Source organism: Crinia signifera, chromosome 6 (assembly GCF_055691185.1).
Source record: "Crinia signifera chromosome 6, ASM5569118v1, whole genome shotgun sequence".
NCBI classification, from domain to species: Eukaryota; Metazoa; Chordata; class Amphibia; order Anura; family Myobatrachidae; genus Crinia; species Crinia signifera.
The window spans coordinates 241,227,196-241,299,284 of NC_139222.1; the positions used below are offsets into that span (position 1 = coordinate 241,227,196).

The 72,089-nt window shown below is 45.7% G+C and overlaps 1 protein-coding gene and 1 long non-coding RNA gene across 2 annotated transcripts; both read left to right on the forward strand.

Moving 5' to 3' along the window:
- Positions 1–1,069: 1,069 nt before the first annotated feature.
- LOC146009725 (uncharacterized) lies at positions 1,070–36,214 on the forward strand. Its single transcript, XM_083150186.1, has 12 exons — positions 1,070–1,094; positions 1,291–1,317; positions 5,247–5,558; positions 8,567–8,596; positions 8,693–8,722; positions 11,283–11,312; positions 14,171–14,206; positions 20,931–20,978; positions 27,232–27,264; positions 30,118–30,165; positions 34,385–34,444; positions 36,141–36,214. The coding sequence occupies exons 3-12, from the start codon at positions 5,249–5,251 to the stop codon at positions 36,212–36,214; spliced, it is 699 nt and encodes a 232-aa protein (XP_083006312.1). The 5' UTR covers positions 1,070–1,094; positions 1,291–1,317; positions 5,247–5,248.
- A 3,399-nt stretch (positions 36,215–39,613) lies between these two features.
- LOC146009126 (uncharacterized) lies at positions 39,614–56,572 on the forward strand. The gene is made up of 3 exons (XR_014444612.1): positions 39,614–39,751; positions 45,918–46,138; positions 56,403–56,572. It is a non-coding gene; the product is annotated as an uncharacterized LOC146009126 (long non-coding RNA).
- The last annotated feature ends 15,517 nt before the right edge of the window (positions 56,573–72,089 follow it).

A 72,089-nucleotide genomic window follows, 5' to 3' on the forward strand; every position in this document is an offset into this window, starting at 1 on the left:
TCAATGAAGTGCTGTGCAAAGTTCTGCTACCAACTATAATCTCCCTGAAACTAGTTTTCAAAAGTAGGCAAGTATGGATATTCACATACACAGCCCCCAGCACCTAACCTCCCATAGAAATTCAGCACAGTCCCAGCACATAAACCCCCATAGATACATACTTGCCTACTTTTGAAAACTAGTTTCAGGGAGATTATAGTTGGTAATAGAATTTTGCAAAGTGTCCCATTAGGGGGGGTCATGCTCCACCCAGAGGGCATGTCTAGTTCCACATATGAAGAGATTGTGAGAAGATATTGTGAATGTGGCACCTAGAAGTGTGGGTGTGTACTGCTATATCTGAGAGGAATTTTGTAAAATGACTTATATTCAAATGTAGATGAGCCCCAAAGCAGTAAGAACTACTATACTTATTAAAGTGCTGGTAAATGGTGCTGATGGTTCATTGTAAATGTACTATTGTAAAGCGCAACGGAATCTGCTGCGCTATATAAGAACCTGTAAATAAATAAATAAATAAATAAATGTATCTATCTCTTATTCATTTTTCCCCAAAAAATGTAAGTTTAAGGTGGGCTAGGTGAAATGAGGGAGATTGCTAGACTAATGAGGGAAAGAGGGAGATTGCTGCTAATTCATGGAGTCTCCTGCAGAATGCAGGAGGGTAGGCAGCTATGCATAGATATTCAGCACAGCCCCCATACTCAGTGGGTGGGGGGTGACTAAAACAGCAGCCCATTCTCTAAAATAACAGCTTGAAGCTGATTGGTTGGCACCTTTACTTCTACAATTTGCAAGATTTGATACATCTCCCCCATTATCTCCACAAGCAAAAACCCAATTTTTAGAGGGGGGAATTCCAAAGTGAAAATGTGATTTCTCCTTTTGGAGCTGGGGCTGCTATGGACATGCTTGCTCTGCTGACCACATGTGCCTTGGCAATCCTCTGATTTCTTACTGTAGGTACACTTATGTTCTCCTTCAATGATGATTGAGACATTTTAGTACATCGATTTCACACTTGTTTTTCCTTAATTCTAGTTTCACTTTGTTCCTTTTAGAATCTGCAGCATTTCACAATGGCAGCACTGATGGTAAGTGATATTATCATGTGTCTGTAACAGATTTTGGGAGGGATGCACCCGTTATCAGGACTTTTACCACGTTTTTGTATGCACGAAAATCTTCACCATTATCATTATTTTCTTTTAGATATACTGTATGAAAGGCTAAGATAACGAGCACATTGCATGTACTGTATGTATACTAATATATATCACTTTGTTACAGCGTCTGAACTGTCCAGAAACGTCACCGGTAAGCCATACCGTGCACTTATTCCCATTTTCAGTATCAGGAACGTCTAGTTTGCGAAACATTCACAGGATAAGTTTGTTCTCGTGTAGGATGATCTATAACTCAGATATTTTGTTGACAAGCAGAGATACTTTTATACCCCTTTCACATCGCAGACACGTTTTAAAAACCGGTATTTTAAAACGGTAATTAAAACGGGTCAGAGCCTTAACAGTGACCCAGATTACCGTTTTAAATACCGGTTAAGTGTCATTCACATAGCACTTGAAACGTTTCATCCAGAACACGTTTCAAGGCAGTGTGTGACGATTGCCTGTCATATGCGCCGCCCCCCCCCCCCCGCCCCCCGGAGAATGTACTAGGCGAACGGGGATGGCAGTTCGCAGGTGAGCTGAGACAGTTTTCTGCCTGCCTCGCCGCTCCTGGCCACAGTGATCAGATAGGCTGTCTGATCACTGTGGCCAGGAACAGCGCGGCTGGTGGAAAACTGAGCTGTCAGCACGGACGCAGTAAGCAGGGAGACGGGGGAGAGGAGAAGAGTGGAGGAGAGAGATCTCCAAGCCCCAGCGCTCACCTCCGCTGGCTATTTGCGTCCAGCCTACCCCGCTCGATCCCCGGTGCCTGCTGACATATAGGAGGGGAGGGGGCGCCACAAATTGTGCTTGTGCTTGTGTTGTTTGCCTGAAATACCGTTTCAGACAAACTGTACACATTCACATTGCACAAAAAACGGCAAGGAACCGTGTAGGACTCTGCTTTTTACACGGTTCGAAATGCCAGTTAACTTGAAACGGTAAATTGCCTGTGGTGCATTCACAGTGCAGGCTTAAACGTTTTAAAAAGGGAAAAAAACGGCAATATACCGTTTTAAAAGTGCGATGTGAAAGGGGTATTAGTCAAGAGATTTTATTGTATCTGCTAAAACTATTTGTATTTTGAACTGAAGCAGTTGCAAGAGGGATGATACAAATGTAAGAACTTTGGAGGTTATTCTGGTTCACTCGCAAAGGCAAATTCACTCATGGACAAAACCATATGCACTGCAGGTGGGGCAGATGTAACATGTGCAGAGAGAGTTAGATTTGGGTGAGTTATTTTGTTTCTGTGCAGGGTAAATGCTGGCAGCTTTATTTACACTGCGATATAGATGTAAGTTTGAAGTACAAACCCCACACAAATCTAACTCTCTGCCAGGGCGTAACTATAGCACCGCAGCCCCCGCCACTGGGCATGTGGGGGCGCCGGGGGCTGCGGTGCTATAGTTACCTACCCCCCAATCCCCCGCAGACTTACGTATCTTGCTGGTCCCGGCGGCTCCGTTCTTCTGATGAGGACAACAACAAAATGGACGCCCCCATATAGCAAACAGTTCTCTGAAACTGTCTGCTGTACGGGGGCGGCCATTTTGAGGTGGTCCTCAGCAGATGAACGGACGGAGCCGCCGGGACCAGCGCGATAGGTAAGACTGCGGGGGCGGGGGTTAGCATAGGCGGCGGGGCGGCGGGGCGACGGGGCGACTAGGTGGCCGGGGGGGGGGGGGTGCTCGACGGGGCGGCGGCGGGGGGTGGGTATGGGCGCCCCCCCCCCTAGCGGCGGGGGGGCGCCCAAAACTTAGCTGCGCCACTGCTCTCTGCACATGCTACATCTGCCCCACCTGCAGTGCACATGGTTTTGTCCATTAGAGAGTTAATTTACCTTTGAGAATGAACCGGAATAACCCCCATTATACCAGCTGTTTGCTACTGGGGAACAGCAGTGACAAGACTGGAGTAATGGACTATAATTGTCTTCCCTCCCGGAAGCTCTGGGAGACTCCTGAGTTTTGGGGTAGTCCCCTGTGGTCATGGTATAGCGCAGGACAGGCCAACATGTGGCTCTCCAGATGTTGTGAAACTACAAATCCCAGCATGCCTTGCCACAGTTTTAACATTCCCTTATAGCAAAACTGTAGCAAGGCATGATGGGATTTGTCATTAGACAACATCTGGAGAGCCACAGATTGGCCAGGCCTGGTATAGCGAATCGGCCATGTTATAGTCGACCAGGCTTAGTTAAACCATCTAGTTAGACAACCAAAGATAGTCGACTGCATCTAGATCGACAATAACTAAGGTTAGATGCAAGTGTTAGGTCGACGAGAGTGTGGTCGACATTCACATGGTCGACATGAGTTTTTCACTTTTTTGGTGGCTTTGTCAACGCGGACACTGTATAAGTGCACAGTGTCCCCTGCTTTGGGCACGGTAGTATAATCTATCTCTATGCCCACTTAAAAGTATGAACCAAGTCAACCGGCACCAAAAACATGAAAAAATTGTGTCGACATTGTGACTGTAAACCACGTTCCTGACGACTGGATATGGTCCCCCTCAGCCTCGAAAAGGGAAGGCGACTTTCCTGCATCCCACTTACTTCCAAGTAAAGTAGGCAGGATGGGGATAAAAATCATTACAGATTTTGGAGGATATGACTTCATAGAGCCCCCCCTTCTCCATAGTACTGTAGCCAGGGCCGTCTTAACAGCAGTGTAGGCCCCTGGGCAAAGCAATGCACTGGGGCCCTTAGCCATTCTCCCCTCCTAGGGGTGGGGGGTGCTATCAGCAGCAGCTTTGATGTCGTACGGGTGGCAGGGGGTGCTCTATCTTCCACTCAAAATGTAGGACCTGGAGCAGTAACTTCTGCTAATTACTCCTTTACTGCACAGGTGGTGGGAGGGAGAACACTAACGTGTGGAAGGGGGCACTGAGCTGAATGAACGGTCCCTTGTAAATGACTTCCAGGGAAGTAGGGGGTGTTTTATACGCAGGGGAGGGTTGGATAATGGAGTGGGCTTAATATTCGTCATTTTCCGGTGGAAGGGCAGCTTGTTTGACTGCAGATATCGCCATTATCTGGAAATAGATTTCTTAGCCTTCAATAGTTTAAAAACCTCGAGTCCCACGTTTCAGGAGGTGCTGGGAACTTGGGGATCAGAGATCAGGAGCCAGAGCAATCCATTGACAAAAATATAAAACTGTACACCAGACGTTTGGAGCTGGAGCAGGGACCGGCTGCTGGAAGGCTGATATCTCTGGTTCTGGGCAAGATAGAGACAAGCTGCTAGCATCCACATAAAGGGAAGAGTAACAGCTTTTGGCTTATATTCTCAAAACTCTACGTCAGACAGAACCTGAGAAATCTGACTGGGAAGTGCAATTAACAGGTCGGATGTGGACTGCTGCTTTGAAGTTGGATATCTACATTTCCCCAGGGCCGATTTTCAAAATTCTGGTATCAGTATAAGGCCATTATGCACCTGGGGCCCCTGGGCAAGTGCCCATTAAGCCCATACAAAAAGACGGCCCTGACTGTAGCTGCAGAAAATATAAGCTAGTATGATGTGGACCAGTGGAGAAATTGCACATTGCAACCAATCAACAGTGACATAACATTTATAAAGTACATTCTATAAAATAGGTAGAAGGGGATTGGCTGCTCATGGCAACTGCTCCAGTTCTCCAATCTTTTTGCTGTTTGGTACTTCAATCCCATTATTTTGTAAATATCTCAAGGGGGAAGCTTTGGTGAGAGTAAATGGGTAGATTAGTGAAAAAAATTGAATGATGGAGGTGAATGGAACTAAAGGTCCGGACTTATGGGCAACTGAAGCTATATAAAACATATATTATGTAACTTCCTCTCCTATAACAAAATAAATAACGATGGGAGCTTAAAGCAGGGTTGGTCTCTGCCAGTTCACTCAGATATTTTGTTTTTTATAAATGTTTCCCTATAGTAAGCACAAGAAACATTGGCGTTAGGTTCAGTATAAAAGAAAAAGCTTTGATCTTCACTGTGAATTGGCAGGGGGCTGACAATATTTCTTATAATTTGAATAATGTGAAACTTGAATATTTAATGAACATCTTGTTCTTTCTGCATTGTACCAGAAATGGATCTGAGGCTGGCTAATGGAAAAGACCGATGTGCCGGACGGGTGGAGATCTTCTATAGAGGAGAATGGGGAACAGTGTGTGATGACCAGTGGGACATGAGTGATGCAGAGGTGGTATGCCGGGAAATAGGTTGTGGAAAGCCAATTACAGCTCACACCAATGCATATTTTGGCCAAGGAAAAGGGTCGATTGTTTTAGATGATGTAAAGTGCAGAGGAAATGAATTACTTTTGTGGAAGTGCCCTCACCGTGGGTTGGGCACACACAACTGCGGTCATACAGAAGATGCTGGAGTCACCTGCTCAGGTACTATATACTGTCAGGATGAGACTCATGTCCAACACATGGAGTTCCAGGCTCCATATATGTTCTAATGCATAGTGGTTTTAGACATCAATAAATTAGTAAACAGTAACAGCATTTTAGGGAATCATCTATATACTGTATTGTTTTAATGTATAAAGTGCCTGATTCAATACCATTTGGAACCTTCTGATGGTGGGGGGTGCAGGCACTGGCGAGTTTCGCACTCGTTGAGCCATTCAATCCAGAGGGCTGCAACGGGGTGGTGGACATTGGGCTGGACTAGGGCAACGCCAAGAGTTTTATTGGTGTCCTCATGAAAACACTGTGCGTTCCCCTGTGAATGTGGGTGGGCTGATGCCTGCCGGGGATGGGTGGCTGACATCACATGATGTCAGCGCTTTCCGCCTCTTTGGGGGACTACAAAGGAAATAAAAGTCAATTTAGACTGAGAGAAATCATTCAATGGTCGGCGTCTATCGAATGATTTCTCATCCCTTCGGCCGTATGCGAGGGGATGTGTTTGCGCACAACCCCTAGCATGGTTTCAAGGGGATGGCGGATGTTCAGCCATGTGGCAGGGGACAGTTCAGGGCTCGCTAAGCAGCGAATGAGCCTCACAGAATCACCCCCAAAATGTATAAAGTCTCTTCTACTGTGCACTACAAGTATTCTGGTTCCTCCTACCATCGGTAACCAGCCATTACTGACCACGACTGGTGTTATTAAGCCACCATCACTCACTGACCATAATTGTCAACAACTTAACTGTGGTTCTCTTAGTTGTTGGAGATCAGTTCAGGTCATCACCAGCCTCCATAACTGGAGGACGTCTGTGTTTGTTTCTCCTGAACATACAGTAGGGGATTGTAAGGACTTCAGGAGTAGTATCAATATCAACCAGTTTCACACCTTGAATTTAGCACTCATTAATAAAGGAGAGTGATTTGCTACTGTCCATGCACACACTGCCAGGGGTAAGGTAGGGGTAAGCTCAGACCCCTCTCTACCCTAACACCACTAAAAGTGCCAATGCATAGGTCTGATTTGGGCCGATTTCTCCTGATCCAGACAGATCAGGCCGATATATATGGTGAAATCGGCCCAAATCAAAGGTGTCTGACGTGATCAGACCCATATGCGTTCCGATACTCAGATGACTGATGTTCATGTGAAGAGTGATCTAATTATGCATCTCTGCTAGTGATGAGCGGTTCGGATTCATGAGAATCCGAACTGCTCCGAACAGCGGAGATCCGAGTCTGGTTGAGAAGCGGCTCGGCCATTCCCGCCAGACTCAAGTCCCCCTCGCAAGCTGATGTCATCTTTCCGCCATTTGATTCTTGTGAGACTTGGATCCTATATAAGGTGCCGAGTCTGCGGCTTGGTGCCATTACATGGGGATCCAAGTCTGTGCATGCTCCACCAGCGCGCTCTGTGTTATGTTATAAATGTGTGTCGACTCGCTGCCATTAATTGACATTTGGGATGTAAAAACACAGTCCACATACACTGGACTGTTTACTCTGTAGCGGCTCTGCCTGCAATTTACCCCACTGTATGCACTGCACATTGCAGTGCACACATAACATACTGTACACGGTCACTGCTGTGCTGGCTGGCCATAATTAACCCCACTGTGTGCACTACACACTGCAGTGTATACAGTACATTGGGGCAGATGTATTAATACTTAACAAGAGATAAATGCAAGGGTGATAATAAGAGATAAACGTCCAGCCAATCCCATTCTAACTGCCATGTTACAGGCTGTGTTTGAAAAAAGTCAGTAAGGAGCTGATTGGCTGTATGTTTATCTCTCCTTATCACCCTTGCACTTATCTCTTGTTAAGGCTTAATACATCTGCCCCATTGTCACTGCTGTGCTGGATGGACATAATTAAACTCACTGTGTATACGGTACTGTTAGTTTCTGTCCGTACCCCATACGCTAATATGGTATTGGGACTGCTGTCCATACCCCATCTGCTAATACAAAATTGGGACTGCTGTTCATACCCCATCTACTAATACGATATTGGGACTGCTGTCCATACCCCATCTGCTAATACGGTACTAGTACTCAATGCTGTACCCCACTGTTTATTATTATAAAATAAAAAAAATAGTTTTCCTTTTTTTTCTGTCTACACCCCCCGCTGCAAATGACTGGAAATTAATGCTATTTAGGTAAAAAATACTCTAGAGACAAGAAAAAAACACCCAAATTATGTGATTTTAGCTTTTTTGTAAATTTAAAAAAAAAAACCAAAGCCAGCCACGGTTGTTCAAAAAATCCAAAGCCGTCTGACGAATCCAAATCCAAATCTAGAATAAATGGTCTGGCGCACATCCCTAGTCTCAGCATGTAACAGCGGATTATAAAACCATGATCAGATGTAGCCACACTAATTGCTGGTGCGATGTGCTTGCATATGCACACGTGCACGGAAGCGGACACGCTAGTCACACCTAGCTAATCATGGAAGAACATATTCGCAGCCGCGATTAGCACGGCTACAATTGTAGTGAGCATCTTTCTACACATGATGACTGTTGCTGCTTTTACATATTTTAACACAGCTGCTGCAAACAAAGACACAGCAGCTGTGTTGTGAATCGCATACCTTCCAACTGTCCTGCTTATAGCGGGAACATCCTCGTTTTTTGGGACGTTCCCATGGTGGGGGGTGGGGCAGTCTCCCCCTGTCAGCCTTGAATAAACACTGTGCGCATGTGCACAGCATCTATTCCTGCAGCCAGAGGGGCTGGGGGCATAGCCAGCAGCTCACAGAAAAGGAGGCGTGGCCTAGCGACAGGCAGCGTGTACAGACCACGCCCCTTTTTAATACGACAAAAAATCTACAACGTGCGTACTGTCACGCCTACTTGGGTGCCAAAGTTGGGAGTTATGGAATCGGCCCCTCTATATGTGAGAGAGGTGACCTGGCTACAAGCACCAAATGTAATCTTGAAATACATTGAAAAATTATTATCTGTTTCCTTACTAGGTCTAACATCCACCCCAGGAACTACCACCCGTATGTATATTATATTCTGTATATTTATAGTTATGTGCCTAATCCTAACATTTCATTTCTGAATTTTGTACTAATATTTCCACCCTTTATTTGCAGAACGACCCCCAGTTACTTCTAAGGCACCAGGTAAACCCATTACCTACTAAAGTGATTGTACTATTGTCACTATAGGGCTGATTCTGACATGGGAGCAAGTAACTGTGCACACCTGGGCTGCAGGTGGGGCAGGTGTAAGGCTGGCCATATACCTAGGGTGGAATGTAATGCCACCTTAGATCGGCAGCCTTATATGTTTTTTTAAATGGGCAATCACTTATACTGTAAGTAGAGATAAGTGGGTTCGGTTCTCTGGGTTCCCTGAACTTACCTGATCCGAGGCGGCTCGCAAGCTGATCCTTGAAGACATATTTCAGATCCAAATCAAGGCCGAAAGTCATCTTTCCGCTCGCAAGACTGGAACTCTGTATAAGTCCCAGTGATCAAGTATGCTTATAAGGCCTTAGCCTTTCCTTTCCACTTTGTGTCATTGGCAGCTTGTTTTGCCCTCGCTATCCTCTTGCCTCTTCTCATAATGTGAAAAGCCATCATACTGTATATGGAGGTAGTATGTTTGTAGCTAGCTATGATTGCTATGATTCAGAGAACTTGGCAAGCTTTTTCCAGGGGCACCACCTGTTGCTGAAATTATGCATTTATTAAACTGGGCATGTCCTGTTTAAAAAACATAAAGGTATGTGGGAGGGCCCAAGAGTGGAACTTTTACTGCAGGGGTACCAAGTCTATTGTATCAGTACATGCCATCTTGTACCTCTTTTATTTGTATTATGTGCTCTTTGGAGCAATGGCAGCTTGTTTTGTGGGGGCTCAAACAAACCAATCATCACAATCGTGTGGCAGACCCTGTCGCTGAAATGATTGGTTTATTAAAGTGTGCATGTCCTGTTTAAACAACATAAGGACAATTCCATCCTGCACCACTTTTCTTTGCATCATGTCTTTGGAGCATTTTTTGCACAGTTTTTAAAACTACCATCCTGTCTGCCACTGCAGTGCCACTCCTAAATGTGCCACGTGTTTGTGCTGCCCATTTGTGTCGCTTAGTTTAGTCATCCAGCTACCTGGTGCAACCTTTTGATCTCAAAACTATTTTGTAAGCTGTGAGGTATTTAGAATAGACTGGAAATTAGTAGAAATTTTTTTTGAGGTCAATATTACTGTAGGATCAAAAACACCCCCAAATTCTGTAATTTTAGTAATAAAAAAAAAAAAAATACAAATACAAAACCAAAACCCGGAAGGTTGGTTTTGGCAAAACCAATCCAGATCCAAAACCAAAACACATTAAAAAAAATACTTAAAAAAAACTACTTCCTTTGTAATTGCTTGTTAAAAAAAATATCCAATTTATTAATATGGGTGTTCTATGATGTTGCCGATAGCAACCAATCAGATTCTACTTCTAGAAGATAATAGCTAGAATCTGGTTGCTATTGGCAAAGTCCCATCTTCAATAGAACTCCCATCTTAGTAAATTACACGATTGTCCGATCTGGCTGTTTGGAACAAAAATCTGGTAACGTATGGGAGCAAATGTCAATGGTCCATTTGTGCAAAAATGCTTAAAAACAGCCAAAAAGGGTCAATCCTACAAATTGGTTAAATCAACTTGATTGAACCAGTTTGTCTGAATTACCGTTTTTGGCCATTGTCCAGCATTTCAGAACAAATAGTAAAATTAAATTTGCTCCCATACATTACCAGATTTTTATTCCAACCTGCCAGATTGGAAAATAAATCTTTAGGTGTATGGCCAGCTTAAGATGTGCAGAGAGATTTAGAATTGGGAGGGAGGTGTGAAAAGTCAAATTACAGTTACAAAATGAAAGTTGTAAAAATAAAGCTGCCAGTATTTACCATGCAAACATATCGGCATTCGCGGCTCTTTGGGGAGGAGGTGGGGCTAAAATAATGCAAATCATGTCATTTAGTACCACTCCCTCCCCAAAGAATCAAGAATCACACCATTTACAGGAATGGGGGCAGGGCTTAATTATGGCAAGCCCCGCCTTCGCCCCCCGGAAAAGCAGCAGAGAGTCTCCTCTCTGGACTTCTCCCAGGGAGGAGACACATAAGGTAGGGAAGTATGTTCCAGATACAAAGTTACTTCCTTTGCACCCACCTCAAAATCAGGCATTTCTCCCGTTACCATCTTTCCTAAAAGTATGTAAATGTAAATACTAATGATCATTGTGGATATTACATAAGGGGTCAACCATTCACCTCCTCTCAGGCATACAGTATATGTGGCTGCTTCCATCACTACTGTATTCCAGGCACACATTGTATGCAGGGCTGCTGAGAGGTATGCCGAGCCCCGGTAAAAGTTTTGGGGCGTGGCTTAATCATGGGAGGCTTCGCCATGCCCCCAAAATTTTCGGACTAGGGCCCCTGGCAGGACCCTCCAGGAAGCTCGGGCCCGGGTAATTAGTACTTGCTCCCCCCCCTCTCGGCGGCCCTGGTTGTATGCATTTAGCTGATTCTGTTTTAGTATGTTCTGTAAACGACACAGCAGCTGTGTTGTGAATTGGACCCTATTTCCCTCTACATGTGAGAGGGGTGACCTGGCTACAAGTTCTAAAGACAATCTTGAAATACTTTTAAACCTGATGATCTGTTTCCTTACTAGGGCTAACAACATCCACCCCAAGAGCTACCCGTATGTATATTATATAAAATATATTTATAGTTTATATGTTGCCTAACCCTAACTTTTCATTTCTGAATTTTGTACTAATAATTCAATCCTTTATTTGCAGTTACTTTTAGGGCCCCAGGTAAAATGGGGCTGATTCTGACATGGGAGCAAATGCTGCACTGCATGTGGGGCAGGTGTAAAGCCAGAGTTTGGCAGCCGTATAGGATGCCGGTCAAACTCAGATGTTTTCTTAAAGGGGCAATCACTTACAGGGCATCCTGCACGGCTGCTGAACTCGGGCGGCATTAAATCCCACCCTTAGGTGTCAATTTACTAAGATGGGAGTTCTATTGAAGATGGGATGTCCAATCAGATTCAACTTCTTATTTATTAAACACTTTTTAGAAAATAATAGATAGAATCTGATTGGAGGCTTTGGGCAACATCCCTTCAATAGAATTTATCTTAGTAAATTAACCCCTGATAGTCAGTTCTGGCTGTTTGGAACGAAAATCTGGTCATTTTCTCATGTAAGGCGGGATGCTCTAAATCAGAAATGCGGTAAAAACCCTGTTATTGGGATTTTTACCGCATTTCTGTATACTCTAAACCCCCTCCGCAGGGTCAGCAAAAGCTGGCGATTCCCTGCAGAAGCCTATGGGCTTCTTACCGCAGCACTGTGCGAGGCATCCGTCACAGATTCCTCCCAGCATGCCGCGCGGTCGGTCCTGACACCTCATCGCAAGCAACAGCTCTTATCGCAAGAGCTGTCCCTTGTGTTAATAATCGCACATGTTAGCGCATATGCGATTACCAAGAATGCGGTACCCAGCGGAGGGGAGCGACAACGGGCAACGCCCAAATTCTGAAAACCAGGCAAAAATGGTCAGTCAGACAAATTGGTTAAATCAAGTGATGCACATGCACGATGCCGTGCTGCAATGAGCTTCTGCAAATATTTATTTTCACTGGCTGTTCTCAAGGTGATTGACAGGGGGTGGGCGTGTGGGGAAACCCGACCATTTTTGGGAGTGGCAAGAAAAATGCTGGGTGTGCCAAAATAACGCTGGGAGTGTGAGTGAAAACACAGGTGTGTCAAAGCCTGTTAGGTGAGGGTGTGTGACATCAGCAGCAGTCTGGATATGTCTGTATTCACCGCAACCGCTGAGTGAGTCCTGGGCTATGTGGCGGCTGCAATGAGCTTTACCGAAATAGGCTGGCCTTTCTCTGCTGAGATTTCTGTGATAAAATAATACAGGTACTTTTTGCTCACAAAGCAGGGATGGGCAAGTAATTAAAAACACAAAGAGTGGGATGTATGGGAGATGATTTTCGCAGCAGACAAAAAGTTGGACAAAGTACGTCGTTATAATGTCTAACTTTTTCATCGGTAATTGCGTGCATGTTTTTGGCTCCGAATGCTAATCGAAATGTCCAACTGTTTCAGACCAACCGGAATGCGTTGTATAGTATAACATTTGCAGGCCAGGATGTACCGGGAGCCAGGTTAGAATGTCTCACACAAAACAGCTCAATAAAGTCGGATGTTTTCTGCAAAGTTTCAAGTTTACAATTACAGCACATTTGTAACAAATTAACATTTTGGACACATTTTTGCACTCCACCCCCCCCCCAAAAAAAATCTGCATATTATTTGCAATGGATGAAATAGAACTCATAGAACTTCTGATTAAAATTACATGCAGCATGTCTATATCCTGTATGTAATTTCGGCTGTATGGCCCTTATTCTAGTTGACTCGGATTGATGCATATTTTTGGACGGCCACTGAGTGTTCTTAGCCCCGCTTCCGTACAGATCGCTCACACCGTCCAAATGCGGTAAGACGACAAGCAAACGGACCGCAAGATGTTTCATGTGAACAACTCCCCCATCTGTGGGAACCTCCCCCATTCTCCAATCAAATGATGGACTGAGTGATCAGACAGCTCCGAGTGCTCCAGACCACTCGGACATTTCTCAGTGTGAAAGCAGGGATATGGGCAGGCAGCTGCCATCCGGCTATGTCAGCTGTCCGCCCCCCACACGTGCGTCATGGCCGGAATACCATAAGTAGGCTTAGTGTGAACTCGCTTTGCTGGGTGCACGCTCCCTGCTTTGCGAGCAGGGGGTGGAGAGGCGTTCCCATGAAAACGCTGGGCGTACACATGTTAATGCGTTAGTGATGCACATGCATTTTGTGGACCACCCTTACAAATGTGTGCACCTTCAACATCATTCGATGGTCAGGGAGCATTGAAAGATGGGGGAGGTCCCCAATGGCATGTGAATGGATGTTTATGTAAAACATCCATTCGCACACTGAGCGATTGAACCCGGGGTGTGAAGGGGGGCGGGCATACCACCATTCGCAGGGTTGGTTCTGGTTGCCTCGCAAGGGTGCGAATTCGCGCCCAAGCAAGTCAACCAGAATAAGGGCCAATGTGCGATTTTCAGCTGAAAGCAGCTCACTTTTTGATGTTTCTGAGCTCAACACCGTCCAGCTATTTTCACATCATCCGTCGTCATACACGCTGGAAAAAAATGCCCAGTGTGTATGCACCTTTAGATTTGGGCAGGTTATTTTGTTTCTGTGCAGGTTAAATACTGGCTGCTTTATTTTTACACAGCAATTTAGATTTCAGTTTCAACACACCCCACCCAAATCCTCCCTCTGCTCATGTTACATCTGCCCCGCCTGAGGAGCAGCATGGTTTTATTTGAGAAAAAAAGCAGCTTTGCGATAAGGTCTGAATAACCCCAATGTATCATCTGAGTTTGATATTTTTCATTGCACATCATATTGAATGTTTTCCAATGTTGATTATAGAAAATAATATCTATTAACACATTCCCTGTCCTATTATTTTCCTCACTAGGGTCCACACTTATCACTGAAACTTCCACCACAGCTGGTAAGTTTTTGATACTTTGGGGGTGATTCAGGTTGGCTTGCTATTTTCTGAATTCGGTCCAGGGACCTATGCTGTGGGTCTGCGCATGCATGAAAATATTCAGGTGCAGACCCGCTGTGTGAACACATTCGGCATGTATCACATAGTAGGCTGTCGCAGCGAATGTATGCTACTAAGTGAGCCAACCCGAATCAGGCCCTTTGTTGCCTGGTCTATGCAGAGCCTCCGATGGCTCCTGTGGTTCTGCTCCCTGCTCCTTGTCAAATGTGAAATTTGCTTTCACTCCATTCACAGCGGCAGTCAGCAGGCTTGCACCTAACCCACCAGCTGTTCCTAGGTGGCAATCCTATTCCCTAGAACAGCGGTTCTCAAACTGTGGGTCCTGACCTCAAAGTGGGTCCCCACCTCCTTAGCATTGGCCGTGACTCCATGTGGCTGACCATCAGGCTGATGACTTTTCTAATCTCAGCCAGTGATTCAAGGTCTGAAAAATCAGTTGAATTGTCTGTTATTTTAGACTCCTCCAATCATGTTGGTCCTCCACAATGCTGCCATGTATGTGCTGTCTGCTGACTACACATGTGATGTGATGGGTTATGGTATATTAGACTCCTCCCATCACTATGTGCCTCCACAATGCTGCCATGTATGTGCTGTCTGCTGACTACACATGTGATGTGATGGGTTATGGTATATTAGACTCCTCCCATCACTATGTGCCTCCACAATGCTGCCATGTATGTGCTGTCTGCTGACTACACATGTGATGTGATGGGTTATGGTATATTAGACTCCTCCCATCACTATGTGCCTCCACAATGCTGCCATGTATGTGCTGTCTGCTGACTACACATGTGATGTGATGGGTTATGGTATATTAGACTCCTCCCATCACTATGTGCCTCCACAATGCTGCCATGTATGTGCTATCCGCTGACTACACATGTGATGTGATGGGTTATGGTATATTAGACTCCTCCCATCACTATGTGCCTCCACAATGCTGCCATGTATGTGCTGTCTGCTGACTACACATGTGATGTGATGGGTTATGGTATATTAGACTCCTCCCATCACTATGTGCCTCCACAATGCTGCCATGTATGTGCTGTCTGCTGACTACACATGTGATGTGATGGGTTATGGTATATTAGACTCCTCCCATAATTCTGTGCCTCCACAATGCTGCCCTGTATGTGCTGTCTGCTGACTACGCATGTGATGACCTTCTGCAGTAACTTGCTGGGGTCCTGTAATTATTTTTATTGTCTGATGGGGTCCCAGAGCAAAATAGTTTTAGGACCCCGGCCCTAGAACAAAGAAGTGTTTACAGATCATAAATTTCTGCAAACTAATTTGTGATACCCGCAAGGTTTTGGGACTTCTTATCCAGGGGATTAGACAGCAATAGTGGACACAGGGTCGAGGGAGCAAATGCAATTAAATCGGTCACATTTTATTACTCGCAACTCAGCACAGGCAAACATCATGACTAAAGCTTCCCCACAGCCATACAAATTGCTGCAGTAAAAAAAGTAAACAATGTTATCTTACAACAATAAATGTATCAATCTTGCATACATTGGATTACACTACAAATAGCCTATATGGGGCTAACCAACATCATCATTCCTTTTAACGTACTAAAGCGAACCCCTATATTTTCACTTATACTACTAATACATAATACAAGGTGTTCTATACCTAACCCTATATGGACCAATGGTACCGGTACCCAATGATCGACCCGGAACAGAGGTCTATGACTCGGCCTGTACACAGAAATGAATGTACAATTTCCCCGTGGAATGTCTCTAATGGACAACTCGGCCTTCCTATGGATCAGTAGCCGCAGTTAGCAGGAATTGGGCCTTCCTATGCATCAATAGCCTGAGTTAGCATCAATTAGGCCATCCTACGGATCAATAGCCTGGTAGATAGCATGGTTGACTGGGCTACCGTGGATTGGCAACGGCGCCCGTCCTAAGAGACGGGGAGACCCTCTCTACATGGGTAAACCTGCCATGGGGTACTAGCCCTCCACTTGGGAGTAGAGAGGGAACAGGTGGAAACCCTTCCGACCATAGGTAGAGTGGGGGAAGGTAGGAATTCCTTCACTGGTAGGTAGGGAACAGGTGGGTTTTGGCTACCCCTGCCTTACTCTTGTAGGGCTCCACTTCCTCTCTGCTGGCACTGAGGGGGTGCTGCACCACTGGGGGTTTTGGCCACTGAGGCTGACTCACAGTTTTGTGGGTTGTTGCGGATGAGGATCCAGCTCCTCCAAATGCCGGGCCCCGCCGGGATATACTGGCCGGGCTGCTGCTGCTACTCCAGGCCGCCTCTGCGTCCGCCCACCAGCCAAGGTGATGATGATGGCGCTGGGACGCACACTGCTCCCCTTCTCCGGGCACAGCCGCCCTCTGGCGATGTTCACGCACCTCTCGGTGACCTCTGTCACCGCTGCTCTGCCCAGCTCTGCTCCACCGCACGCTCCGGTCCAACTTTCTTCCTCCTCGCGCCCGCCAGCCACCTTTGACCTCCTGCTTCCGGCCTCTCCGTGTCAGCGTTGTGCGAGGTCAGTTAATCCTTGCACAGCGAGGTGAGTTAATCCTCGCTCTTTCCCTTGGTGGAACCCGCTGCAGGGTGCCACATTCACCCTCACTTTTCATGGGCGTGTCCTCACGCAACAACATTAAACTTAAGTACGCCTGGTTTCTATTTACGCCCTCTCCACCAGATTCTGCCGCATTCTCTCCCTTTGGCCGGTAAAGACGCCTGCGGAACCAACGTCTGTTGGGAGCGAACCAGCTTCCTTTAACCGGCACACCCCTGGGGCCAGTCACGTTTGCTGCCTCAGCACCCTTCTTTCCTTCTACCACATCAAATTCCACCGTCTCTCCCTCTTCAACGCTGCACAGAATCTTCTGGGGGTTGTTTCTCTTTATGGGTTTGGAGGACCGCGAAAATATCTGAATTATTTATCAGTACACAATTGTGTAAAGTATTGGTAAATTCTTTTTATCAGTTATTTCTGTGGAAATTCCAATTAGGGTATATATCATGTGTTTTGTTCAATTTAAAAATATTAGTAGGGTTGCATCTAGTGGCCTTACAGGTTGATGACAGGCAATCCAAGGGCAATTCTGACAATCAAAGGGTTCCCCACCTTAACATGGAAAGAAGATACCCAGGGTGAGATTTAATAGGATGAGAGATTCAGAAAGTGAGAGATTTGGAGCGGGATGTACTAACGGGAAAATGCGTTAAAACCCCTGTTTTACCGCATTTTCCGATGTACTATTACCCGGCCGCCACGTCACCGCATTGTAGGGTATCGCCACCTTTGGGTGGCGATACCCTATAGAATCCTATGGGCTTCTTTTCGCCGCCCGTCGCCTCCGCCGAAAAACCCGCCGACCCCCCTCTCCCCCTCCCTCTGGATTACCTGGTCCAGGTCCTCCTGGCCCCCCAAGGTAACACCTGTCTCCCCTAGTGACGCAGCCGACGTCCTTCCGGCTGCAGGGGGGAGAAGGAGGCACCGGGGACAGCCTGCTTAGCTGTCCCTGGCGTGAGGGATGCAGGAGGGGGCAGGGAGGTGACGGAGACCCACCCGCACACCACATTCCAGGTATCGCAGGGGGCCTCCGTCACCGCATCGCGATGCCAGCCACATATGTTAGTACATATGCGCTGGCATCGCGGGGGACAGGCAGCGAAGGGCGGCGATGTATATTAATACATCCCGCCCTTGGTAAGAAATCTCCAGTATTTTTAAAGCGGCAATCATTTACACTGCAAAACCAGTTTGATTTTGCAGTGTAAATGATTGCCGCTGTAAAAAAACTGGAGATTTCTTACCAAATCTCTCACTTTCTGAATCTCTCATCCTATTAAATCTCACCCATACTGTTTCCTTATCCCATTATGCCACTGTAACTCGGACCAACTCACTCACTTGCAGGAATTGGCAAGTTCAATCCACGCACAGCAAGCAGCAGCAGTTCCTTAGTAAAAATTAGCTTGCAAGGTGCAGGGATATATATTTTCACTACTATCTCTCTCTCTCTCCGTCTCCCTTTTCTTTTCTTCTTTCCCCTTCATACGATCTCCTTATAAACACAACACTAGCATTGAGCCATTTTTTGCCTGTCATCAACCTGTAAGGCCACTAGATGGTACCCTACTAATATGTTTAAATTGAAGCAACACACATATACCCCAATTGGAATTTACACAGAAATAACTGGTAAAATATTTAATACAATTGTGTACTGAGAAATATTTCTGATATTGTCACGGTCCTCCACCCACTGTAGTGTACTAGGCAATAGGATTTATCCAGACTGCCACCTGAATTTTCTGTCATAGCAGTACACTTCTTTTTGTCTACAGTGACTATCTACTGCAATTTTTATGTTCCGTAAAAACTGAATTTACATATATTTATATAAATATACTCTAATTTATGTGTTGTACGTATATGTATTATGTATGTGTTTCAGGACTTTAATCCCGTGTCTATTTTTAGAATTAATAATAATAAATGTTATAAATAAAGTTTTATAGTCTAAAGGAGTGTACACACGGGGGCGATATTGGCTGAAATCGCTGGCAATATGGTTGCTGAGCGACCATATTGGCAGTGATTTGGAGTGCTGCTGGCGCTAAATCGCCAGCTGCGCACTCCCATGTGTACACCCTAATGGTCAGCATCAGGGAGGACAGTGGCAGAAGGATTACCTTGCTGCTCCCCCCTAACCCTCACGCTGCTCCCTCCCTCCTCCCTTTCAAGTAACAGCAGCAGCGCCTGCTGCTGCTGCTCCCCCCTCCCCCGTCCCGTGACGCTGCTCACTCCCTCCTCCCTTCCAAGTGACAGCGGCTGCTGCTCCCCCCGTGCCGCTGCTCCCTCCTGCCTTCAAAGTGACAGCAGCAGCGTCTGCTGCTGTTCCCCCAGCCCGTGCCGATGCTCCCTCCCTCCTTCCTTCGGGTCTCTCTCCCCCCCCTGTAGCAGTGTCTCCTTTTCATCGCTGATGAAAAGGAGACACTGAGCAATATGATTGCTGGTGATATATTGCTAGCAATATATCACCAGCAATCATATCGCCCCGTGTGTACACACCACAAGTGTGCCCACAAACAAAAGACTGAGCTTTCTCTTCTTCCACTATAAATACACCAAGGGCTTAGAATGGTCAGGGGTCTGTATACTATGAGATATGTGCACAGGACATGCGAACACCCCCCCCCCCCCCCCCCCGCGAAGGAAAGAATTTTGCCGTATTGTACTCTCATATATTCAGCAGCTGCATGTTTTGCCATCCTGGCTCTCCTTTGAGCTGTGTACTTCTGGCTGCTGCCTTTCCTATGCTCCCACTCAGCAAACCCTCTCTAGATTCTTGTACCCTATCCCCACAACTTTTCCAGTCCCCACCCCTTCTCCTCGCTTCTTTTTGTCTGGTCCACCCTTCTGCTAGAACACTTTGCCCCCTCTCCTTACCTGGTCCTTTCTCATGCAGGCTACCTCCTCTCCTTGTCCAGCTTGGCCCCTCTCATCTAGCCAGCCCTTCTCCTCATCCATATTGTTCCTCCCCTCTTGCTCTGCTATCCATAATAGCAGCAGACCAGGCAAATGTGCACGTGCAGGGGAGAGTCGGTCCTGAGAGAGGGGTGCTTAGAAGGATTACATGCCCCAGTGCTGCCTCTTAATTTAACTCTTTTCCCATGGACATCCTAGCAGAAGCTAGTAGTTTTCTTAGTAGTGAGACTGAAGCATATGGTGCAGTGGCGTAGCGCCAAGTTTTGCGCCCCCCCTGCTGGAAAATGTTGGCGCCCCCTGTAAATTTAACCCCGCATCCCCCGCCCTGTCTTACCCGTCCCCATCACTCTGTGGCCGCCAGTTGGGAGCAGCAGATCTACTAATTTGCGTCCCGGCACTCCTCCTGTCTCCTTATGACATGGGATCTAGGATAAGTTCCTGGATCCCTGTCTTATAGCCATAAAAACAGGTCTCCTGTGGCTGCTTATCATGGATTATACTTTTCATGCCTGAGGCACGTGAAGCATAATCCGCAATAATTGCCAATATGGGACAGAGGTTGAGTATGCTGCAACTGGGCTAATAGGATAGCCCCAGAGGAATCTAGAAATTGCCATTGCCATTGCTAATAGGAAATCCACAATAATATGTGTGGATGAAAGATTTGAAAAAAGGTCCCTCTGATCTTTAAGTCCGCATTGCTACTCTGAATCATTTCAGGTATCCTCTCGATAAGAGGTGGAACTTGTGGGTGGTGAGCCCAGGTGCAAAAGTTTCTTTTTGGCCCTTCTCCTAACCCAAGTTCACAATATGCAATGAGGCAGTGGGTGACAGGAAGAGGGTGGCATGAGCAGCAATGGGCCCCTTAGTCCTCTGGGGCCCCGTTGCACTGCACCTGCTGAACCAATGATAGTTCCACCTCTGCTCTTGATTGCTTTAGTTACAAATCTGTGTTAGATCAATGGTTCTGAAACTCGGAAGCCCACACAGATCACGTTTTCCAGGTCACCCAACAGGTGCACTCATTACTCACTGACACATTTTAAAATATCCACAAGACGAGACCTGCAAAACGCTGTGGGGTCCTGAGGACCGACTTTGAGCACCTGTGTTGGATGTTTTCATATTTTTAACTATAAAAGTAATATCTATTTAACACATTCTGTGGCTGATGATTTTCCACATTAGGGACAACACCTGCTACAGAGGAATCCACTACAACAACAACAACTACTGGTAAGCAATATTATATACGTTTATTTGATCTTTGAGTTCTAATACACATCAATATGTTGAATGATTTCCTGACTGGCGCATAGCTATCATAATACCAATATGGAAGAAGGTAGCAAAACTAACCATGGAAATTATAGACCTGTCAGCCTTACATCCATTGTGGGGAAAATATTTGAAGGAATAATAATAATAAGAGATAGTATCCAAAATTTCTTAGAACAGGTGAAAGTTATAAGTAAGGCTCAGCATAAGTTCGTCAAAAATAGATCATGTCAGACTTTCATTTATTTAGCTTCTATGAGGAAGTTAGTAGGGGGCTGGACTTAGGGAATTGTTGTTATACTACTTGATTTAGCGAAAGCTTTTGACACAGTGCCTCATAAAAGGTTATTAATGAAACTAGGTAAGTTAGGGTTAGGAGATAAAATTTGTGATTGGATTAAAAACTGATTGCACAATCCATTTATATTCCAGCTGGGGTAAGGTCCAAAGGGGAGTCCCGTATTTGGATCCACCTTTTTTAATATATTCATTAATTATATAGGAAGTGACATAGTGAGTAAAATTGCAATATTTGCGGACAACACAAAATTGAGTAAGGAAATTAACTCAGGTGAGGATGTGGATACACTACAAAGTGACTTAAGTAAACTGGAAAGGTGGGCGGAAAGGTGGAAAATTTAGTTTAACATTGATAAATGAATTACGGGAACAAAAATGAACAAGCTACTTACAGGCTAAATTGGGTTATTGTAGGGAATTCTGCTGTACAGAAGGACTTGGGGGTCATCATAGATGAAAAATTGGGTAATAGTACACACTGCTCAAAAGCAAATAGGACACTGTCATGCATTAAAAGGGGAAGGAATTCAAGGGATGCCAAAGTGATAATGCCTCTTTAAAAGGCATTGGGGTACTTGTGTATTATAGCGGCGCCCCCGATGTACATCGTGCAATGTTTTTATCGCATCGCATGCCATGCACCAGATGGCATGTAATGCGACGCGATTTTTGCCCCCTATGCGATTAAACATTGTATAAGCACCCTAAAGGGTGCTTTTAAGCACCCAAATGGGTGCTTACAATGTTAAATGCACCCCCACGCCACCCCCCCACTATAAACGTGAACCCGAAGCGTGGCGAGCGCAGAGAGCCCACGAGGGGCGGCGGTACGCGTCCTCCGACCTTTTCATACCCCCACTATCCACGTCGGCGTGGATTTGAGAATAGAAAGTGTGCAGCGAGCCACCGAGCCCGAAGTGTGGCGAGCGCAGCGAGCCCCGCGAGGGGACGCGGATACCTGTGAAGCCCGCGAGGGGACGCCGATACCTGTGAAGGTATCTGTAAGCTCCAGGAGGCAAGGGGTTAATCTATCCTGCCCCGACAGCCTGTGACTGACGGGGCCAGGAGCACCGTGGATTGGAGGGGGAAGGAGAGGAAGAGGCGGGGAAGAAGAGCAGGAAGGGAACTGGAGCGCGGTCTGAGGTGCGTCCCAGCGCATGGAGGAGAAGGGAGAGAGACCGGCTGCAGCGTGCAACCCCCGCCGTGAAGGAAGGAGAGGACGGAGGAGCGGGTGACATCAGCGGTGACCCCCGCCGACCTCCAGCAGCTCAGGGAGGAGACGCGGCGCTGGAGATAGCCGCATCCAGGCAGGAACGGGAGCGCGGAGAGGCTTGTGACCCCCGCTGACCTCCCTGCCTATCTGCCGCGACGGCCACGCACATAGGGGGAGAGGGAGAATGCCCTCAGCGACCGACCCCCACCAGCCGCATCTACAGCGTGGCGAGGTGGTGACCCCCGCTGACCTCACAGCCTGTGCAGCAGCAGCACGGAGCCTAGCAGCAGTGGAGACCCCGCTGACCCCACAGCCTGTGCAGCAGCAGCACTGAGTCCAGCAGCACTAGGCTGGCAGCACCAAGCCCATCAGCATCAAGCCAGCAGCCCCACATAGCAGTGTCACGACACCAGTCCCTGTGTAGCTGAGTGTGGCAACGCCTGGCGCCCACACTAGCATTCCCTGGAGGGTACACAGCACCGGAAAGAACCCCTCGATCCCCAGCCGGAGCTGGCATCATACACCAGGTACCCCAAGCCTTGCCCCTTGAGGCCCTTTTCCCCAGTCCTTCCCCATTTCCCAGAACCACTGATGGAAGTCACCCCTGAGACTTAATTCTGCAGTACCCCTGTTTGGTGGGAGACAATACACCAGGATTATACCCAGTTGATGTGATTACAGTGATAGGGGAACGGTGCCACCAGGTGGACAGAGGGTGGAAACACAGTCCTCATACGAAGAGGGAGTGGGACTAGCCCTCGTTACTGAGTGACTTCGCCCCTGGACTCAAATCCCGTGCACGGTCCCTTGGTGGGATTTACCGGTTTAAGTAATAGAGTGTACCCGGGTACTTAGATTTAGTAACATTGCGATGTTATGCTTAATGTTGAAAAGGCCTGTTTAGTGTAATATAGTGTGTGGTGACGCTCATTCGTATTCGTTGTTATTGCTGCCCCCAAGTGTAAACAGTGCATCGAGCCGGTCTGCGGTGTGTCGGGCCTGAGTCCGTAAGAAGCAGTTGTTCCCCCCCACAGTGATACCACGAATACCGAATGACCCAGGGTTACCGGTAACTCCATTGTCTTGTTATCGTATGTTACGTTTACGCGTAGATTGTTGAATTCATTGTTGAGATATATGTATCCCGTGAATTGCATTGCACCTATAGTATTGTGATACTGTTGAACTTCTGTCATTTTTGGTGAGTAAGGGAAGGTCGACGTTGCTAGTGGCCGTCCCCTGAATAAAAGGTTAACGTTGATTTTGTGTCAATTGGTCTGTGTCGCCATCCTGCATCAAGAGAAGACTCCAGACTAGGATCCGCGAGATCGGGGCAACACAACCCTCCCGGCATCCATAAGGTAACCCCTCTTCAGGTGTCTACAATTCTTTGGCGTCACGAACAGGATATAGTCGACGCGGAGTATAATCCGATCCCAGGATGGACGCACCACAGGCCGGGGGTGGGCAGGCACCCGTTGTGCCCCCCAACGCCGAACAGCAGGTTGCTGCCCCAGTGGTAATACCTGCACCAGCAACGACACCCCATGCTCCCATCACACTACCCTACTACTTCGGGGTCCCATGGATGCTGACCTACAGTGGGGACCCCAACAAGGGCGCCACGTTCACGGCGTTAAAAAACCAGATGAAGTCTATGGCTGAGCTATACACCCCGAGCGAAGAACAGAGGGTACAGATCCTAATCGGCCAACTCACGGACTCTGCCCTCAGTGAGGTCGAATCATGGGACGACAACCAAAAGAAGGGCACCGACCAGATCTTGAATCGGTTGGCCACGATCTTCGAGACCGCCACCCTCCCGGAGTTGAAGATGCAACTCTACGGTCGAAAACAACGACTGGGCGAGACCCTCCGGGACCTTGCCCTAAGTCTACAGAAGGCCCTGAAGCTCATCCAAGCGGTGGACCCAGAGGAGGTTCGTAACAGCGACGAGGCGCTCACCCTCCAGTTCGTGGAGGGAGCGTCGAACCCCACCATCAAGACCCAGTTGCAAATCCTGAAGATGCAGATGCCGGGGAAGTCCTTTGACGACTTTAAGCACACCGCCATCCTGACCATCGTGAATCACGCCGACCCCGAGATAGAATATCCGGAGATGGCGGGGGCTCGAGGACCCGTGGCCACGAGCTCTGAACAAGTCTGCCGACTGAAAGACCGGACCATCCAGAGTGGCCAACCGCCAGCGGGACATCCAGACCAATCCCTCCAACGCCAAGTGGAAGACCTGGCCCTCGGGATGGCTGCAATGCAGCGAGACATACGCCAGCTGACTCAGCAAACCGCGTCCAACCGCGGGGAGGCCAGATGGAAGACGGAAGGACAGCAGTCGAACCGGAACCGATGGGACCCACCACGAGAATATGGGAGGCGAGCCTCAGACCAATTCGACCATCAAGGCCAGCCCATCTGTCGACACTGTCCGGAGGCCGGGCACGTCGAGAGAAACTACCCCTCGTCCGACCATTTAAACTGCAATGCCCCGAGGGAGAGGGCCGAACCTCGGGGAGAACACCGGGAGTAGACTCAGACCCGGAGGAATGGTGGGCCCAATATGTAGGACAATGCCCGAGGATCCCAGTAGTGATCAATGGGATAGAGACAGTGGCCATGATCGACACCGGGTCACAGGTATCCATGATACAGTTACCCACTCTCCAAAAGTATTGGGGAAAAGAAGAACCGTTTAGACAGCCCCCCACGCAAGTGAAGGTGGTCGCTGCCAATGGCCGAGAGGTCGTCTGCAACGGGTACTGGGAAGCAGATTTGCAGATTGGACGAACACGTTTACCCAGGCAGGGGTATTTAGTGATCACCTGCGGGGAAGGGAGAGTTGCCCCCATCATCCTGGGCATGAACATACTAAGGAATTGCCCTGAAGAGCTGATTGCAGCGTTAAAACAGGAACCAGTTAACCAAGACCAGGCTGGAGAGACCACCCAACAGCACATAATCTGCGTCCAGGGGTGCCAAGTGGAGAAGAGAGTGCTGGCCCCGCGTACCCAAGGGACGGTCAAGTGGTTTAACATCCGAAGGGGCTATGGCTTCATCAACCGTAAGAAGCAGTTGTCCCCCCCCAAAGTGATACCACGAATACGAATGACCCAGGGTTACCGGTAACTCCATTGTCTTGTTATCGTATGTTACGTTTACGCGTAGATTGTTGAATTCATTGTTGAGATATATGTATCCCGTGAATTGCATTGCACCTATATTATTGTGATACTGTTGAACTTCTGTCATTTTTGGTGAGTAAGGGAAGGTCGACGTTGCTAGTGGCCATCCCCAGAATAAAAGGTTAACGTTGATTTTGTGTCAATTGGTCTGTGTCGCCATCCTGCATCAAGAGAAGACTCCAGACTAGGATCCGCGAGATCGGGGCAACACAACCCTCCCGGCATCCATAAGGTAACCCCTCTTCAGGTGTCTACATATGCGCGTCCCCTCGCCACGCTTCGGGCTCGGTGGCTCGCTGCGCTCGCCACACTTTCTATTCTCAACTCCACGCCGATGTGGGTAGTGGGGGCATGAAAAGGTCGGAGGACGCGTACCGCCGCCCCTCGCGGGCTTGTGTCACTCGCCACGCTTCGGGTTCACGTTTATAGTGGGGGGGTGGCGTGGGGGTGCATTTCACATTGTAAGCACCCATTAGGGTGCTTATACAATTTTTAATCGCATCGTATCACATTGTATGGCATTGTATGCCATACACAATGTCATACAATTTTAAAATTGTATGACATTGTACAATATCGCGCGATATCGCGTCGCATCGCATAACATCGCATGCCTTATGGCATGCGATGCGATGGGCGCTGCTATATTACACAAGTACCGGCATTGGTGAGACCACACTTGGAATACTGTGTTCAGTTCTTGGCACCACACTTTAAAAAGTACATTAATGAATTGGAACAGGTACAGAGAAGGGCTAATAAGCTAGTAAAAGGTCTTGAATCACTAGAATACAAATATAGATTAACCAGGCTGAATATGTTTTCACTGGAGAAACGGATCTTGAGAGGTGATATGATTAGTATGTTCAAATGCAGGATTGGGAATCATAAGGAACTGGGAGATGATTTGTTCCATAACAGGCCTATACTTAGGACACACAGACATGTACTGAGTCTCAATGCAAATAAATTCTGTACTGAATTAAGAAGAGGATTCTTCAGGTATGAATCATTTCAGGTATCCTCTCGATAAGAGATGAAACTTGTGGGTGGTGAGCCCAGGTGCAAAATAATAATTTGGGCCCTCCTCCTAACCCAAGTTCACAATATGCAATGAGGCAGTGGGTGACAGAGAAAAACAGTGGGGGCCAGGAAGAGGGTGGCATGAGCAGCAATGGGTCCCTTAGTCCTCTGGGGCCCCATTGCACTGCACCTGCTGCACCAATGATAGTTCCACCTCTGCTCTTGATTGCTTTAGTTACAAATCTGTGTTAGATCAATGGTTCTCAAACGCGGTCCTCAAAACCCCACACAGTTCTCGTTTTCCAGGTCACCCGACAGGTGCACTCATTACTCACTGACACATTTTAAAATATCCACAAGAGGAGACCTGCAAAACGCTGTGGGGTACCGAGGACCGACTTTTAGAACCTGTGTGTTGGATGTTTATAATAGCAATATCTATTTAACACATTCTATGGCTGATGATTTTCCACATTAGGGACAGAGGAATCCACAACAACAAACACTACTGGTAAGCAATATTATATACATTTATTTGATCTTTGGGTTCTATTACACATCAATATGTTGACTGATTTTCTGACTGGCGCATAGCTATCATAATACCAATATGGAAGAAGGTAGCAAAACTAACCATGAAAATTATAGACCTGTTAGCCTTACATCCATTGTGGGGAAAATATTTGAAGGAATAATAAGAGATAGTATCCAAAATTTCTTAGAACAGGAGAAAGTGATAAGTAAGGCTCAGCATGGGTTCGTCAAAAATAGATTATGTCTGACTTTCATTTAATTATCTTCTATGAGGAAGTTAGTAGGGGGCTGGACTTAGGGAATTGTTGATGTTATACTACTTGATTTAGCTAAAGCTTTTGACACGGTGCCTCATAAAAGGTTATTAATGAAACTAGGTTATTTAGGGTTAGGAGATATAATTAGTGTTTGGATTAAAAACTGATTGTATAATCCAATTGCATTCCAGCTGGGGTAAGATCCAAAGGGGAGTCCTGTATTTGGACCCACCTTGTTTAATATATTCATTAATTATATAGGAAGTGACATAGTGATTAAAATCAATATAAATATACTCTAATTTATGTGTTGTACGTATATGTGTTATGTATGTGTATCAGGACTTTAATCCCGTGTCTATTTTTATAATTAATAATAATAATAAAGGTTAAGTTTTATAGTCTAAAGGTGTGTACACATGGGGGAAATATTGGCTGAAAACGCTGGCAATATGGTCGCTGAGCGACCATATTGCCAGTGATTTGTAGTGATGCTGGCGCTAAATCGCCAGCTGCGCTCTCCCGTGTGTACACTCTAATGGTCAGCATCAGGGAGGACAGCGGCAGAAGGATTACCTTGCTGCTCCCCCTGACCTGTGACGCTGCTCCCTCCCTCCTCCCTTTCAAGTGACAGCAGCAGCGTCTGCTGCTGCTGCTCCCCCCCCCGTCCCGTGACGCTGCTCCCTCCCTCCTCCCTTCCAAGTGACAGCGGCTGCTGCTCCCCCGCCCCGTGCCGCTGCTCCCTCCTGCCTTCAAAGTGACAGCAGCAGCGTCTTCTGCTGTTCCCCCAGCCCGTGCTGCTGCTCCCTCCATCCTGCCTTCGGGTCTCTCTCCCCCCCCCCTGTAGCAGTGTCTCCTTTTCATCGCTGATGAAAAGGAGACACTGAACAATATGATTGCTGGTGATATATTGCTAGCAATATATCGCCAGCAATCATATCGCCCCATGTGTACACACCACAAGTGTGCCCAAAAACAAAAGAGTGAGCTTTCTCTTCTTCCACTATAAATACACCAAGGGCTTAGAATGGTCAGGGGTCTGTATACTATGAGATATGTGCACAGGACATGCGAACACCCCCCCCCCCGCTGCGAAGTAAAGGATTTTGCCGTATTGTACTCTCATATTTTCAACAGCTGCATGTTTTGCCATCCTGGCTCTCCTTTGAGCTGTGTGCTTCTGGCTGCTGCCTTTCCTATGCTCCCACTCAGCAAACCCTCTCTAGTTTCTTGTACCCTACCCCTACAACTTTTCCAGTCCCCACCCCTTCTCCGCGCTTCTTTTTGTCTGGTCCACCCTTCTGCTAGAACACTTTGCCCCCTTTTCTTACCTGGTCCTTTCTCATGCAGGCTACCTCCTCTCCTTGTCCAGCTTGGCCCCTCTCATCTAGCCAGCCCTTCTCCTCATCCATATAGTTTCTCCCCTCTTGCTCTGCTATCCATAATAGCAGCAGACCAGGCAAATGTGCACTTGCAGGGGAGAGTCGGTCCTGAGAGAGGGGTGCTTAGAAGGATTACATGCCCCAGTGCTGCCTCTTAATTTAACTCTCTTCCCATGGACATCCTAGCAGAAGCTAGTAGTTTTCTTAGTAGTGAGACTGAAGCATATTGTGCAGTGGTGTAGCGCCAAGTTTTGTGCCCCCCTGCTGGAAAATTTTGGCGCCCCCTGTAAATTTAACCCCGCATCCCCCGCCCTGTCTTACCCGTCCCCATCACTCTGTGGCCGCCAGTTGGGAGCAGCAGATCTACTAATTTGCGTCCCGGCACTCCTCCTGTCTCCTTATGACATGGGATCTAGGATAAGTTCCTGGATCCCTGTCTTATAGGCATAAAAACAGGTCTCCTGTGGCTGCTTATCATGGATTATACTTTTCATGCCTGAGGCACGTGAAGTATAATCCGCGATAATTGCCAATATGGGACAGAGGTTGACTATGCTGCAACTGGGCTAATAGGATAGCCCCAGAGGAATCTAGAAATTGCTATTGCCATTGCTAATAGGATATCCACAATAATATGTGTGGATGAAAGATTGGAAAAAAGGTCCCTCTGATCTTTAAGTCCACATTGCTACTCTGAATCATTTCAGGTATCCTCTCGATAAGAGGTGGAACTTGTCGGTGGTGAGCCCAGGTGCAAAAGTATAATTTGGGCCCACCTCCTAACCCAAGTTCACAATATGCAACAAGGCCGTGGGTGAGAGAGAAATACAGTGGGTGACAGGAAGAGGGTGGCATGAGCAGCAATGGGCCACATAGTCCTCTGGGGCCCCGTTGCACTGCACCTGCTGAACCAATGATAGTTCCACCTCTGCTCTTGATTGCTTTAGTTACAAATCTGTGTTAGATCAATGGTTCTCAAACTCGTTCCTCAAGACCCCACACAGTTCACGTTTTCCAGGTCACCCGACAGGTGCACTCATTACTCACTGACACATTTTAAAATATCCACAAGACGAGACCTGCAAAACGCTGTGGGGTCCTAAGGACCGACTTTGAGAACCTGTGTGTTGGATGTTTATAAAAAGCAACATCTATTTAACACATTCTATGGCTGATGATTTTCCACATTAGGGATAACACCAGCTACAGAGGAATCCACTACAACAACAACAACTACTGGTAAGCAATATTATATACGTTTATTTGATCTTTGAGTTCTATTACACATCAATATGTCCAATGATTTCCTGACTGGCGCATAGCTATCGTAATACCAATATGGAAGAAGGTAGCAAAACTAACCATGAAAATTATAGACCTGTCAGTCTTACATCCATTTTGAGGAAAATATTTTAAGGAATAGTAAGAGATAGTATCCAAAATTTCTTAGAACAGGAGAAAGTGATAAGTAAGGCTCAGCATGGGTTCGTCAAAATAGATCATGTCAGACTTTAATTTATTTAGATTCTATGAGGAAGTTAGTAGGGGGCTGGACTTAGGGAATTGTTGATGTTATACTACTTGATTTCGCTAAGGCTTTTGACATGGTGCTTCATAAAAGGTTATTAATGAAACTAGGTAATTTAGGGTTAGGAGAGAACATTTGTGATTGAATTAAAAACTGATTGCACAATCCAATTGCATTCCAGCTGGGGTAAGGTCCAAAGGGGAGTCCCATATTTGGACCCACCTTGTTTAATATATTCAATAATTATATAGGAAGTGACATAGTGAGTAAAATTCCAATATATGTGGACAACACAAAATTGAGTAAGGAAATTAACTTAGGAGAGGATGTGGATGCACTACAAAGTGACTTAATTAAACTGGAAAGGTGGGTGGAAAGGTGGAAAATTTAGTTTAACATTGATAAATGTAAAGTAATTCATTATGGGAACAAAAATGAACAAGCTACTTACAGTCTAAATTGAGTTATTATAGGGAATTATGCTGTAGAGAAGAACTTGGGGGTTATCATAGATGTAACATTGGGTAATAGTACACACTGCTCAAAAGCAAATAGGACACTGTCATGCATTAAAAGGGGAATGGATTCAAGGGATGCCAATGTGACAGTGCCTCTATAAAAGGCATTGGTGAGACCACACTTGAAATACTGTGTTCAGTTCTTGGCACCACACTTTAAAAAAGGACATTAATAAATTGGAACAGGTACAGAGAAGGGCTACTAAGCTAGTAAAAGGTCTTGAATCACTAGAATACAAATATAGATTAACCAGGCTGAATATGTTTTCACTGGAGAAACGGATCTTGAGAGGTGATATGATTAGTATATTGAACAATTGGTTTTAGTGCTGCGCTCTGCCCTTACTTATGGTTGAAAAGAATTTGTATTTAAATAAATGAATGGAGAAAAGAGATGTGTTTTTCCTTGGAAAAAACAAATCTTTACTGGTGTTCGCAGAGATGATACTAAAGGTCAATACAATGATTCAATTAGTTCAATACTCTGATGCATGCATAAAATAACAAAAATACAAATATACAAATGAAAATGATATTACATGTAATAGGGATCACGAACTCTGTGATTCAACAGAGTTAGGTTCCCTGGAGTGTTTAAAGTTCCAGTTCTGATTGTTCTCTTCACAAATGCAGATACTGAATGTCTGGTTAGATTGAATAATAACAAAAATAAAGGAAAAATATAAAAATGTGTAACCAGAATGCTGGTTTTTCAGTTCGATAAAGATGATTTGATGTCCTGTAAAGGAAAAGGTGCGTATGTCACTACGGCGTCCCGTTAATGACAGAGTTTTACGATGTGTACACAGTCCTTTCAGTGATTCTTCAGGTACCTCTTTAACATTGGTGGTCAGTGGCGCCTGGTTTTCGGGGGAATGTACTCACCTACCGCCGCAGGTTACCCGGACTTTAGGAGACTGGTACAGAGGGACCGCTTGCACTCGGGGCTGTGTGTTAACACTGCTCCCTGTGCTGCGGTGCGCACACTGTGACGTCTCCCTGTCTTGGAGGCTTGCAGGACACCGTCACGGGTACCGTTGTGGTCCGCGGCTGTGCCTGCTTCACCTCTCTACGGGCTTCCTGCAGTAGCTGGCTTCCCTCTCCCCGTACTCACCTCTGTTGTTGCTCGCTTCGGTCCCACGCTGTCACTGACGCGCACAGTCTGGCGCGTGCACCCGCCTGCTGTCAGCGTCTTCTGTTACGGAGGTATTTGGAGTCTCAGCCTATCGGGGTAGCTGCTTAAAGTGTGGATGGGTCAGTAAGTGTCCTCCAACGCGTTTCAGCTACCTTGTAGCCTTCTTCTAGGGAGATTCATGCTGTTCATATGTCCATTGAGGGTTTAAATATCCCTCTCATTCCCTTTGCTGTCCCACCATTGGTTGTTTCCTGAGTTGGTGATTGGATGTCTCTGAATGACGGTTTTTCTCCATCCGCCCATCTTTGAAAAAAACTACTAATTCTGCAAGCTAGTGCAAGACATTTGAAAGTACGTTTGTCACAGTTTCTAAATTGGAAGAATTGCTGCTATAGTGATCAAAGTGTCTATTACTGTTTATGCAGTGATCTTTGTTTTAGTGCAGTTCTGCAGTTCTCACTTAATAAGAATAAGATTAAAGGGATACATAGTTCAGTTCTGCAGTTCTCGCTTAATAGGAATAAGATTAAAGGGATACATAGTTGTGTTTTTAAAACGGAGGTGGTTAGGTTCTGCTATATTGGACAAAGTTTACTTTGTTGCATTATTTCTTTCCTACTATTGCTTTGACCTCATTGTCCAGGTTAAGACCTCTGGGTTTTAATGTTTTTAAGGTATACATCCATTTTAATTCAAGTTTATTTATTTTCATTTGGAAGTCTCCGCCCCGCCAATTTTGCTCTACTGTTTGAATGCCTGTGAATTTTAGTGAGCTTGGGTCTCCGTCATGGTAGTCGTTGAAATGTTTAGATAAATTGTGCTCATCATTTCTCTTTTTAATATTACGTAGGTGTTCGTTGATCCTCGTTTTTAATGGTCTGGTGGTCCTCCCTACATATTGTTTTTTGCAGCTGCATTCTAACAAGTAGATCACCCCCTTACTATTGCATGTTATCATATTTTTGATGTTAAATGTTTCTTTGGTTTGATTAGACATGAATGTTTTGGTTGGTTTGGTGGATCTGACATTTTGGTTTGTACAGCCTTTACATGTCCCACAATGGTAAAAACCATTTATTGGTCGTGTTGTCAGGGTGGTCTGGATTTGTTTTTTGGGGGGGATGTGGTTGTTTACCAACTTTTGTCTTATGTCTGGGGCTTTCCTATATACAATTTTTGGTTGATTAGGCAAGATGTCTGCCAGGGTCTCGTCCTCTAGTAGAAGGGGCCAGTGTTTCTTAAGGATCCTGTGCATTGTGCCTGATTGTTGGGAAAATTGAGTAATGAATGGGATTTCTTGATAGGGGGTATCAGTTTTGTTTTTGTACTTCAGAAGATCTGCCCTGTCGGTTTTCTGTACTGTTTCTAGTGCTGTCACAAGTTGGTCATTGTCATAGTCTTTTTCCCTAAACCTTGCCGTCAGTTCTGTGCTTTGTTCTATGAAATCTTTTTGCATGGAGCAGTTTCTTCTGAGTCTGATATATTGGCCTTTTGGTATTCCCTGTAACCACTTGGGGTGGTGCCAACTGCTGGAAAGTATAAAACTGTTTACATCAACAGCTTTTTTGAAGGTTTTTGTGTGTATAGTGGAATCCTCTATAAAAATGTTGAGGTCCAGGAATTCTACACTGAGTTTACTGTAATGATATGATTAGTATGTTCAAATGCAGGATTGGGAATCATAAGGAACTGGGAGATGATTTGTTCAGTAACAGGCCTATACTTAGGACACACAGGCATGTACTGAGTCTCAAGGAAAATAAATTCCATACTGAATTAAGAATCGGATTCTTCAGGTATGAATCATTTCAGGTATCCTCTCGATAAGAGGTGGAACTTGTGGGTGGTGAGCCCAGGTGCAAAAGAATAATTTTGGCCCTCCTTCTAACCCAAGTTCACAATATGCAACGAGGCCGTGGGTGACAGAGAAAAACAGTGGGTGACAGGAAGAGGGTGGCATGAGCAGCAATGTCCTCTGGTGCCCCATTGCACTGCACCTGCTGCACCAATGATAGTTCCACCTCTGCTCTTGATTGCTTTTGTTACAAATCTGTGTTAGATCAATGGTTCTCAAACTCGGTCCTCAAGACCCCACACAGTTCCAGGTCACCCGACAGGTGCACTCATTACTCACTGACACATTTTAAAATATCCACAAGAGGAGACCCCCAAAACGCTGTGGGGTCCTGAGGACCGACTTTGAGAACCTGTATGTTGGATGTTTATAAAAGCAATATCTATTTAACACATTCTATGGCTGATGATTTTCCACATTAGGGACAACACCTGCTATAGAGGAATCCACTACAACAACAACAACAACAACAACAACTACTGGTAAGCAATATTATATACGTTTATTTGATCTTTGAGTTCTATTACACATCAATATGTTGAATGATTTCCTGACTGGCGCATAGCTATCATAATACCAATATGGAAGAAGGTAGCAAAACTAACCATGAAAATTATAGACCTGTCAGCCTTACATCCATTGTGGGGAAAATATTTGAAGGAATAATAAGAGATAATATCCAACATTTCTTAGAACCGGAGAAAGTGATAAGTAAGGCTCAGCATGGGTTCGTCAAAAATAGATCATGTCAGACTTTAATTTATTTAGCTTCTATGAGGAAGTTATAACGAATAATCAGTTATCCAAAATTCTTCTGGTCCCGAGCATTTTGGATAAGGGATACTCAACCTGTATACTGTATGCATATTATATGTGTGTGTGTGTGTTCCGCATAGACGATTACTAAAAAAGGCTCTTCAGTGAAGGAGTTTACAGTATCATCTCCTATCATCCTATCATCTCCTAATGAAGTTTTGTATTAACTTAGGGTCTGATTTAGATGTGGTTGGAGTTGCTCACATATAAGCAGCAGTGATAGCACTATTGTGGTAATATAGCAGGATGCTTCACGCCACCTGCATGCAGACACAAGCTAGGATTTTGACTATGTACGATATTATCTATAGCAGGGGTGGCCAAACCGGTCCTCGAGATCTACCAACAGTCCGCGTTTTCCAGGTTACCTAGCTGGTGCACAGCTGTAGTCAATACTAACAGTCACATTTTCAAACCTGCTGCATTCATTCCTACTATAGATCTACATGCACCGGTGGTAGATCTTGAGGACAGGTTTGGCCACCCCTGATCTATACAATATAATACTATAAATTGTTAACATTGTGCTGCGATACTGACCCGGCTATGGTGCAGGTTGGCATCACAATTTGTATACACACAGTGCGATATGTACTGTACTATGTTTTCTGCCGTCTTTATAGTCCATATCAGTAATTGATATCACACCGTATGTATGTCCCATTACTGATCCGAGCTGCATCATAGGACACTGCATCGTATGCCCCCATAGGACACTGCCTCGTCCCTTCCCAACAATGGCAGTGACATTCTTCTGGTTTGAGAAATGGAGGCCGTCGCCAACTCCCCACCCTTAAACGGCATTAGACTGTCAATCACCAACACTCTGATGCCACCCTGCATCCAACGTCACAGACCCGTACTGTAGATCTGCAGTATGCATTAGCCGCAAGCACAAAGTGCGGCTGATCCTTACCACTAAATGTTGGGACCTGAATCAGGCTCTCTGTATCGGACTAGAGATGTACCTAATGTCCCTCTAATATCTTAGTCTCAGTTGCTACTTTGAATTTTTTTGACGTATGTTCTATACTCCTTTAGTTACACATCACTATTATACATGAGTTCCTATTACAACTATGAAATGAGAGAAATTTTGGTACTTCCTTATCTTTAAGGCCATGGCTTACACTAGGGAACTTATGTAGTGTAACCCGCACAACCCTGGGTCCATGCCACCCTCCCGTGTCCGCGCCACCATGTATTACATTTAGTAAAGTTGTGGCAAGTGAAGCGATACACCGAGCACGAAGCGTGGCGAGCAGGTGATGATGCTATTCTGAAAGCGGCTAACGTAACTGGCGTATGCTGTGGCCGCAAAGATGAAATGTCTATTCTATGGCTGATTATTTTTCTCGTTAGGGTCCACACCTGTTACGGAGGAATCAACTACAGTAGGTACTGGTAAGTTCTGTTATATTTTGTCCGATATGTGACTTCTATTACACATCATTATGTTACATGTCTTACTATTGTAACTATAGAAATGAAAGCAATGTCTATATAACATATTCTATTCCTAATATTCATCATTAGTAACCACACCCGTTACAGAGGAAACCACTGGTAAGTCCTGATATATGTATTTGTGTCTGATGTTTGACTTCTATTGCTAATATGTTACAGTATTTGTCAGAAATAACAGTAATGTAACACATTTAACACATTCCATGACTGATGATTTTCTTCATTAGGGTTCACATCTGTCACAGAACCTTTACCTACAGCAGGCACGTCCAAACTGTGGCCCTCCAGCTGTTGTGAAACTACACATCCCAGCATGCCTTGCCATAGTTTTAGCATTCCCTAATAACAAAACTGTGGCAAGGCATGATGGGACTTGTAGTTTCACAACAGCTGGAGGGCCATAGTTTGGACATGCCTGCCCTACAGGAACTACTGGTAAGTTGTTACTACATTCTGTTGCCTGGTTGTTGGACCATAATATGCACAATAAATGCCAGAGCCCAGCAATCAGGTAATTGCCGCCCAGCTAGAGTGACATCCCACCCTGTGCAAGCTTATGAATTGCTGTGCAAGACTTGTGAAAATTACAGCAATCAGTGATTAGCAGCAAATCTATACCCAAGCTGCTAACCATTGAATTATTTTAAAAGTGTGTGCACTTGTGCGTAGCCCAGATGTAGCCCCCAGGAACGGGTGGGTGATACCTTACTTTGCGCAGTGACGACCGGTTCTGCCGCTGCTTTCCGTTTCCGGTCAGAAGTCTTCTCGCTGCTGTAGGATGGGTAGTACAGACCAGGCGACACGGGTATAACTTTGAACTTTTATTCTGGGCCTGAAACTAGGGGCGCCAGCCTTTTTTGTGCCTTCGAACAAGGCGAATACCTCAACACAAATTGCGTCAATACAAAGTTACAAACACACAAAATCACGGTACACTGTATCCAGAGTCTTCAACAACAATTCTGACAATAATCAAACTTCAGAAAATCAGTTAAGTTAGGTGCACCGTGCACAGGGCCTATTCGGTATTCGCGGTGTTACTGCCCAATGGATGGGGTCATGCGACTCCTTTTCTCACTACTTGACTGGGGTACGTCTATACCGTTTTAACACACTTATGTGATGTTGAGTGCAGTATCACCAGCAAATAGAATGAGGTTAGAAATTTACACTTTTAAACTTGCTCAGACGTTCATAGAACATAACATTAATATCACAATATCCCAAACCCCATGTACCCGGGTACTCTTATAACTAAGGGCGGCCAGTCCTGTGAGGAGCTTATGCATAGGACTTAATGTCCAGGGACAATGCCAGCTTGTATTGTGAAGCTACTGTCAATCAACTCTATACGAAGCTGAACTTTTATTCTTGGGCCACCGGGTGGCACTGTTACTCCAGGAAAACTTGAAAACTCCTGGATAGAGAACTTTAGTAAAATACAGAGGGCTTTAGTTCCAGAATCCAAGTCTCGCTACCCTGTCGGTCCTCTGGTCCCACAATAAGGAACGTTGCTGGTGGGGCGCTAGGGAATGTTCCAAGGGGACTAACGGCAGTGGGGTGGTTAGGGCCTACAATGGGGTTGCCCTGGGGTGGGAGGTAGAGTACCTGTGAAACGGTGCCAGCTCCAGCTGGGGGAAGCAAGTCTTCACCGGTTGCAGTGTACCCCTTAGGGAACGCTTGTGTGGGCGCCAGGCATTGCCACACTGCGCTATACTGCGCCTCTGGCTGATGGTGGACCCTATGGCCTCCTCTGGGACTACTGCTGGGCTCTGCTGCTCCTGTTTCCCTGGCCCCATGCACCTCTGCTGCCGTGGGCACCTGGGACTGAGGGATGCTGTTAAATTATGCTGCTGTGGCTGACACTGAGGGAGAGGCAGGCTGCTGAACTGCAGATGGTGGCCGTCTCCCCTCTCTCTTGTACTAGCTCTGCTGTGACTCGGGCGAGGGTGGACTGTGACAGTGCCCTGTACGCTGCCACCACCACCGCCTCTCTCCCTCTCTTACCCACTGTCCGAGGTCAGCGGAGGTCACTGCCGCACTCCGGCTCTGGTAATTATATAACATATGTAAAATGTATAAATCAAGTGCACTAGCACAGAGTCTGGAAACTGATTACTAGAAGAGGTGGTGGGCCCACAGGGAGTGGGGCCCACCGGGGGTTTCCCCCATCACCTTGTGGGCCAGTCCGAGTCTGGCTCTAGATGGGTGGGGGTTAACTAGGGACAAAGGTGGGAGCGGCAGACTTACTGGAAATGAGCTGGTTACATATTATGCTGCTGCTGCAGGGGTCAGACCCTGACAGACTGCGTCACTAGTGAAGGTGAACGGATCTTCTGTTAAAGGCTGCATTGGCTCCTACTGACATTGCTGCAGCTGTCAATCTCGGCTGGCTTCCTGTTCGCACTTTGCAGACTGCTACCAGCCCGGGCCCCCCATTCTGTATGGGCCTGGTACCAGAGCACCCGCCGACCCCCCCCCCCCTGTTGGCAGCCCTGCTGGGTACACACTGGAGCAAAGCACCGTCAGCCCAGATTGAGGGTGAGGGGAGGTCGGTGCGGGTGGCAGGGGGTTCCGTTAGAAGCCCACAGGCTTCTATGGGGCATCGCCAGATTTTTATGGCGATGCCCCTGTCGCAGTAACCCGGCAGGGGATGCTTGGAGCATCCCAAAATACGGTAAAAACCAGATAACAGGGTTTTTACCACATTTTTAGTTTAGAGAATCTCACCCTATATATTTTGTGGCCGAGGGGTGCCGTAGAAAAGTTTTGATACTCTAGGGTGCCATGATTAAAAAAAGGATTGGGAACCCCTGTCCTAATGCATACTATTCAAGGCTATATGATCCTAACCATAAGCAAATCAAGCAAGGAAGGGAAAGATAAATAAATAAGGGATAATGAAAGGAAAAATTAAGGAAACAGGCAAAAAAAAAAAAGTGGACAGCAAACAAAGACAAAATGTAATGAGGAACGAGAAAGGAGGGAACAGCAGGAGAATAAAGGCAACTGAAATACAAAGTATAAAAAGAGACTACCAGCAATTCACAATTATCATAGGCAATATAGTAATAAAAATATACAGCAATTCCCTGCTGAAATTCTACAGAAGCTGATCTACAGCTATCTGCTCACTATCCATTTAGCAGACACACCCTAACTTCCAGCTCCATACAGCTATACAAGAATCAATCTGTTACCACACGTCATCCACAAAATGGCGACCACAATGTAAAAATGCAATCTAGCTTTTAACTGGTCACACCCTCGGGTTTAAAATCCATTAGGCTTACCTAGCTGTTATTCTTTGATAAAGTATTTATGACTACAAAAATTATGCTTAATAGTTGTTGATTTTTTATTGCAGAGAAATGTGGTGGCATTTTAACTAATTTAAATGGAGTCGTTAATTCGTTCAGCGGTGATTCTCCTGATTCTGATGACTGTGTCTGGTACATCACTGTGAACAGTAATTACAAAATTCATCTGAATTTTTCACAATTCTTGTAAGTATAATAATAGAAATCCATTTAGTGGTAGCATACAATACAATACTGTAATCAATTTACTTAGCTGTATTGGTAGAAATAACAATAACACAATGGGGAAAATTTACTAAGATGTGTATTTTACTTCACATGCCCATTCCTATGGGCAACCAATCAGAGGCTGTCTACTATCTAGAGGGTGCTAAATAAACACGAAGTAGATTCTGATTGGTTGCCCATAGCAACATCACATGTGAACTACAATACACATCTTAGTAACTTTCCCCCAATGTCACATATTATATCTCTGAGGATGATTTCTGACACCATTTAAGAAATAGTTAATAGAAAAGTGAAATAGCCTTCTAAGGTTACAGAAGCATTGTATTGATGTCAAGTTAAAATGTTTAAATGTGCCTACATTAAGGCCCTTATTCATATCCGTTCCGTCCTCTGTGCATTCGCACATTCGAGTATTGATATACAGAGACTGTGTTTCCTGATATACACAGACTGTGCTTCCAGAGCCATAAACTGCTGACAATGCAGACCAATCTGACTTCTATGGGCTGCAGTTGATGTAATCCATAGATGCCGGCACTTTGCACATGCACAGTCCAGCCACCGCTAGTGCACATGTGCAACTCCCAGCACCTGCCTGGTCCATTGCACAGATTCTGGGACCTGACCTACAGGCTGGCTGTCTCTTCCTGTACCGGCAGCCCCCTACCACGGTCAGGTAGAAGTTGTCGCTAAATGGGCATAAAACGTTAACATTTTTACTTACTTTCAAAGAAAATAAATAGGATCCATTGAATCTCCATTATTAAAAATGTACCTTATTTGTTTTTAGTAATGTAATATTCAAAGTAATTTATTACATTCTCATTGCAGGCGTTTCTTGCTCCTCGCCAGAGGTGTTACTAAATTATGCTGAGTGCTTAGTTTGCCGTTTTATGATCGGGGCTTAGAGTGGTCGTGGAGAAGTGGTGGAACTCCGTTCCCTGCCTAACACCAAGTTGTAATCACTTTGACTTGTTAGTGTTATAGGATAATCTCCCCATGAACAGGTGAAGGGTGGTCTTTAGTTTTATGGAATGTAGCAAGAAATGGGAATGGATTGAAATAACTACTCTACTCAGATAGGGGCTGTAGGAGTGGTATTTACAGTATTGAGGCCCCCAACAAGAGAGAGGAGAACCCTCTATATTATGTTTGTTTTGGGTACTGTGGGATATTGTCCTGGGATATTTATAATGTGAGAGTTCCTTGTACCTTGGTGCCCAAGCACTTCATGATTGTATGAACAAACCAATCTGTTACCCAATTTCCCTTGAAATCCAGAACAATATCATGCGAACACACACTCACACACACCTCCAACCTGTCCCGCTTATCATGGGAACGTCCCGGTTTTTGTGGACGTTCCCGTGTCCCTCCCATGAATAACAGTGTCCCGCGGCGGGGGAAGGGGCGCCGTTGGGAGTCATCCCCTGTCGTCTGTGAATAGACGCGTGACGGAGGCACGCCATGCTATCTACAAATGTTGGGAGGTATGCACACACACAATGATTGTGTAAATGATCAGAAGATTAGATGGGTCGTTTAAAAAATGCAAATCATGAACACATCATTGGCACATCGATCAACATGACTACACACGTAACAACCAGCAGGTACGCGCATTGCATCGTTATCATGCCCACCCACGGACAGTTTCTAAAGGATAGGTTGTTTCAATACGTCTAAAACGGCCATATCTATCCATGTGTGGGCAGCTTTAGCTTTGTAATAAGTATCTGTACATGGGGGGAAATAAATAGAGGTAAAAGGTAACACGAGACAACACATGGGCTCTACAAGTAGCAGTGGTGAATAAAACAAAAAGAGGCAGATAAGAGAGGGCGTGGCTTATTAGGTCAACAGTAAATAGGATGACCACTGTTGTTCGAATGGCAATAGGTTGACCAATGAAAAATCTCAACTTGGTCTAGGTCAACACCTCTATTGTGCAGACATACTCATTACTCACATGTATGTGGCGGAGGAGTATGATTATTAAGCACCTTCACTTGTTTTTATTCCTGCTGTTTATCATGTATGAGGGTTAGGTGGCCCTTACTTTTTTCAGTGGCTGCACGGGTATTGTTTTTGTGCCTTGGGCGCCTGATTTTTGTCTGTTCAGTGCTGAATGAGAATATTTGCCAATCATGTCATTCATATGCTGTTTGTTTTTTGGTGGAATAACCATATGATTTGCTATTTCCATATTATAGCAATTTTCCTTTTTATATATATATATATATATATATATATATATATATATATATATATATATTCTTTATTTTAGTTTTTCAGAGAAAAATAAAATTGTTACAAACATTTCAAACATGTAAAGTTATACAGACTAAGATATGATTGTGACAACATATAGCACTATATTTGCAGCAGTATAGCGAGGTCATTTTAAATCAACCAAAGTTGCCTCCGATATGTCTAAAGCACAGGTTCTCCAAGTTGGTCCTCAGGCATGTTTTGCAGGTCTCCTCACAGAATCAAGTGAAATAATTGGTACAGATGGGGCATGGCTCATCTTTGCAGGGGATGGCGATGGCGACGCCGGTGACCCGGGGTCCCCGCCGCCTGCCCGCACCCCCCCTAACCCTGTCCGTCTCCCTGAAGCGGAGACGGACAGGGTTCCCGTCGCCCCACCAACGGAGATTGAGGTGCGCATGAGACGCACGCGCGTCTCAGTCAGATGTCGAGCCGGGCTGCTGGTGGATCGCCAGCGGTGACGTTCTGGCGATTCGCCAGCAAAGAAGAGCCCAGCCCCATCTGCACTTGTTTCCTAGCACAGCGCCCATCGCATAGCATGCCATAAGGTATGCGATGGTATGCGATGCGATATTCGGGAAAATGACCCGGAATGTACAATTAAATTTCGCATAGCATCACATGCCACCCTGATGGGTGCTTACAATGTTAAATGCACCCCCATTGTCAACGCCACCCCCACTATCAACGCCAACCCGAAGCATGGTGAGCGCAGCGAGCCCGCGAGGGGCGGCGGTACGCGTCCTCCGACCTTTTCATACCCCCACTATCCACGTTGGCGTGGAGTCGACTTTAGATAGTGTGGCGAACGCAGCGAGCCACCGAGCCCTAAGCGTGGCGAGCGCAGCAAGCCCTGCGAGGAGAAGCGGAATACATGTTAAATAATCCACGTCCGTTCGCCACACTATCTAATATCAACTCCACGCCGATGTGGATAGTGGGATTATGAAAAGGTCGGAGGACACGTACCACTGCCCCTCGCGGGCTCGCTGCGCACACCACGCTTCGGGTTGGCATTGATAGTGGGGGTGGCGTTGACAATGGGGGTGCATTTAACATTGTAAGCACCCATTAGGGTGCTTGTACAATTAAAAATCGCATCGCATGCCGCTATATTGCATGCAATGCGATGCGATGCGATGTACTGCGATGGAAATCGGAGGCGCCGTGCTTGGAAACAAATACCAAATAATTAGCTCCACCTGTGGATCTTTTAAAATGTGTCAGTCAGTAATGAGTGCACCTGTAGGGTGACCTGGAAAACGTGAACTGTGTGGGGTCCTGAGGATCGAGTTTGAGAACCACTGGTCTAAACCATTAAAGCATTATACTTTAAGGTTATATGGTCCCCATACCTCAGCCCATATAACATAACAATGGTGAGCCAATTATATATAAACAAAGATCTAAAACCCTTTACCCAGTTACAGGAAGAGTATAAAGTACCGCCAACTTATTTTTTTAGATATATTCAATTAAGAAGGGCCTTGTATATGCAGTTTAGAGGTGAGCCCCCGGAATTCGGGATATCCCCAGTCAAGAAATTTTTGCATAGGAATAGAAACTGTAAAGTCTCAAAAATATATAGTCAGTTAATGAGTGAGAAGAATGAGGGGAGATTTCCACAGTTAAGGGAAAAATGGGAGAGAGACATAGGCCCGATGAAGGATGTGGAGTGGGACAATGCCCTGTCGTCCGTCTACAAGTGCACAAATTCAATTAGAGTACATCAAGTTCAACTGTATATAGTGCACAGAGTGTACTTAACTATGGAGAAGCTGATGAAATTTGGGGGAAGAACCTCAGACAAGTGCCCGAAATGTAATAAAGCTGTGGGGACGTTTTTTCATTTGATATGGGAATGTCAAAGTATACAAAAGTTTTGGGAAGAAGTAAAATCTACATTGGTGAACTTGGGGATAAATGGGAGTAGCCTCACGCCAGGATGTTGCTTGCTAAATATAAATGTTACCAGCTTAACGAAATGGGAGGATAGGGTGTTTGTCATGAACTCCTGTGCATTAGCTAAAGTCATAATAGCTAGAACGTGGATGGCAAAGGAAGCCCCGGAATATGGGAAATGGAAGGCATTGATGGATTATACCGTATCTCACGAGAAACACCTTTATATAAATAGAAACACATTAAAGAAATTTTATAAAATATGGCACAGATGGTTAATGAAGTGATCGGCTGATATGACCCCTAATCTTTATTTGAACACTGAGTGGTGAGGCTTTAAGGATAATGAGGGAGGTATCACATGGGTAATGTGGGGGGGGGAGGCGGGGAAGGGGAATAAGTAAATAAGGAGGGAGGTTCTGAGGGGGGGGGGTGGGTCACTGGTATAGGGTGGAGGTGGGGTTAGGGGCAGGGAGTTTTGGATAGTAGGGGGGTATTTAATGGAGGGAATAGGGAGGTTGATTAGTAGGGTCGGAGGGTGGGTAGGGAGGGGGAATAGAGTGGGAGGGGATGGCACAAGGAGAATATAAGAAGATGATTTAGAGTTGGCACGTTAGTTGAGAAAATTTAACAGTCACGTATGTAACAAACACACAAATTATTATTGTATAATCCATAAAGTAAAAATTAAAAAAGATTTAATCAATGAAAAAGGGAGGAATTCGTTCCATATAAAACACCAAAAGGTGCCAGACACGGGAGAGTTGACAATCCCCTAGGAATGGGAAAAGCGGAATATGCACCAGGGATGAATTAAATTGTACAAGATTTAGAGAAAACATGTTTAATAACTAGTGGAAAGTGTATAGAGTGGTCAGCACTGGACGTATGGGTGGGTTTGTTGTATGTAATGTAATGTTTTATTGTATGATACAGTGATAATTTAAATTTGATGTACTATTGGAAACCTCGGTCGAAATATAATGGAAACCCTATATAAAAATATGTGTTCCCAAAGGTTTCTTGGACTTGTAGGTTCCACTGTATCAATGAAATGTATATGTTTGTCTTGTCTTTTTGCAAAATTTAATAAAAAGAATTAAAAAAAAAAAAAAAAAGCATTATACTTTAAAACTTTAGTTGTATTAACAGCAAACTTGACAAGACAAGGGAGATAGAGGGGGTAGGGGGGGGGGTATAGCCAGACTGGGTATGTTTGATAGTTAGGAATTTCACCTGTCTTTTTGATAGTTTGTATTGGCAGTCGACCTCATGGGGGTTGGTTTGTGGCCTTTGTAGATAGTGATGGTTTTAAAGTCGAGCCAAGAGAACCAAGTGGCCGCGTAATCTGAATGTTTTCTAATGCTGAGTAATATATATCTTCCATGGCTCTATAGAACTCTATTCTGTGGAACCATTCCCACACCGTGGGGGGCTCTGTAGACCTCCAATGTACCAATATCACAGCTGCGTTGTTTAGGTGTTTAAGAAGTGACTGCTTGTATTTTGGGGGGAGGAGTGGTGGTGTGGGAGAGTAACCAGAAGTCAATATTAATGGGGGTTTGGAATCCCAGAATCTCAGAGGAAAGTTGAATAACTTTGTTCTAAAAGACCGCGATCAGGGGGCAGTCCCACCATATATGTATGTCCCCCGTTTCCTGCCACAGTGCCAACAGAGGGGGGAGACTGAGGGAAACATTTTATGCACTGAGGGGCGCACCGATACCACCTAGTAAACAATTTGTACTGTGTTTCCAGCACCGCCAAACTCATTGAACATCGTGCCATAATGTCACAGTGCTTTTTCCAATTTATATATACTGTATCCCCCAGGGGGAGAGATCAGGCTTTACAATAGGAAGGGATGTCTATGGTATACTTATGAAGTATAAACTTGTAGATAACTGATATGAAGCAATTTTCCCTTTATTGTAATTCTATTCCATAGGATGAAAACGTCCCTGTCCTGCCACTCCTACTCGCTGTCAGTCTACGATGGTACTCCGCATGGGTCACATTTACTTGGACAACTCTGCGAGCAAACCACACGAGATTTCACCTCTTCATCCAATAGTATCAGCGTTGTGTACTCCAGGCTCAATAACGACACTTATTCTGGGCTGGAATTCTCTGCCTCGTATTACTCGGTCCCCAGCAACAATCAAAACGGTACTTTAAAGTTACCGTAAATGAGATTTACAGATCATAGAGTTTGATATTATCACTAAATTAGATTGATTATTTATTTAATAGATTTTTTTTAATGGGAGATGTTTTAAGCTTTGGAAAGAAATAAAGGCCCTTATTCAGGTTCACTCACAACAGCAAATTCATTCTTCAATGGACAAAACACTGGCCCTTATTCTGATCGGTGCGGACGGATCCGAATATGCGGCCAGGACCGTGCGTGCGAAACCCCGCCTTCCATACGGATCGCCAACTCCGTCCGTACGCGGTAAGAAGGTGGCCGAACGGACCGCACGTGTATTTTTCATGGAATACGCCTCCTCCATCTCAGGGAACCTCCCCCATCATTCGATGGTCGCAGACCATCGAATGCAGGACCGAGTGTTCCACCAGCTCCCGCAACCTCAGACCACATGGACATTTTTCCGTGCAAAAGCAGGGATCTGGGCGGGCAGCTGACATCCGGCGATGTCATATATTCGCCCCCTACACGTGCGTCACGACCATACGTATTACCATACGTACGCCCATCGTTTGCATGGGAACGCCCATGAAACGTGGGGCGTATGCATATGGTAATGAGCCCAAATAGCCCTTCACGCCCCTCTCCACCCCCTGTTCGGAGTGTTCACATTTCATGCGGGATTTGGCCGTACTCCCTGCTCGCACATGCGCAGAGACGCCTCTGCACACGCGCAGACACAAAACCTCGGCGGACCGACCGCACGCGGACATTACCTCACCAACCAGAATAAGGGCCCATGTGCACTATGGGGGGCAGATGTAACATGTAACATGTGCAGAGAGAATTAGATTTGGGTGGGGTTTTACTTTAAAGTGAGATCTATATTGCAGTGTAAAAATAAAACAGTCAGTATTTTCCCTGCACAGAAAGAAAGTAACCCACCCAAATCTAATTCTCTCTGCACATGTTGCACCCCCCCCCCCCTCTGCAGTGCACATAGTTTTGTCCATTTGAGAAGGAATTTGCCTTTGGGAGTGAACCAGAATAAGGGCCAAAGTGGAGACCGATATAGGGCCTGATTCAAAACCGATTGTAGTAGTGTTAATTCTAGCACCCGCCAACTTTGAAAACCCATGCAGTTCCTCTTCCCTGCCTGGGGTGTCGCTGTCTGTTGTGGTGTTTCTAGCACAGGTCTGGTTTGCATATCAGTGCTGATATAAAGACCACACTGTGCTAGAAGCACTACAGCAGACAGCAACACCCCAGCCAGGGAAGAGGAACTGCATGGGTTTTCAAAGATGGTGAATGCTAGAATGAACACTATTGTAGGGCTGCTAAAAAGCAGAGCCCTTCGATCAGATAGCTGCCACCCCACCAGAGTGAAAACCCGCCCGTGTGCAAGCCTGTGAATGGGCTGTGATAATATCTCAGCCGGTGAAAATAGGCAAATCCATTCGCAGCACACACCCCATGGAATGATTTCCCCATTGTGTGCAGTCTCTGAGTATCCCTGGACTTACTCGACGGCTGCGATAATACAGTCAGTTCGGGGCCAGAAGCTGAAGTCAGAGGTCCTCCCTGAAATTACCTGTCTTCACCTGCCTTTATTCCTGACATTTCCTTTAAATGGCAGGGTGCCACCGCCAAACCCCAGCCGCTTGTCAATCACTTTGCATATGGCCAGTGGAAATAGAAAATGCTGGATTTGATCACAGGGAGGCCTTGCGCATGTGTTCTACAATCTGTGCGCATGCATGATAATAAATTTGCAGCCCAGAGATCAGGTGTGAATCAGGCCTATGGTATCAACCAATTAGCTCCTAGCTGTCCATTTTCCAACACAGCCTGTAATATGGCTTAGAAGCTGATTGATTAGTACTTTTTTCGATCTACTATATCTCTCTTCCAGTCTTATATCTCCCCCATCATTTTAAAATTCTAGTTAGATTTCCAAGGAATATTTTATTTGCCATAGTCTATAACTTAATGGCTGGTATCCGGTCAGAATGTTGACATGGACATAAGGTGAAGACTCGTTTATGATGTTGACATTTAACATGTGAACACAATGTCAACAGTAAATTTTTGTGTCCGCAACCGTGTCAACATTTGTGAATGTCGTCATAATGTTTGTTGAAATAATGTCTATGTTGACTTTCTGACTGTTGACTGTTCATGGTTAACATTACATTAATAGTATATTACCAATTTTATTTGTGTAAGTGTGGAGCGAAAAGTCTTTTCGCTATCAAAAATGGGTATTTTTGCCAATGATAAGCCTCTGCTCTATTCTTCAAGATGTTATTATCATCATCATCATCAAACTATTGTTCCTTGGAACTGATCGATTGCTGGCATATTGTACATGTGTTGCAAATCCCACTGCAAATCTGTCCAGGTTCCGTCACTATTGCGCTCAGAGTGCGGATATAATCTTCAAGCGATTGACAGGAAAGCACCATTTAGGGGAGGTAACAGAGAGTGCTTGGTCAAAAAACAAAAACAGGTGTGTCATGGCCATTTTCGGGGATGCACCAGCTGTGATTGTCATGGAACCTGTGTTGCTACCAAGAGTGTAACTACCATAGGTGCAAGGGGTGCAGCTGCTTTGGGGCCCAGAGCTGAAGGGGGGCCATCTTTACAGTCTAAGTTATATGTGTCAGGAGCCAGGTTTTATGGTTCAATCTGTTTTGTTTCTGTTTGGCTTTTGACTCACTGGTGGCCTCCAGTGGTAGGTCTGTTGCCATTACAGCCCTGTGTTCTTTGAGCTATTATTCACAGGCTGTGAGGTATTAGCTCGTTAATCAGGAGCAGCCTGGAGATTCACCAGCTGTTTCAATCACCTGAGGCCTTTATAAGCCATGCTCTCCTGGGGATCTCTGCCAGTGATAGCTTGTTGTTTTTCTGTGCTGGTAGCTGCAGGTATACTGCTCTCTGGTCCTAGGTCCTGCTCCTGTTCCATTCAGTCTGGATTCTGTCGGAGTCCTTCTCACTTCAGTCTGGGTCCTGTTTACAGTCTTGTCCTGTGTTGTCTGGGTCCAGTCAAGTGTACTATCCTGCTGCAGTCTGGATCAAATATCATTGTCCCCTTGCTGTCCTAGTCCAGGGACCTCCAGCCGTGGTGCAGCCATTGTCCAGCTGCCGTCTCACTGCGGTCACTGTACAGCCGTAGTCCAGCCGTTATCCAGCCGCCCGATTGCTGCGGTCAGTGTCCAGTCTTGGGCCGGTCACGTAAGTGCTCCAGTGGAGCCTGGTTCCTTATTCTTTATTCCTACGGGCAAGCGGCCCTTCCTCCTTAGTTATAATCATTATTATCCTGGTTCTGCTCTCCGTGGTTCGGAGAGGCCCACAACTGTGGGTTTACGTCTGTTTTGGGGTACCGTCACTTTAAGAGTACTATTTTTATGTTGGCGTGTGTTGGTTTGGTGGCACCCTATTGTTGCTTTGTTCTGGTGTTTGCGACTCGGTCGCGCTGTCCCTTGGCCTGGTGCCGGTTAGTCAGGGGTTTTTTCAGGTAGGCCCGTTAGTTAGATCTGCCTTTTGAGATACCCCCTGGCGATCGCTCACCCCTTGTCACCACATAACACCTGGCTGCATCGGGGTCGGAGCAGGCTTAACCGGCTCCTTCGAACGCGGCGGCTGCAGGCGAAGCCTAGCACTACCGCAGGGGTATTCCATCTGCCCGGGGGACTCAACAGAGTCAGTGTAGGGTTTCGCTGTGGCCGTTCTAACCAGCGGTCCCGGCTACGGGCTCACGCCTGACCTCCAACTCCCTGCCTCCTGCATCCTCACGTACTGTCTCTGGATTTCCACGGTGGGTAACCCCCAAGTCCGTAACATTATCACTGGCCATACCGATATATGCATGTGTTCGCAGTAGTCATAGGTATACATGCATATATAAAATTTTGTTTCAAGGTGATTTGGGTGTTTTTGATTGGTTGCGGGACTTATAGATTTGTTCATATTAAGATTTTTTTTTTCTTCCCGCATTTTGCCCGTTACAGGGTTTTGCTTTATTTAGCTTGCCCAGTTGGTCTTATCTGTTTGTTTCATTGCTGTACTTATCATGCAGGCCTTGCAAGCTTCCTTGATGGCCTTAAATACGGCCTTTACAGAATTAAAACCTGAGCGGGTTAAGGGTCTACAGCAGTCATTTCTGCAATTGCAAGATCTGTTAACCCAAATTTTCCTGGATCTGTCTGAGGTTTTTGGGGCTCAACCAGCTCCTAGGGAGACCCTGGCTAAGGGGCTAGTCAGTCAAACTTCAGATCAGGAGATTCAGAAGGGACATAGAAGTTTTTTAAGGCCAAGGCTCACACCCGAAGAGCGGCGACGGCGTAAAAACTTTAACCTATGTCTGTATTGTGGGGAATCAGGCCACTTTCTCCAGTATTGCGAATTGCGCAGACCTGGTGGTGGTACCGGGAAGGATTTTCCTCAATCCAAGTGGTATCAGGAGGTTACATCTATACCTGTCTCCTCTAAGCAGGAGGAACCTGACCACACCCCCCACATACGTAGCGCTCCGACTTACAACTGGGGTCCTAGGACTAGAGCGCCCCATGTTGTGGTACGGAATCAGACGGGAATGTGGAATTCATCCACAAAGATTCCAGACAGAAAGACGTTGGATGCTAGTCTTCCAGTCAGGGAGCTCAACGTTCTTTCAATGTTGGAGTTGCTAAGTCCTGTAGAGGAGTCTCAGGTTTTTCCCTCAAAAGGGGCTTCAAGTGGCATAATCCCAGAGGGGGTCCTTGAAACAGTCGCCCCTAAGAGGGTCTTGGGGAACTTAACCCCACATGGAGTTATGGAGGTCATTGCTCCTGATGAGGCCTTGGGAGGCATAACTCCGAAAAAAGAATCCCTGACATCAGTCTCAGCCGGGATTTCTAGTGACATCTTCCCCGATCTTGGGGTTCTCGGTGTTGCCTCTGAGGTTGTGGATCCAGGAGTCCCGGTCTCCTTAGGCGAGTCCGATGCCGGGGGCTCATCTAGCGGCAAGGGCGCTTGGGGCTCATTGAAAGTTTGTGGTGCTCGAGGTCAGTCGAGCCAATTTGATGCCCAAGGCCCGCCGGGCATGTCTGATGATACTCCTAACACTCCATACTTCGATGGAGATTTGGCCCAGCTCCGACCAATTGCTCAGCAAATCCTCGCTAAAATGGACTTCTCACATAATATGAAGATAACTCCTACTTCTGCTGTTCGTTATCTCTTATCATGCTTTAGAGGAGGAGCTTTGGAGTGGGTTAAACCTCTCATAGAGGCTGACGATCCCATCCTAAGGGATCTTCCGGGTTTCCTAAAAAACGTGCGGAAAGTGTTCAGCCCGAAGGCCGTAGCCCCGAGTGGGGGCCCAAAGGCCGTAGCCCCGAGTGGGGGCCCAAAGGCCGTAGCCCCGAGTGGGGGCCCAAAGGCCGTAGCCCCGAGTGGGGGCCCAAAGGCCGTAGCCCCGAGTGGGGGCCCAAAGGCCGTAGCCCCGAGTGGGGGCCCAAAGGCCGTAGCCCCGAGTGGGGGCCCAAAGGCCTGTTTCGCCCCGGAAGGTGGGCAAGTCTGTTTCGCCCCAGAAGGTGGGCAAGTCTGTTTCGCCCCAGAAGGTGGGCAAGTCTGTTTCGCCCCAGAAGGTGGGCAAGTCTGTTTCGCCCCAGAAGGGGGGCAAGTCTGTTTCGCCCCAGAAGGGGGGCAAGTCTGTTTCGCCCCAGAAGGGGGGCAAGTCTGTTTCGCCCCAGAAGGGGGGCAAGTCAGTCCGGTCCCTGAGGGGGACTCTGCCAGTCCGGTCCCTGAGGGGGACTCTGCCAGTCCGGTCCCTGAGGGGGACTCTGCCAGTCCGGTCCCTGAGGGGGACTCTGCCAGTCCGGTCCCTGAGGGGGACTCTGCCAGTCCGGTCCCGGAAGTGGACTCTGTCAGTCCGGGCCCTGAGGGGGGCTCAGTCCATCTAGCCTCAAGTGGTATCGTAGAAGCTGTGTCCCCGGAAGGGGTGGCCATATCCTTGTCTGAGGTCCCAAAGACCACAGCCTCAGCGAGGCTCTTGAGGGCCGCAAACCCAGTGAGCATTTCTGTCTTGCCAGCTTCTCGGGAAGCTTCAGAAATCTTAGACCCAAAGGTTGTTGCTCCCATAGAGAATTCCAGTTCTGAGGTCCCAGAGGTGGATGTCCCTACGTCCATCATTTTTGATGGAGATCTTGCCCATTTTATTGCCCTGGTTAAACAATATACAGATGGGTCTGTTCCCATCTTTGCAGGGGATGGCGCTGGCGTCGCCAGCCGCCATCCCCCGCCAGCGCCATGGCGATCGTGAGAAGGGGACGCGCGCGCACGAGAGGCGCGCGCGCCCCCTTCCGACGGCGCTTCCAAACGTTTCCCCGGGTCCCCGCCGGCTTGCCGGCGGTAACCCGGGGTCCCCGCCGCCTGCCCGCATCCCCCCTAACCCCCCCCTAAGCCCGTCCGTCTCCCTGAGGCGGAGACGGACAGGGTTTCCGCCACGCTAGCGACGGAGACTGAGACGCGCGTGCGCGTGAGATGCACGCGCGTCTCAGTCTCCTCGCTGGCGAGGCTGCTGGCGGGTCGCCAGCGCGTACGTTCTGGCGACCCGCCAGCAAGGATGTGCATAGGCACATACTGTACTTCCCTTTTTGAATCAGGACCAGCTTCAGGGGTCACTTGGACTAATATTATATACCTCCTCATTTCTGCCTTTAGGGGTAGACCTCAGACATGGGCTTACAAGCTGATCAGGTGTTGTGACCCTTGCCTTCAGGATCTCTCCTCTTTTTGTGATGCTGTTATTAAGAAGTTCAGTCCCAAAAAGAAGGATGGGGTTCCACCAGCTCCTGGAAATGTGGTGCCCAGCATAAGCCAGGGGCTTAAGGTCCTGGCTTCTGGAGACTCACAGTCTGTTTGTTCATTCTTCTGCCTCATCGCTTGGTCCGGAATCCAGGAGTTTAGCTATTGGTTTTGTCTCACTGACTCCTGACAAAAAATTTTTGGACACATCTGGTACCTGTAATTCTGGGTCTAGGGAATCCAATAAGAGTTCTGCCTATGGCCAATTAAGACATTCTTCCCTTTCTGAGATTCCATCTGTTAAAAAGACTCTCATGATCTCCTCAGATCGAGACTTCAACTCTGTTTCTGATTTGGTAACCCATAGCTGTGATTTGATAGAAGGTACCATCAGATCTGATAATGTGTGGGGCCTTAAACTGCTGATTCCATCAAAATCTAGGAAAAAGAAAAAGAAGAAGCATTAATCTTTTTCTGCTTTCCTGGATCATCTTATTTGTCTTTTTGGTTGTGCCCTGTGGTCACCCTCTAGGGGGGGCACTGAGACAAGCCGTGGTTTTAGCTTGTGTTCACCTTTCTGTTGCCTTTGCCCCGTTTTCCAGGGTCCAGATGCTCATTATTTTTTGGAGGTCTGGATTTTGGGGTCTGTTGACCCCTCCTCAAGGGGGGGGTACTGTCAGGAGCCAGGTTTTATGGTTCAATCTGTTTTGTTTCTGTTTGGCTTTTGACTCACTGGTGGCCTCCAGTGGTAGGTCTGTTGCCATTACAGCCCTGTGTTCTTTGAGCTATTATTCACAGGCTGTGAGGTATTAGCTCGTTAATCAGGAGCAGCCTGGAGATTCACCAGCTGTTTCAATCACCTGAGGCCTTTATAAGCCATGCTCTCCTGGGGATCTCTGCCAGTGATAGCTTGTTGTTTTTCTGTGCTGGTAGCTGCAGAGATACTGCTCTCTTGTCCTAGGTCCTGCTCCTGTTCCATTCAGTCTGGATTCTGTCGGAGTCCTTCTCACTTCAGTCTGGGTCCTGTTTACAGTCTTGTCCTGTGTTGTCTGGGTCCAGTCAAGTGTACTATCCTGCTGCAGTCTGGATCAAATATCATTGTCCCCTTGCTGTCCTAGTCCAGGGACCTCCAGCCGTGGTGCAGCCATTGTCCAGCTGCCGTCTCACTGCGGTCACTGTACAGCCGTAGTCCAGCCGTTATCCAGCCGCCCGATTGCTGCGGTCAGTGTCCAGTCTTGGGCCGGTCACGTAAGTGCTCCAGTGGAGCCTGGTTCCTTATTCTTTATTCCTACGGGCAAGCGGCCCTTCCTCCTTAGTTATAATCATTATTATCCTGGTTCTGCTCTCCGTGGTTCGGAGAGGCCCACAACTGTGGGTTTACGTCTGTTTTGGGGTACCGTCACTTTAAGAGTACTATTTTTATGTTGGCGTGTGTTGGTTTGGTGGCACCCTATTGTTGCTTTGTTCTGGTGTTTGCGACTCGGTCGCGCTGTCCCTTGGCCTGGTGCCGGTTAGTCAGGGGTTTTTTCAGGTAGGCCCGTTAGTTAGATCTGCCTTTTGAGATACCCCCTGGCGATCGCTCACCCCTTGTCACCACATAACACCTGGCTGCATCGGGGTCGGAGCAGGCTTAACCGGCTCCTTCGAACGCGGCGGCTACAGGCGAAGCCTAGCACTACCGCAGGGGTATTCCATCTGCCCGGGGGACTCAACAGAGTCAGTGTAGGGTTTCGCTGTGGCCGTTCTAACCAGCGGTCCCGGCTACGGGCTCACGCCTGATCTCCAACTCCCTGCCTCCTGCATCCTCACGTACTGTCTCTGGATTTCCACGGTGGGTAACCCCCAAGTCCGTAACAATATGTGCTTTATACATTTATTACCATCCGTTGCTAAATAGGGGCCCTTACAAAGTTTTGCTATGGGATCTGGTTACACCCCTGCTTGCTACTGCTGCGGCCAGTCTGTGTATCCATAGGTCTACCTTTAAGCTGATGTTCATTGGTGTTGTGTACAGGCTGAGAATGTGCACACAATTGTGGATGGGTCGCGTTTGCTCCATTGGATGTCTCTTTTCATTTCTGGGTGGCAGGTTCACTTGCTGATATCTGCAGTGGCATTGCGGAGAAAATCACACTTGCATCTGCATTAGCGTCCGTCTCTGAATCAGGACCAGTGTTTTAAACTTGTTTTTAATATGAGTAACATATTTATAAGTAACAACTGGGCAGATGTATTAAGCCTGGCAAAGAGATAAACTGGAGTTAAAGTGCAAGGAGATAACGCACCAGCCAATCAACTCCCAACTGTCATATTTCAAGCACAGCTGATTGGCTGGTGCTTTATCATCTGGCCCAATCATTGTAGATGTACTTAGCCGTGGAGAGCGGTAAAGTGTCAGCCAATCAGCTCCTAACTGCCATGTTACAGGCAAGTTTTAAAAAGACAGTTAAGAGCTGAAGGACTGTTGCTTTATATCTCTCCACTTTGGGGCAGATGTACAGCCTTGGAGCTATAAAGTGGAGAGATATAAAGCAACAGTTCTTCAGCTCTTAACTGTCTTTTTAAAACGTGCCTGTAACATGGCAGTTAGGAGCTGATTGGCTGACACTTTACCCAGGGGCGTAACTAACTATTTAGTGCCCCCCCGCCGCACGTTTATTCGGCGCCCCCCCCCCCCCACATACACACACACCTAACCTGCCCCCCCTTCTTACTCGCGGTCTGCGTCTCGCCCGGCTCTCCGTCGGAACCTTCCTGAGTCTGACGTCACGGTCCCGGCCGGCTCCTGCTGCTACAATGAAAACGGACTCTTAGAAAATGGCTGCCCCCATACTGCAGACAGAAAACTGTCTGCAGTATGGGGGCAGCCATTTTCTAATTGTCAGTTTTCATTGCAGCAGGAGCCGGCCGGGACCGTGACGTCAGGAAGGTCCCGACAGAGAGCCGGGCGAGACGCAGACCGCGGGTAACTATAGCCCCGCAGCTCCCCCGGCGGTGCTTCCAATTTCTCTGCGCCCCCCGCCACCGTGGGGGCTGCAGAGCTATAGTTACGCCACTGACTTTACCGCTCTCCACGGCTAAGTACATCTACAATGATTGGGCCAGATGATAAAGCGGCAGCCAATCAGCTGTGTTTTAAATATGACAGTTGGGAGTTGATTGGCTGGTGCTTTATCATCTGGCCCAATCATTGTAGATGTACTAAGCCTTGGAGAGTAAAGTGGAAAAGTTTCAGCCAATCAGCTCCTAACTGCCATGTTACAGCCAAGTTTTAAAAAGACAGTTAAGAGCTGAAGGACTGTTGCTTTATACCTCTCCACTTTATAGCTCCAAGGCTGTACATCTGCCCCAAAGAGTGATTATATTTAAAAGACCCCATTTATATACTGTATTACGAGGTTATGTAGTGTGACTTAATAGCTGTCCTTGATGTCTTTCAGTATGCGCTGTATACTTTTATAAACTACAGTACAACCTTCATTTCTTATTTTCCAGTGACTCTCTCCTGCTACTCCGACTATATGGAAGCTCGAATTTCCTCTTGGTATCTTAAGTCTTTGGGCCATTCTGCAGATAACATTTTTCTAATTGATCCACAATGCCGCCCTCGGGTGGTGCCAGGCTGGTTGGAGTTTCATATCCCTTATCAAAGTTGTCTAACAATGAAGCAGGTAGGATAAGATCTGTGCTGTACATGAACAGGACCAGTCACAGGACTGGATCGCTTTCGTATATACTATAACTTTTAACATGACGATCTGTGTGCGTGAGTGGGTAAGAGGTGTTAGTGTTCTTATTAGAGTGGTTTATCATACAAAATTGAGTCTTGCGGACTTGGTTAAACCCTTGAGTCAACCCAACATTGGCCATGCTCTTGGCTTTCAAAACAAGTCAAAATAAAATTTTACCTGACCAGATTTCAAAATATGTGGTTGCCATCAGCCCAGGAAGTACGTGGAGTCCTGCTTAGATCTATTTACCTAACACCGTATAAGGGTTACAAATATGTAGAAAACCTGACCAGCAGCAGAGCCTCACAGGCTTCTATTATATGATATGAACACATGATGAGAAAAGAAAGGAAAAAAACACGCACACATATATATATATATATATATATATATATATATATATATATATATATATATATGTACTTGTGTAGTTTAGCGGCGCCCCCTATGTTGGTCGCGCAATGTTTTAATCGCATCACATTGCATTGCATTGCATGCCATGTACCAGATGGCATGCGATGCAATGCGATTTTGGCCCCCTATACGATTAAAAATTGTATAAGCACCCTAAATGGGTGCTTACAATGTTAAATGCAGCCCCCCGCGAGGGGCGGCGGTACGCGTCCTACGACCTTTTCATAGAAAGTGTGGCGAGCACAGCGAGCCACCGAGCCCGAAGCGCGGTGAGCGCAGCGAGCCCCGCGAGGGGACGCGGATACCTGTGAAGCCCGCGAGGGGACGCGGATTCCGGTGAAGGTACCGGTATCTGCGTCCCCTCGCGGGCTTCACAGGTATCTGCGCCCGCTCGCCACGCTTCGGGCTCGGTGGCTTGCTGTGCTCACCACACTTTCTATTCTCAACTCCACACCGACGTGGATAGTGGGGGTATGAAAAGGTCGTAGGACGCGTAACGCCGCCCCTCGCAGGCTCGCTGCGCTCGCCACGCTTCAGGTTCACGTTTATAGTGGGGGGGTGGCGTGGGGGTGCATTTCACATGGTAAGAACCCATTAGGGTGCTTATACAATGTTTAATCGCATTGTATGGCATTGTATGCCATATACAATGTCATACAATTTTAAAATTGTATGACATTGTACAACATCGCGCGGCATCACATACCATCGCATGCCTTTTGGTATGCGATGTGATGGGCGCCGCTAAAATACACAAGTACCTATATATATATTATATATATTATATATATATATATATATATATATATATATATATATATATATATATATATATATATATATATATATATATATATATATATATATATACTGTATGCCTACACTATGGCCCTCATTCTGGTTGATTCACAGTATTTCGCTGCTTTGCAAGCCTTATATCGCCACCCTTCGGGCTTGCAAATGCCCACCCCTGCCATCCAGCGAAGATACCCGGCGCACTGCGAATGGATGTTTTGCATAAACATCCATTCACAGGCTAGCGTTCGGGCCAGAAATCATTCAATGGTCACCAACCATCGAATTATTTCTATAGTGCTCACAAATCTGAGTCAGTCTCTGCTGACTTTGATTAGCGGCGTCTTGCTCCGAGAATAAGCTGGGCAGCTGACGTCCGGTGATGCCCCCGGGAGGCAGGTACCAGCACCCATTCGTATTGGGATGCCAAACATTTTTCTGGGCTCACCCAGCAATTTCGTGGGTACGCCAAGGAAATGCAGGGCGTTCACATGCGAACGCCCCCTGTCTGCCTACTCCACGCACCCCCCCCTTTGCGGGCGCCACGGAGACTATGCAAGTCTCCGAAGGTGCCCGCATAGAGGCCCTGCACATGCGTATCAGCGATTATACGCATTTGCAGAGCTTAAACATCGAACTCTCCGTGCGAAAATGCACGTGGACGTTCGCAAATCAGGGCCTATGTTGGGTTAACAAAGCGGTGTATAATGTTTTTGTGCTGGCAATAATAAATAATCATCCATAAAATAATAAAAAGTAAAAAAAAAACTAAAGATCTTCATACATCAGAGTGGTATGGGGCAATACCCTAATCCCCTGACATGTCCATATTAAACATATTTAAAAATTCTGATCAGGGCATAGGTGCCGATTCTGTGGGTGCTCAAGGGCTCGAGCACCCACGGTAATCGATGAGCACCCGCGGGCTTGAGCCGCGCTGCTGGGCCGCCATATTAACCTGCTAATTTGCAGCTACAGAACCCGCATCGCCGGCCCTGCCACCTGGCAAACAGTATGCCGGGAAGAGTGTATTCTGTCCACTCTTTAGTGACCCGGCAGCTGCCGCATAAAAGATGCTGCCCAGCGCAATTAACTGAGCTGACAGAAGCATCTCATGCATGGGGGTATGTTATCATAGAGGTGCAGGTCCAAAAGTTATGTGTAAAAAGGGGAACTCTGTTGCCGTAATTTGAATATTGGAGACAACTGTGCTGCGTATTGGTATTATTTTGTGGCCACACCCCTTCCCTTGAAGCCACTCCCCTATATTTTTGGCTTGAGCACCCACCAGCAAAAACATAATTTGGCACCTTTGGATCAGGGAATTGTCTATTTTTAACATCATTAAATTTTCCGAATCCCAGATTGGATCGCCGCATCCGGGGGAAGACCGGCGTGTCAGGGGATCAGGGGATGGAGCCCACAGATGTACTGTATTAGTCGTGTAAAACTAATATACAGTAGGAACAAAAAAACAGCAGAACTATTTTACATTTTTTCTGCAACTGTCATCATACATTTTTAAGGTGAAATGTAAAAACAATGCAAAACAAAAGCCTTGATTTGCCAATACTAAAACAGAATGAAGTATGAGGATGACTTACTGAGATAGAAAAAGGAAGTTAGAGATACGTTTACTTAGCAGCAGAACAGAACAGGAAGCTCATACAACAGCTGAACTGACTAAAATACATTATATTGACATAAGCAATCTCCAATATTAATTTTTCCACTTCATAAAGCTCCAAACTGTTCTTTCCTGATAGTAAAAAAGGGACACACAAGTGGAACTAAAATAAAATAAACGGTACTTGTGTATTGTCACGACGCCCATGATCACAGATCGAATCGTATGCAAATCGTATGTCATATTGCATACGATTCGATCTGCGATACGATTTAGCACACCACCACTATACACGTCAGCCTTAAGCGTGGCGAGAGCACGCGGTACGCATCCTCCCGACCTGTTGATACCCCCACTATCCACGTTGGCGTGGAGTTGTTTTTATAAAGTGTGGCGAGCCAGAAGCGTGGCGAGCGCACTCATACAATGAGCCCAAAACTTGGCTAGCGCAGTGTGCCCCGCATGGGGATGCGGAATACACGTCAAGTAATCCGCTGCACTCGCCAGGCTTCGGCCTCGTTTTCCGCGTCCCCTCGCGGGGCTCGCCACGCTTCGGGCTCGGTGGTTCGCTGCGCTCTCCGCACTTTATAAAATCAACTCCATGCCGACGTGGATAGTGGGGGTATGAACAGGTTGGGAGGACGCGTACTGCGTCCCCTCGCGGGCCTCGCTGCGCTCGCCATGCTTCGGGCTGACGTGTATAGTGGTGGTGTGTTAAATCGCATCGCAGATCGAATCGTATGCAAATCGCATACGATTTGCATACATTTTGGTATACGATATGGCATGTGATACGCAGGTATGGGCGCCGTGATAATACACAAGTACCAAATAAACACAATTTGGAAGACAATGGGCCTGATTCCGACCTGTTCCCCAATGGGGAAAACGGAACCACCCCGGGGTGCTGCTGCGTCAGCGGGTGGCGGGCAATGGGGTCCGGGTAGCGGCGGCTGGGAGCTTGTAGCAATATTTGCCAGAAGGCGGGGCCGGAAGCGCTGCTGATTTTAAAAAGTTTGGCCGGATGCTGATTGGCTGAGAGAATTCAGCCAATCAGTATCCGGCTAGTCTTTTCAAAATCAGCAGCACTTCCTGCCCGGGAAATAGCAAAGCGCTACATGCTCCAAGCCGCAGCTGCCTGGATGCCGCTGCCCGGACCCCGCTGCACAGACCCCGCTGCACATAGGTATGTGGGTGGGGGCCTGCACTAATGTTTTGCCCAGGGGCCCCCGCTAATGTTAAGATGGCCCTGTGCAGACCCCGGACATCGGTGAAGGGTCTGAATTCAGACCTGCAGGAAGGCATACCTCCCAACATGACCCTCTCCAGGAGGGACATAATACTCTGTTCCTGGACTTCCCTCTTAATATATGATTTCCATCACCTGCTTTAAACTGGTTAATGGATAAGAAAGGTGCATCAACACAGGTGATACTAATCACAAAATGAAGGTGAAGTCCAGGAATAGAGCATTCTGTCCCTCCTGGAGAGGGTCATGTTGGGAGGTATGCGAAGGCGTCTGAATCTGCCCCACTGTCTGGTCCTATGGAAATCTGCAATGAGCTGAAATGATTGTGGTTAATCCTGGTCAGTATAGTTTGTGCTAATGCCCAAATCGTGACCCTCCGCGCCAAAGTCACGGCTCTCTGGAAAAAAGGGTGGGGCCAAGGGGAGAGTGGGTGGGGCCTTGGGTAAGAGGGCATGGCCTAGTGCAGAGACCCCCACTTCTATCAATTTTGGGGGCGTGACCAGCGCTCTCCCTGCACTGAAGAGCTGCTGTGCATCTCTTCAGTGATCACTGCTCCCACCAATTGCCCCCCGCACGGACAACATTACCACCTGCAGGAGGGACAGCGGGACTGCCTGGCTGTAAGCGGGACAGTTGGGCGGCGATGTAATTTATGTTTTCGCTCGATTTGAACTATGGGCCGGAATCAGCATTGTTAGCAGAATAGTGAAAATTGGTATTCGGTGATACAGTATGTCCTATTGTGTGCATGCGCATATGCAGTAACTCGCATGCACGAGCCCTTACACTAAAGACGATGGGGGGTGGTGACAGGCTGTTGCTGAAGCATCGACTTGGCCTTGTGGGGGCACGTTCAGGACAACACAGGCTTGTCCAAAACATTTTGGAGTGGATTGCGGCAAGTATAGGAAACTTACAGACTGGTGCCCTTTTGGGGCTATTTACATTAGTCAGATGCAGAGCCATGGGCTCTGATAAGGGGAAACGGTCATTGGGTCTACAGCGTGTTGGTCGACAAGCATTGGGTTGACACTGTTAGGTCGACATGGTTATAGGTCAACATGGATCAAGGTCGATATGGGTTTAGGTCGACATGTCATTAGGTCAACACAAGCATTAGGTCGACAGTGTCTAGGTCGACAGTCAAAAGGTCGACATGGGGGTTTTCACTGTTTTTTGAGCTGACATGTGCCGACAGGCGGTATATCATGCCCTACCTTCCACTAGGGCATGGTGGGAGAATAAAATAGTGTGCCGAGCACAGCGAGGCACCGTGCCCGAAGCATCGCGAGCGAAGCGAACAGATGCGTGCACTGGAAACTGTGCCCAGGTTGACTGTGTCGACATTCGGGTCAAATAACTGTTAAAAACCCCAGGTTGACCTTTTGACTGCCGACCTAGCCACTGTCGACCGAATGCTTGTGTCGACCTTTGCCCGTGTCGACCTTTGCCCATGTCGACCTTTGCCCATGTCGACCAACTTGCTGTTGCCCAAACGATCACAACCCCTAATAATGGGATGCTGGGAAAAAAATAATAATTTACTGAGGCAATGTGCATGTGTAGCCATTGTGCCACATCTGTGCAAGCAGACCAAGCACGGGGGGGGGGGTGGGGGGGTATTTTGGTTCACTCTTTCTGACAAAATCCTTCTTAGATGGACAAAACCATGTGCACTGCAGGTGGGGCAGATGGTACTTGTGCAAAGAGAATTAGATTTGGGTGGGGTTTTACTTCAAAGTGAGATCTACAGTATATTGCAGTGTAAAATAAAGCAGCCAGTATTTACCCTGCACAGAAACAAAATAACTCACCCAAATCTAATTCTCTCTGCACATTTTACATCTGCCCCCCCTGCAGTGCACATGGTTTTGTCCATCTAAGAAGGATTTTGTCAGAAAGAGTGAACCAAAATAACCCCCTGGGTGAGGGAGATGGTTCCATAGGAATGATTTATTTTATTGCAGCGTATAGGCTACAATGCCTAAAGCCATCTAAAAATATCTATTTAGCTGCTGGTTTCAATACACAAAAATTTAGCAATGCTATAAAAACAGTATATTACATAAGCCACGGCACATAGGGTAAAAAAAGACAAATATTGTGGATGTTGAAGTAAATTCAAACTTACAACCTCAGATCCATGCTTGATCCATAGGGAGAGGGAAACCCTATAAACACACAGCAGTCATATATAAAACCTGGAAAAAGTGCCCATTCATAAATGAATGAAATAAAGCAACATTATGGATGGTATAACAATTTTTAGAAGCAATCTTTGCAATAATCTAAACATGTGCAGCTGATGTTAATGTGTTTGTACAAATAAAGATTATATTATTGATGAATCAATTAAATTTACCTGGTCTTATACTATACTCAACTGTAAGAGACTCTGTGCCAGATGTACTAAGGTTGAAAAGTGATAAAATGGAGAGTGAAAACCACCAGCCAATCAGCTCCAAAGTGCCATGTCACAGACTGTGTTTGAAAAATGAGAGGTAGGAGCTGATTGCTTGTTGGTTTTATCTCCATTTTATCATTTTTCAAGGCTTAGTACATCTCGCCCTATAAGGGGTAATTTACTAACTTTTCTAAAACCCTTGTATCCTAGAAAATGAAATGCAGAATCTGATTGGTTGCTAGAGGCAACATCACCTCTTTTTTTAGAAGGTTAAATAAATGTACCCCTAAAAGAACATATAAGGTAGAGGAAAGTACAGAATGTCCGGTGTGGTGCACCTTGGAAGTAACTATACAATAAAATGTAACTTTTAATAGGGGATGTTTAAAAGATTGCGAACATAAAAACACACTAACACAAAGATACACATAAATTGTGGTTTAAAAGAGGAAAGAATTCCTCATGCAGTGTGTCCCAAATTAATTGTACAAATAATTGGTGAACAATTTTCACATTTATTTCCTAGTGTGTATTACAACAAAGGACCCCACTTAAAGAGGTAACATTCAGAGACAGTTGTGTTTCACGTGTAACCCTAAAATAAGATCTACCATGAGATCGGGTTTGTGTGCGTTAACACATTCTGTAACAATTCAAGCGTCAATTGCCGGTATTGATCAATTGATTGAGGTTTATTACATTTGTCTCCTGGTGTGTATGTACCACGGAGAACCTCACACAAAAAGAGGGGAAGTTTCACTGTAGAATTCAGAAACAATTGTGTTTTATGTGTGACCCTGAAATAAGATCTACCATAAGATCGGGTTTCACATGTATCGACACAATCTGTGGCAACTAATGCGTCAATTACCGGCGTGGCTTAAATTGTTTGAATGTTTACACAAAATTATGAAAGTGGTTGCGACTTTCTGGGAGAACCCTGGATAAACCAATATCAGGTCAGGTTCAGAAAATGCGCTCAAATATATAGCAGAGAGGTTAGAGACTAATATGGGAATAATTCCAAATGTCGGGTGTACAGAGCATTCTCCGTCACCCGTGTCTCTTAAGAATCGCCTAAACTCTGTCTGTGTAGCGCTTTTGAGGTATGTGCCCTTGCACGGCCTCAAAGATATCAATGTGCTGCTAAAGTCAGGTGACGGCCGTCACACCCTGACCGATAGACAGCGGGGTTCCGTATGCGGCGGAGACCCGTTCGGCGCAACCACATAAATCAAAATGCAATTGTAAGTGGGGAAGGGAGTAGGGGGGACACACTGCGAGCGGTCGGCGCACGCTTCGCAAGAGCTTCGTCAGGACCACCCACTGGGCGTCCGGAAGCCATTTTTATACCTTAGCTCCACCTCATCAATATGCAAATTGAAGGAGCGGTCAGTAACATGCTGCAAGTATGTCATAGATTGAGTCAATCAATCAATTGTTGATCTAACAGTCTGAATCAAATGTTGGTTATATTATATTTGTTATTGAGGACCTCTTATCTCAGTTTCATCAGTATATATTGTATGCGTATTTGAGTCCATAATAGACTAGACATGCCCGATGCGGAGACTTAATTGTTTGTTCTGACAGCAATGGTACTAATCACATCATAATAGTATCAGAAAGATAATACATATAAAAAGTCTCTTTGTATCATATGATTTCATTTGTACACATGCATCCATGAGAAAATCGATGAAAATACTTAATAGGATTAATAGTATGATTTGACAGCAAAGGTGCTATTCATACCTGGAGGTTTCAAAAGGATAATAAAATATTATATTATAAGAAGTCTCTTTGTATCAAAAAAGAAGAATGTTGTTTTTTACAAGGCCTTCTACGTTTCTGATTTAGGAATCATGCATGTCGTTGGTACATGTCGATATCAGTGGGTCCCTTACATCTTTTAGTCATCCATGACTGGAGATAATGGGTGTGTTGTGGTCAGATTGTCTGTCCACCACCCGTGCTGAGTCAGTCTACAGACCGGGCGATTGTCAAAAATAGAAAAATATGTGTGTGTGGTCAGCAAGACCTATCATTATGGTATAAAATCGTTATATGCAATCGTCCCGTACATTCCATGTAGTATGTTAGTATCGGTGAAAGTTTGGTAATCAGGATATTAATGGTGTACCGATAATAAAATTGATGGTATCAGCTTGACAGCAATGGTGCTGGTCATACAAAAAAGTATCAGAGGAATAATCAGATATTATAAGAAGTCTATTTGTGTCAAAGAGATTTTTGACTTATAAGAGCCTTCTACGTTTCTAATGTAGAAATCGTGCGATAATGTTGGTTGGTATAGACATCAGTAGGTCTCTTAGATCTTTCGATGATCCGTGGCTTTAATATATTAGTTATGTTGTACTCAGATCTGTCCACCAACTGTATTAAATCCATTTGTAAGGCGGGCGATTTATCAAACATGAAGAGATATAAGGAAATATATATGGTTAGCAGGACTCATCATTTTAGTACAGGATCGTTATATGCAATCCTCTCATGCATTCCATATGATATATTAGTATCGGTGAAAACTCAGTACTCAGACAAGTGTTAGTGTACATTCCCAGTTTTAAGATGGGTATCTATATATTACATGCGCTCGCATTATTTGACTTAGTATCCTGAGTTAGACAGGTAATGGAATTTCTACAAGTCTCCAAATCATGTTGTCACGCCGTCACACCGGTTCTTACAGTATGTCATACTGAATACATTTAGATTGGTGCGAGAAATTTTGGATTATTCCACCCTCTCTAAGGTAGATGCTATCCCATGGAGCTTAAGATAGGGGACAGGTTGTGATAGCAAATGCGTAATCTCATAGTTTCTAACGCTCTTGCTGGATGCGATCGCATTTATCTTAAGTGATTGTGTACGTGTATCTAGTGTATTAGTAGAAATGTGAAAAGATACTTTCTAATAATCTGGGTGATATCATTAGTGATACCAGGAAATGAGTGCCGCTGGGATGTGGTGAGGTGATAAGAAGTATTTAATTAATATCATAAAAAATATTAAATATAAAATAATAAATAATATCTAGATGATGAGAAAGGGGGGGGTGTACGTGCAAAACAAGGAAAATTAATCATACGAAAAATAAGTGACAAGCAAACAGTGACAACTGGGAGTGTAAACATTATAATCTTAGTGATGAGAGATTCTGATATAATGGTGCATATTTACAGTTTATCACACTGTACATCATGAAGGTGACTTGGAACTGATGATATCATTGGAGACATGTTGGTTCAGTATAAACATCAAGCATTTTTAATATATTGTAGAGTCACGGAATCTATTGGGTAAGTGACATGATGATGATTATCACAGGTATGATAGCACCCAAAGTTTGCAGGATAACCAGACATACAGTGTGGGTGTCACCCACAGTCAGGTGTGCTCACGGGGTTGATTGGAAAATGAGATCAGGTTATGGATTTTAAAGGAAGACCGTGTAGTTGTTTTCTTCATTTAGGCCATTAGGGGACAGTGTTCCCATAAGAAATATCATTCTTGTTTCCTGTTTAAGGATTTCTCTGTCCCAGTCTCCTCTTCGAATGCCCATAGTCACTTGCAGCATACCATAGGCTTTCAGACCATTGGGACTTCCTTGATGGTATCTGAGGAAGTGTTTTGCCACCGGTGTCAAAGTTTTCATTTGTTGTTTATCTCTTTTGGCATTACGAATGCTGAGGAGATTTTCTGCTATTCTCTTTTTTAGGGGTCTTCGGGTCTTACCGATATATTGTTTGCCGCAGGGGCACTCCAAATTGTAAACCACCCCTGCTGTGTCACAAGTAATATATCTCTGAATTTTCCATTTCTTGCCAAATCTGTCAAAATAGGAATTCTTTGGAGTCATGTGTGTGCAGGTTCTGCATACTCCACATTTGAAGAATCCCTTCCTATTGAATCTAGGTTTGGTTTTCTTTTTCTCGAAGTGGCTGTGCACTAGTATGTCCCGTAGGTTGCTGCTACGACGCCAGCTGATGTCAACCTTGTCACTCAATAATTCTTCTAAATCTTTGTCCGTTTTAAGGACATTGATGTGTCTATTCAGGATGGATTGTATATCCCGCCACTCTTGACAGAATGTTCCGATGAATCTCACTTTGTCCTGTTTGTCTGAATCTTTACTGGTCTTGGGGACAAGTAGTTTGTCCCTGTTGTAAGTTTGGACTTCTTTCCTGGCTTTACGGATACATCTTTTACTGTAACCCCTGTTTTGCAATCTGAGATCTAATTCATCTGCCCTTGCTTCATAGGTGGTGTCTTTTGAACAATTGCGCTTGGTGCGTAGGTATTCCCCCTTAGGGAGACCTTTGATCACTGGTGGGAAGTGTGCACTATCATTGTGGAGGAGAGAGTTAGTGGCCGTTTTTTTGCGGAAAAGATCTGTTGTAATATTCCCGTCATTTTCTATACTTATCCGGAGATCTAAGTACTCCACCTCTGTCTGACTCATCTGGTATGTCAGTTTGAGATTGAATTGATTGATGTTCAGTTTGTTTATGAATTCCACAAATGTTTCAGGTTCTCCTTCCCACACAATCAACAGGTCATCAATATACCGCAACCATATCAATATATGTTGGGTATATTGTTCGTTGTTCTCTGCAAAGACATGTTCCCGCTCCCACCATTGTATTCGGTGATACAGTATGTCCTATTGTGTGCATGCGCATATGCAGTAACTCGCATGCACGAGCCCTTACACTAAAGACGATGGGGGGTGGTGACAGGCTGTTGCTGAAGCATCGACTTGGCCTTGTGGGGGCACGTTCAGGACAACACAGGCTTGTCCAAAACATTTTGGAGTGGATTGCGGCAAGTATAGGAAACTTACAGACTGGTGCCCTTTTGGGGCTATTTACATTAGTCAGATGCAGAGCCATGGGCTCTGATAAGGGGAAACGGTCATTGGGTCTACAGCGTGTTGGTCGACAAGCATTGGGTTGACACTGTTAGGTCGACATGGTTATAGGTCAACATGGATCAAGGTCGATATGGGTTTAGGTCGACATGTCATTAGGTCAACACAAGCATTAGGTCGACAGTGTCTAGGTCGACAGTCAAAAGGTCGACATGGGGGTTTTCACTGTTTTTTGAGCTGACATGTGCCGACAGGCGGTATATCATGCCCTACCTTCCACTAGGGCATGGTGGGAGAATAAAATAGTGTGCCGAGCACAGCGAGGCACCGTGCCCGAAGCATCGCGAGCGAAGCGAACAGATGCGTGCACTGGAAACTGTGCCCAGGTTGACTGTGTCGACATTCGGGTCAAATAACTGTTAAAAACCCCAGGTTGACCTTTTGACTGCCGACCTAGCCACTGTCGACCGAATGCTTGTGTCGACCTTTGCCCATGTCGACCTTTGCCCATGTCGACCTTTGCCCATGTCGACCAACTTGCTGTTGCCCAAACGATCACAACCCCTAATAATGGGATGCTGGGAAAAAAATAATAATTTACTGAGGCAATGTGCATGTGTAGCCATTGTGCCACATCTGTGCAAGCAGACCAAGCACGGGGGGGGGGGGTGGGGGGGTATTTTGGTTCACTCTTTCTGACAAAATCCTTCTTAGATGGACAAAACCATGTGCACTGCAGGTGGGGCAGATGGTACTTGTGCAAAGAGAATTAGATTTGGGTGGGGTTTTACTTCAAAGTGAGATCTACAGTATATTGCAGTGTAAAATAAAGCAGCCAGTATTTACCCTGCACAGAAACAAAATAACTCACCCAAATCTAATTCTCTCTGCACATTTTACATCTGCCCCCCCTGCAGTGCACATGGTTTTGTCCATCTAAGAAGGATTTTGTCAGAAAGAGTGAACCAAAATAACCCCCTGGGTGAGGGAGATGGTTCCATAGGAATGATTTATTTTATTGCAGCGTATAGGCTACAATGCCTAAAGCCATCTAAAAATATCTATTTAGCTGCTGGTTTCAATACACAAAAATTTAGCAATGCTATAAAAACAGTATATTACATAAGCCACGGCACATAGGGTAAAAAAAGACAAATATTGTGGATGTTGAAGTAAATTCAAACTTACAACCTCAGATCCATGCTTGATCCATAGGGAGAGGGAAACCCTATAAACACACAGCAGTCATATATAAAACCTGGAAAAAGTGCCCATTCATAAATGAATGAAATAAAGCAACATTATGGATGGTATAACAATTTTTAGAAGCAATCTTTGCAATAATCTAAACATGTGCAGCTGATGTTAATGTGTTTGTACAAATAAAGATTATATTATTGATGAATCAATTAAATTTACCTGGTCTTATACTATACTCAACTGTAAGAGACTCTGTGCCAGATGTACTAAGGTTGAAAAGTGATAAAATGGAGAGTGAAAACCACCAGCCAATCAGCTCCAAAGTGCCATGTCACAGACTGTGTTTGAAAAATGAGAGGTAGGAGCTGATTGCTTGTTGGTTTTATCTCCATTTTATCATTTTTCAAGGCTTAGTACATCTCGCCCTATAAGGGGTAATTTACTAACTTTTCTAAAACCCTTGTATCCTAGAAAATGAAATGCAGAATCTGATTGGTTGCTAGAGGCAACATCACCTCTTTTTTTAGAAGGTTAAATAAATGTACCCCTAAAAGAACATATAAGGTAGAGGAAAGTACAGAATGTCCGGTGTGGTGCACCTTGGAAGTAACTATACAATAAAATGTAACTTTTAATAGGGGATGTTTAAAAGATTGCGAACATAAAAACACACTAACACAAAGATACACATAAATTGTGGTTTAAAAGAGGAAAGAATTCCTCATGCAGTGTGTCCCAAATTAATTGTACAAATAATTGGTGAACAATTTTCACATTTATTTCCTAGTGTGTATTACAACAAAGGACCCCACTTAAAGAGGTAACATTCAGAGACAGTTGTGTTTCACGTGTAACCCTAAAATAAGATCTACCATGAGATCGGGTTTGTGTGCGTTAACACATTCTGTAACAATTCAAGCGTCAATTGCCGGTATTGATCAATTGATTGAGGTTTATTACATTTGTCTCCTGGTGTGTATGTACCACGGAGAACCTCACACAAAAAGAGGGGAAGTTTCACTGTAGAATTCAGAAACAATTGTGTTTTATGTGTGACCCTGAAATAAGATCTACCATAAGATCGGGTTTCACATGTATCGACACAATCTGTGGCAACTAATGCGTCAATTACCGGCGTGGCTTAAATTGTTTGAATGTTTACACAAAATTATGAAAGTGGTTGCGACTTTCTGGGAGAACCCTGGATAAACCAATATCAGGTCAGGTTCAGAAAATGCGCTCAAATATATAGCAGAGAGGTTAGAGACTAATATGGGAATAATTCCAAATGTCGGGTGTACAGAGCATTCTCCGTCACCCGTGTCTCTTAAGAATCGCCTAAACTCTGTCTGTGTAGCGCTTTTGAGGTATGTGCCCTTGCACGGCCTCAAAGATATCAATGTGCTGCTAAAGTCAGGTGACGGCCGTCACACCCTGACCGATAGACAGCGGGGTTCCGTATGCGGCGGAGACCCGTTCGGCGCAACCACATAAATCAAAATGCAATTGTAAGTGGGGAAGGGAGTAGGGGGGACACACTGCGAGCGGTCGGCGCACGCTTCGCAAGAGCTTCGTCAGGACCACCCACTGGGCGTCCGGAAGCCATTTTTATACCTTAGCTCCACCTCATCAATATGCAAATTGAAGGAGCGGTCAGTAACATGCTGCAAGTATGTCATAGATTGAGTCAATCAATCAATTGTTGATCTAACAGTCTGAATCAAATGTTGGTTATATTATATTTGTTATTGAGGACCTCTTATCTCAGTTTCATCAGTATATATTGTATGCGTATTTGAGTCCATAATAGACTAGACATGCCCGATGCGGAGACTTAATTGTTTGTTCTGACAGCAATGGTACTAATCACATCATAATAGTATCAGAAAGATAATACATATAAAAAGTCTCTTTGTATCATATGATTTCATTTGTACACATGCATCCATGAGAAAATCGATGAAAATACTTAATAGGATTAATAGTATGATTTGACAGCAAAGGTGCTATTCATACCTGGAGGTTTCAAAAGGATAATAAAATATTATATTATAAGAAGTCTCTTTGTATCAAAAAAGAAGAATGTTGTTTTTTACAAGGCCTTCTACGTTTCTGATTTAGGAATCATGCATGTCGTTGGTACATGTCGATATCAGTGGGTCCCTTACATCTTTTAGTCATCCATGACTGGAGATAATGGGTGTGTTGTGGTCAGATTGTCTGTCCACCACCCGTGCTGAGTCAGTCTACAGACCGGGCGATTGTCAAAAATAGAAAAATATGTGTGTGTGGTCAGCAAGACCTATCATTATGGTATAAAATCGTTATATGCAATCGTCCCGTACATTCCATGTAGTATGTTAGTATCGGTGAAAGTTTGGTAATCAGGATATTAATGGTGTACCGATAATAAAATTGATGGTATCAGCTTGACAGCAATGGTGCTGGTCATACAAAAAAGTATCAGAGGAATAATCAGATATTATAAGAAGTCTATTTGTGTCAAAGAGATTTTTGACTTATAAGAGCCTTCTACGTTTCTAATGTAGAAATCGTGCGATAATGTTGGTTGGTATAGACATCAGTAGGTCTCTTAGATCTTTCGATGATCCGTGGCTTTAATATATTAGTTATGTTGTACTCAGATCTGTCCACCAACTGTATTAAATCCATTTGTAAGGCGGGCGATTTATCAAACATGAAGAGATATAAGGAAATATATATGGTTAGCAGGACTCATCATTTTAGTACAGGATCGTTATATGCAATCCTCTCATGCATTCCATATGATATATTAGTATCGGTGAAAACTCAGTACTCAGACAAGTGTTAGTGTACATTCCCAGTTTTAAGATGGGTATCTATATA

What these genes read in the sequence shown, in the direction of transcription:
- LOC146009725 (XM_083150186.1), top strand. Translation starts at nt 5,249, where the DNA reads ATGGATCTGAGGCTGGCTAATGGAAAAGACCGATGTGCCGGACGGGTG. An exon ending in CACCCCAGGAACTACCACCC is followed by an intron (nt 8,597 to 8,692) that starts GTATGTATATTA and finishes CTTTATTTGCAG; the next exon opens with AACGACCCCCAGTTACTTCT. An exon ending in AGTTACTTCTAAGGCACCAG is followed by an intron (nt 8,723 to 11,282) that starts GTAAACCCATTA and finishes TTTCCTTACTAG; the next exon opens with GGCTAACAACATCCACCCCA.